Consider the following 72089-nt stretch of genomic DNA (forward strand, 5'->3'; position numbering starts at 1 on the left):
CTGAGGAGAGATTTACTGTAGACTTTATAGTCTCCATCTTGAATCTTTTGTATGTTAAGTATTTTCTGAGGGCATTTAGGTTTATTATAGCTCTTGCTGAGCCATTTGTCTTCTTGACCAGGAACACTGGAGAATAAAACTCTTGACCGTTTTGGGATTCTGGCACCAGAATAATAACCTGCTTCTGAAGAAGAATACAAATTTCACTTTCTAAAGATGATTTTTGTTTGAAGAAAGTCGATTTATGGACAGGAATCTCTGTGGAGGGTAGGAAAGGAATTCTAGTTCGTAGACGTGATGCATTAGGTCTAGAATCCAGGGGGAAGGCGAGATGTTCTTCCAGGCCACACAATTATTTTTTGCAGGACTTTAGGCGTCACTATGGTGGTTGATGGGACTGATTGTCCCTGTTGAACAGAAAGCTTTTCCACTTGCCTCTATAAGGTAATATTGTCCTTCTCCATAACAATTGTCCTTCTCCAAAAGGATCTTCGTTGTTGAAAGAATTTTTGGTTCCAGAATTAATTTCTTCTTTTCTGCAGCCTTTTCCAGGATGTAATTTAACCTGGATACAAACAGGAGGTCTCACTCACATGGAATACCTACAAGATTGTTCTTAGAACGAAGATCACCAGTACAGATCCTTAACCAGGTGGACCTTCTAGCTGGGATAGATATGCAGCGGATCTGGTTGGCAGCTTTACTAAATCCGCCGAGGCATCTGCTAGATAATTGTAGGCTATCTTTAACATAGGTAAAGAGGAGATGATGTCTCCTCTGGGTCTACCAGCAGCAAGACTACCCAGCTGATCAATCCAGATTGATAGGGTTCTTGCAGTGCGAGTAGCCGAGATCCCAGGTCTGAACATAGCTGTGGTAGCTTTCCATGCTGTTTTAAGGGCTTCAGATTTTTTTACCATGTCCGTTAGTAACACCATGTCTACAAACGACAGGGAGGATTTCTTACAAAGACCAGCTACTGGTGCATCCACTCTAGAAACTTTGTCCCAATGTTCCAAGTCTTCCTCTGCAAAGGGATACTTCTGCTTGAAGGCACCTAAAATGACAGATTTCCTCTCCGGGTCCTTCCACTCTTTGAATATAAGTTCCTTTACAGGTAAATACACCTCTTCTCTTTAATTTTAGGTTCTTTAATATCTTTTATGTTCTTGGTAGCCCGAATGGCCTTAAGAAGACACTGTATCTTCCATCCTACTGCAGAGCATACCGGTAGTATCGTCAGACTCATCCTGAGATTGGATCTCTCCCTCATCTGCTCCATCAGATAATATAGCTGCTGTAGAGGGTACAAAAGGTTGATGGATAATTCTGCTAGAAGTAGAAGGCTTGGGAGAAAGGGAATCAATTTGTTAATAAATAGTAGAGCAAACTTTATATTGAATAATGTATTTTAAGCTATCCATAAATGATGGTGCCTTATCCGCAACTAGCTCCTGAATGCATTTTGAGCATAACACCTTTTTATAGGTGGAGGAAAGTTACTTCTTACAGACTCCACATTTTTTCTAGGCTGCTTAGGCTGAGCAGTCTCCTTAAATAAAACAAAAAGGTGTCACATTAAGGTATAACAGGGGAGAGGAAGAAGATACAGAAGCAAATATTAAAACTACTCCAGCCCCGTACATAACCAAAAGAAGGGGAGGATGAAGGATACAAAAGGGAGAAGGGACATACCGGACCAGAGACAATCACAGGACCCGCAGACTTGCGGTGATCCGCAACATTAGAGGTGACCGACATGGTTCAGGAGATGCTGGAATATACAAACCAGCTGTCTTTTATTATGAATCTGGCCCCAACTCCCATTAGACTATCCCCAGAATGATCCAATCCCCACTCTCCCCTGGGTCTAGAAGTCCTGACACCAACTTGCGCGATAGAGACATGTGACACATGCAATACCGGGGATGCTGAGACCGCAAGAGGAAGGGATTCCATGCCCAGAGGAATCCCAGTTTGCCACGTCACACCTGCGACTGATCTAATTCTCCTACCAACAGAAGGAACCGGGACCATGGTTGCCCCCTCCACAGGACTTATGCCACAGAGCGTGAGGAAAGCTTGGAAGCGTTCCATGACCCCGCTCACTTCACCAGCCCACCGGATTACACCACTCGGGACCAGGCAGAGACAAGGTTGGGTAAAGTTTCTTCATCCTGCTCTTTTTCCACAATGGCAGAAGTCCATGCTATCCCAGAGGGACAGGAAACAACTGGATAAGGTTTGGAGGAGGGGGTCTTTTATTTCTGTGTCCATGTTGTTTCCTGTCCCTAGGGAGGCGGGGAATCCTCCTGTGAGTGCCATTGTGGAGGTTCCGGAAAATAATACTTCCTATCCTCTTCCTGATCACCCCTAGGGAATAAGAATTTCAAGTTGTCCATATCTTCAGGGTCTTTATAAGTGCAAGAATGACTTAGAATGAGCCTGTCCTGAATTTTTGGCTTTTACAAGGAGGTGGCTGCAGGGTTTAATGATTGTATAAATGATAAAGAAGATTGGACCTCCTCTCTAATCATAGAGCGCAAATCCTCCAAAAAAGAAGGTTGTTCATCTTTAACAACTTTAGCAATGTAGGTTGAGAGGGTTGTTTTTTTTTTATAAGACACTGCTAGCTTTTTGGAACAGATAGCACACTTCTTGGAAGGGGACGAGAGACAGACAGAGAAAGACAGAGAGCCCAGTCTAGTAAAAACACATGCATAATAAAATTACAAATTGCAACCCTCCTAGGGGGACTCATGGAAAAGCCAGGTGATCTCAGGTTGATCTGAGACCCCACCATATCGGTGTTTGGGAGAGACATCCTAAGATAGGACAGCAGAGCAGAACTTGCTTCAACTCCTTAACAGACCTCAGATCAGTAAGCACATGGCAGACACCACACCTGGCTGTCTTTTACTGTTCTCCCTGCTCCTGATCCGGTCTCCACGAGTAACATCACTGCCGTTAACACGCGGCTCACCCGGCACCACTTCTGGTCGGTAGTCTCGCTACGGATCACCTCATGCTGGATGTGGCCAAAGCTGGAGGACACTTCGTGGAGAATCAAGCAGCCACGAGATCTCCGTCTCCATCCAGCGCTAGCCTCACGGGACCACAGACAGACGGAGGAAATGGGGAGGGAAGCAGTAGTACAGCTCTCCCTGATGGAACGGCCAGAAGGAGGGGATACACCGATCAAAGCCACCATAACAGTCGTAAGACAGATTCAAATAAATCCCCCCCCCCCCCATGAAGAGAGGGAGAGAACACTCAGTAAATCCTGAAACAGTGGTCGGAGGCTGAGGCCTTTTACGCTTTCTCTATTCTTGTCTTTCCAGAGATCAAGGGGTCATCTTCCAGGTTTGCCATCATGGGGACGAAATGGAAAAGTATATATAAAGTCTTAATTGTTTTCTAACAGTGCCAGTGTTTCAGGCGTACTTTTGTAAGGGTAGGCAATATCACAGGTCTTTACTCTATTGTTTATGCTAACAAATATTAAGATATAATTATTTCCTAATGAAAGTCAACGGCAGACATGTACAAACGCAATAGTTAACAAAAAGCGAAGAAACATAAAAACATAGTGGCATTCCTTTCTGCAGTATACAGTGAAACCTCTCAAAAAGTCCACCCCCTTATTCAGACCAGATTTTCTGTTCCGCCATATACTATGTATACTGCCCATCTTCTTTGAGAAGGTGCAGCAATAAAAATCAATTACTGCCACAGTGCACACACACAGATTTACACATACACACCGCACATATACCTACTAACGCATATATACACATCCTCCTGCTATACATTCACATTGGACCGGTCTGCTTTTTGAAGCCTGGATGTCATTGAGAACAGCTTTTTTCTCCTCCTAGTACTGGTATGTCGCCGCAGAGGAGAGGGATTTTGCTCCTGCGGGATGGAACCTCGGCCAGCAGCAATGTACGATATCAGGACACAGAACATCCACATGCGGATTAATTGTATTGCTGCAGTCGACTAAACTACAGGGTGGGCCATTTATATGGATACACCTAAATAAAATGGGAATGGTTGGTGATATTAACTTCCTGTTTGTGGCACATTAGTATATGGGAGGGGGGAAACTTTTCAAGCTGGGTGTTGACCATGGCGGCCATTTTGAAGTCGGCCATTTTGTATCCAACTTTAGTTTTTTCAATGGGAAGAGGGTCATGTGACACATCAAACTTATCGAGAATTTCACAAGAAAAACAATGGTGTGCTTGGTTTTAACGTTACTTTATTCTTTCATGAGTTATTTACAAGTTTCTGACCACTTATAAAATGTGTTCAAAGTGCTGCCCATTGTGTTGGATTGTCAATGCAACCCTCTTCTCCCACTCTTCGCACACTGATAGCAACACCGCAGAAGAAATGCCTCCCGATCTGACCCCCTTAGACTTTTATCTTTGGGATTATCTGAAGGCAATTGTCTATGCTGTGAAGATACGAGATGTGCAGCAACTGAAACTACGCATACTGGAAGCCTGTGCTAGCATTTCTTCTGCGGTGTTGCTATCAGTGTGTGAAGAGTGGGAGAAGAGGGTTGCATTGACAATCCAACACAATGGGCAGCACTTTGAACACATTTTATAAGTGGTCAGAAACTTGTAAATAACTCATGAAAGAGTAAAGTAACGTTAAAACCAAGCACATCATTGTTTTTCTTGTGAAATTCTCGATAAGTTTGATGTGTCACATGACCCTCTTCCCATTGAAAAAACTAAAGTTGGATACAAAATGGCCCACTTCAAAATGGCCGCCATGGTCAACACCCAGCTTGAAAAGTTTCCCCCCTCCCATATACTAATATGCCACAAACAGGAAGCTAATATCACCAACCATTCCCATTTTATTTCGGTGTATCCATATAAATGGCCCACCCTGTACTTGCAGAGCATTGGAAGGGTCCCCTTCCCGCATCCTGACGTGCATGTAGACGATGGTGGTCACGTGATCCTTGTGGGAGTTTTGCTGTGACTAATCATAAGGCTCCTGCTGCAACAGTCGGGATAATAATAAAGTTACATTTACTAGTTTGAGGTGCAGCATTTGATGCAATTTCTTGACACAAAGCCAGAAGTGGATCCAGCAAGAAGCAGTAGAAGTTCTTCCTGAATATTTTTCCACTCCTGGCTTTGGTAAAAAAAAAAAGTGGCTTAAAAAACTTTAACCAAAAATATGCTGTGTATTTCCAGCCTTATAGAGCCTGCAGTGCCTAAATTCGTCCCCTGTATAATTTTTTGTTCTTTAAACATATAGGAATATATAAGTATTTGATCTTTATTCGAACAGTATAAAAAGAGAACGATGATGGAATTGAACAAAAAAAACTCCAACAAATTAACTTTGAAATAATTTATTAAAAGAAAAAATTAAAAGTATATTTATCACTACCTAAAAGACCTAAAATTAGAATCCGATTTGGTACAAATGGTTAAAACAATGTTAGGGTATATTTACATGTGGCAGATTTGTAGCAGAAATTTCTGCAACTGAAAATCTGTTCTATACATCTGAGTGGGGTTGTTTCTGCAGCATGCACATAGATTCTGCAAGTCCCATTCAGATGAAGGGGACAGTCACAGACATTTCTGCAGCAAATCTGGTGTGAGTGAATATTCTCTTAAAGAGGTCTTAGGAAAAATGCGTAATAGCACCATGCCGAAATTTAGAGCTTTCAGATAAGATTTAGGTGCCTATAAAGTTTTGAAAGGGAAGATGGCCAAACTATTGGATGTCAATCCTTCCACAAGGGGAAATTTCAGTCAACTGCCATTTGGCCCCGACCAGTCCGTGTCAACAAGATCAGTCAGAGTAGAATGCAAGATGCTGAGAGACATCTCTAAGAACCCCAGAAATTCTTTACAAAACCTACAGGTAGCTTCCGCCACTATTGCCGCATATCACTGCAAATTTGCTGTACAAATAAAAACTACATTGTGTGTCCTTGAAGAAAACAAGACTACAGTTTCATCATGAACTATGCCACTCCGGATTCTCCTGCAGAGTGGATGACTTTATGAATACAGTAATAGGAAGCAAGGTTCATGGTGACAATTCGGCTTCTCTGGTTTGACATTAATCAAGGCTCTTCTCCTTTGTTATATACACACACAATACTTTCCCCCCATGAATCTCAGTCACAGATGACTTCAAGTAAATATAATTTGGGTGCTTGGCGGATACAGACTAATTCCACCCAAAAAATGATGTTTTAATCTTGTTTTGCTATTATATAATCTCCCACATTCCAAGCAAGAATATGGTTTCTTCTCTATGTGAATTCCGTGCTGAAATTCAATATTGTATCTCCTTTTAAAACAAAAAAATTCTTCTCTGCTGTATGACTTCTCGGATGAAAACTTAGCCTGGCTTTAGTAATAAAACACTTCCCACATTCTTAACAGGTATATGGCTCCTCTCCTGTGTGAATTCTCTCATGTCTAACAAGACGCGATTTATTTGTAAAGCATTTCCCACATTCTGAACATGAATATGGTTTCTCTCCGGTGTGAATTCTCTCATGAGCAACTAGATCTGATTTATTTATAAAATATTTCTCACATTATGAACATGAATATGGAGTCTTTCCTGTGTGAATTCTCTCATGTCTAACAAGATGTGATTTATTTGTAAAGCATTTCCCACATTCTGAACATGAATACGGCTTCTCTCCTGTGTGAATTCTCTCATGTGCAACTAGATCGGATTTATTTATAAAATATTTCCCACATTCCGAACATGAACTCAACTTCTCCCCTGTGTGAATTCTCTGATGTTTAACAAGATTTGATTTATGTATAAAACATTTGCCACATATTGAACATGAAAAAGGCCTCTCTCCTGTGTGACTTCTCTCATGTGCAACAAGACGTGACTTCTGTATAAAACATTTCCCACATTCTGAACAGGAATATAGTTTCTCTCCTGAGTGAATTCTCTCATGTACAACAAGACGTGACTTATGCATAAAACATTTCCCACATTCTGAACAGGAGTACGGCTTCTCCACTGTGTGAATTCTTCTGTGCTTAAAACAACCTGGGCTTTTTGTAAACTGCTCACCACATTGAAAACTTTTACCCCCTTTCTGACTTGAACTTGTCATAACAATTTGCGAATGGTCAGGAGAAGGATCCTGATTTAGGGAATTATATGATAGATCTGTACTGTGAAGGTTTTCTGATGTAGACTGCTGCATGAAATCTTCATCTTCTACTTTATAATTTACAGATAACATCAAGCTTCTTTTACAGTTCTTACTGGGATTGTCTGTTGGAATAAAATAGATTTTGTACTTTTTTTAATTTAAAACCACGATGATGATAAATTTTTAACATGAAGAAACACACAGGCTGTTTTTTAGGTCATTTTCTTTTTAGCCAAACGCAGAAGTGGACAAGGCATCAAGGAGAAATACAAGTCCTACCTATTGCTTTTAAATTCACTAATGACTTTGGATAAGAAAAACAAAAAAAAAAACGGCATAAAAAAACTGCATGAGTGATTCCAGCCTTATAAATCTCTGTCCTTGATATATTTTATCAGGATTCTGGTGACCACATTCAGTGACCACTTTTATTACATAAACCTAGACTTGATGAAAAATAATAAATCTGAAACGCACAAGCCCATCTGGCAATCGAGCCTGTCCTCTGCCAACACTTTAGGCCCTTTAATTCTAATTAGGCATCAGACTTATGAAAAGTGGTTTACCTCAAAATAACAAGGATTTAAAATTGATTGTTACTGGATGTGCATTTTTTTTTTCCACAACTGTTTTACCCGCAAAATAAATGAATTTTTTTTTTTGTTTAACAGCCGCAGTGGTCAGCGCAATTTTCGTCCACATCAGTCACACCATGGCCCCTATGTGTGAACACAGCTTTAAAAGACAATCAAATCTTGGCCACAGTCTGCCTTTAACCCCTTAAGGACGCAGCCTAGTTTTGGCCTTAAGGCTCAGAGCCCATTTTTCAAATCTGACATATTTCACTTTATGTGGTAATAACGTCGGAATGCTTAAACCTACCCAAGCGATTCTGAGATTGTTTTCTCGTGACACATTGGGCTTCATTTGTGTAAAGGTTCAGATAGCACCAGATACGTGGAAGGGTGAGGTTTTGCACGGATAGGGGCCCAACCCAAACATAAATATAAAAGAGTATCCGGCACACCAATATAGAAAAAAAGGTATTTTTTTATTTTGTTTTTGTTTCTAATGCCAGTGGCAGAGTGCGACGTTTCGGTCTAGGTGACCTTCATCAGGCACTGAGCCGTGCTGGGCAACTGAATTGACGAGCCACTGGCATTAGAAACAAAAACAAAATAAAAAAATACCTTTTTTTCTATATTGGTGTGCCGGATACTCTTTTATACATTGGGCTTCATGTTCGTGGTAAAATTTGGTCGATATATTCAGTGTTTACTGGTGAAAAATTGAAAAATGTAGAGAAAATTTTGAAAAAGTGCATTTTTCAGAATTTAAATGCATCGGCTTGTAAAACAGACGGTTATACCACCCAAAATAGTTACTAGTTCACATTCCCCATATGTCTACTTTAGATTGGCATCGTTTTTTGAACATTCTTTTATTTTTCTTGGACGTTACAAGGCTTAGAACATAAACAGCAATTTCTCATATTTTTAAGAAAATTTAAAAAGCCTTTTTTTTTAAAGGTACCTCTTGAGTTCTGAAGTGGCTTTGAGGGGCCTATGTATTAGAAACCATGATAAAACACCCCATTTTAAAAACTAGACCCCTCAAAGTATTCAAAATAGCATTTAGAAAGTTTTTTAACCCTTCAGGCATTTCACAGGAATTAAAGCAAAGTGGAGGTGAAATTTGCAAATTTCATTTTTCTTGCTGAATTTCAATTTTATTCATTTTTTTTTCTGTAACACAGAAGGTTTTACCAGAGAAACACTACTAAATATGTATTGTCCAGATTCTGCAGTTTTTAGAAATGTCCCACATGTGGCTCTACTGCGCTCGTGGAATAAAACACAAGCCCTAGAACCAAAGAAGCACCTAGTGCATTTTGAGGCCTCTTTTTTTATTAGAATATATTTTAGGCAGCATGCCAGTTTTGAAGAGGTGTTGAGGTGCCAAAACAGTAGGAATCCCCCAACAGTGACCCAATTTTGGAAACTACAGCCCTCAAGGAATTCATTTATGGTTGTTGTTACCATTTTGACCGCACAGTTTTTTCACAGCACGTATTTGAATTGGGCTGTGAAATGAAAAAAATGTAATTTTTTCCAATAAAATGTAATTTGTGATCAAAATTTCTTATTTTCATAGCAAACAAAATACCCCATTTTGTTGCCCAATTTGTCCTTAGTGTGGCAATACCCCATTTGTGGTGATAAACTGCCGTTTGGGCCCATGGGAGGGCTCAGAAAGAAAGGAGCGCTATGTGTTTGTTGGAGTCCAGATTTTGCTGGATTGGTTTTCGGGTGCCATGTCGCATTTGCAGAGCCCCAGAGGTATCAAACCAATAGAAACCAACCACAAATGACCCCATTTTGGAAACTACACCCCTCAAGGAATTCATTTATGGGTAATCTAACCATTTAGACCCCATAGTTTTTTCACAGAACTTATTTGAATTGGGCTGGGAATGAAAACAAAATTATTTTTTTCAAATAATATGTAGTTTTGGCTGAAAATGTCTTATTTTCACAAGAAACAAAATACCCCATTCTGTTGTGCAATTTGTTCTGAGTGCCGCAATACCCCATTTGTGGTGATAAACTGCCGTTTGGGCCCATGGGAGGGCTCAGAAGGAAAGGACCACCGTTTGGCCTACTGGGGATTTTCTAGTGCGAAGTCATGTATGCAGAAGCACCTGAGGTACCAGTACAGTTGAAACCCACAAGAAGTGACCCCGTTTTAAAAACTACACCCTTAAGGCATTCATCTAGAGGTGTAGTGAGCATTTTTACCGGAGACCTACACCCCATGAACTGTAATGTGGGTTCTCCCGGGTATGGCAATACCCTACATGTGGCTGTTATCAGCTGCCTGAGCACACAGCAGGGCTCAGAGGGGAAAGACGAGGGGGGATAAGCTGTGCGGAGTATATCAGGGTAAGTAAAATTGGGGTAAATTATAAACCAAGGGATGTATGATAAATTTTAAAACACTCTTTTATACAGAGATCTGGTTATTCGGGACAAGTGTCACATTGATATATTGTGTCATCCCTTATCGCCCGCTTATAGCAGACTTTGCACGTCTTTTACTTTTTCCCTTCTTGCCAGTTTGGGGAACTTCTCCTGCAAAGTGTTGCCGCCCTGGTACGATGCGTGTGGCCCCGCTTCCAGAAGAACTGGGTGCCCCCCCTTCTTGGTCCCTAAAGATTAGGTTCTTGATAATCACCTCTTGAAATTCCAGGAAAGTTCCCGTCTGGCCTGCACATCGACGTAGCACGTACCCATTGTACAATGCCATCTGTATGATGTGCACGGCCAGCTTCTTATACTACACCGCATGGCGCTGTAGGGCTTTAGGATTTGATCTGACAAGTCCATCCCTCCCATGTACCTATTGTAGTCCAGGATGCAGTCTGGTTTGGGGGTGGCCTTTCCTTCATATATCCTAAGCCTGTAGGTATAGCCTGATGCACTCTCGCACAGCTTATACATCTTCACGCCATACCTTGCCCAATTACCCGGCAGGTACTCGCGGAATTGAACCCTCCCTTTAAAATGTACCAGGGACTCATCATGAGAAACACACTTCTCGGGGGTTTATGCTTGGGAAAACCGGGCACTGAAACGGTCTAATAGGGGTCTCCGTTTATACAAACGGTCAAAACTGGGGTCATCTCGGGGTGGGCACGGCTCATTATCAGTATAATGTGAGAAGCGAAGTATTGCTTCATTTATTTATTTTTTTAGGTTACAGTTCAGTTCTGAAGTTGCTTTGAGGGGCCCATATATTAGAAACCCCTATGAAACACCCCATTTTAGAAACTAGACCCCTCAAAGTATTCACAACAGCATTTAGAAAGTTTATGAACCCTTTAGGTGTTTCACAGAAATTTAGAGCAAAGTAGAGGTGAAGTTTACATTTTTTTTTTGTCAGAAAATCCTCTTTATACCATTTTTTTTTACAACACAAAAGGATTTATCAGTGAAACGCAACTTAATACGTATTGCCCCGATTCTGCAGTTTTGAGAAATATCGCACATGTGGCCCTCGGGCGGTAATGGACTGAAGCACCGGCCTCCGAAGCAAAGGAGCACCTAGTGGATTTTGAGGCCTCTTTTTTATTAGGCACCATGTCCGGTTTGAAGAGGTCTTGTGGTGCCAAAGCAGTGGAAAACCCCCAAAAGTGACCCCAATTTGGAAACTAGACCCCTTGAGGAATCCATTGTAGTTTTCTTGGGGTGCATGCGGCTTTTTGATCAGTTATTATTCTATATTTAGGTGGCGTGGTGACTAAAAAACAGCAATTCTGCTATTGTTTTTTTATTCGATTTTTTTTACAGCGTTCACCGTGCGCTATAAATGACATTCTCTTTATTCTGCGGGGCGATACGATTACGGCAATACCAGATGTTTATAGTTTTCTTTTATGTCTTATGGCGTTTGCACTTTTTGTGTTACCTTATTCTAAGCGCCAGAACTTTTTTATTTTTCAATCAATAAAGCCGTGCGAGGACTTATTTTTTGCGTAACGAACTGTAGTTTCGATCATTTTTCGGTAGATGCGACTTTTTGATCTCTTTTTATTCCATTTTTTGGGAGGTGAAGTGACCAAACAATTGTGATACGGTTTATTATTATTTTCTTTTACGGCGTTCACCGTGCGGAATAAATAACAAAATAATTTTGTAGTTCAGGCCGTTACGGACGCGGCGATACCAATTATGTATAGTTTGTTTGTTTATATATTTTTATTAATAATAAATGACTGATAAGGTAAAAAGGGGGATTTTTACTTTTAATACTTTTAAAACTTTTATTTTCTTATTTTTACACATCTTTTTTTAACTTTATTACTTTGTCCCACTAGGGGACTTGAGGGCAGGAGGCCCTGATCGCTATTCTAATACACTGCACTACATGCGTAGTGCAGTGTATTAGAACTGTCAGCTACTCACTGACAGCAAGCATAGTGGGTCCTGACGTTGTCAGCACCCACTAGGCTTCCGTCTATGGCATAGCCGGACGCCATTGTTCGGTGTCCGGTTGCCATAGTCACCATCGCCGTCGGCTATCGTGTAGCAGGCCGGCGATGGCAGCTTAACCCCTAAAAAGCCGCGATCTCTATAGAACGCGGCTTTTAAGGGGTTAATCAGCGGGGACACAGCGATCGGTCCCCGCTGTAGGAGCTGTGACAGCTGCTGTACGAGACAGCAGCTGTCACAGCTCCCGTATGTGTCGGGAGGACGGCCGAAACGGCCGTTACTCCCGAGACGTATTATTAGGTCATGGAGCGCGAACGATACAGCTGCCATGACCTAATAGTACGTCCAGGAGCGGGAAGGGGTTAACGAGATAAAGCACACATCCCAGGCTGAATTCATGGACATACACCGTCACCAGATCTAAATTCTTTTTAAAACATATTTGGGCCACGATCATACATGCAGTTAAAATACTGTGACAAAAACTGTATCATAAGTAAAAACACAACAGTGGTCAAAAAAAGAAAAATAGAATAAAGAAAGAAATTTAATTAAATGCAACAATCTTTTCTTTCTATTTTCCTTCCTATTGAATCAATTTCTGGTCTTGGCAGAAAAAAAAAAAAAAGAGCCAAAAAAATGCATCAAAACGTCATTTTCGGTATTTTATTCCCAGGTGGGTTTGTCGATTGTCGATACTAAATCTGTAATTTATTTTATATTTTAATACTTTTGCACAATAATTACTTTTAGAAACATTTTGTGACTTAACACATTCCGAGACCCACAACTTTATTTTTCTCTTGGCGTGACAATAATATGGCTCATTTTTGCAGGATAAGTAAATAAGTAAATTTATTCTACAGGTTGTTCTAATTACGGTGATACCAAATAAGCATTTTTATTTAATGTTAAAGTTTTAAAAAAAACAAGAAAGTAGATACAGATGTAGCCATCTTTATCTTGTGTGATATCACGCTGCAGCAAGTTATCAGTCAACAAAAGCCATTGAAAAATCATTGAAGAAGTCAAGATAAAGACAACTACATCAGTACATTGTTAATGAAAAAAGGGGCTTAATTTATTTTTAATAAATCTAATTTTAGGACTCGTAACGGCGATTAAGTGATCGCTTACATGACGCTTTGGAATACATAGTATTCCAATGCATTATTGCCTGTCAGTGTCACACAGACAGGCAACCTATTAGTGCCAAGGCTGGTAGACAAGTGTCAAAGCAAGCCTAATATCAGCATTGATTTCAGTAGTTAAGTGATTAAATTGAGTTCTCTCAGATCCCGGCTGTTAGTGCAGCTGTTAATCACAGCTGGTTCCACCCAAAAAAGTGACACTAAGCCTAGTCCATGACCGGATTCATAGAACACCTTGTAGAGAACTTCTATGTGCAGTCACAGCTCCCTCAGGTCCTGCACTATGTATAACACATTGTCTGAAGTGTAAGGGGGATTCACACGAGCGTGTATTCGGTCCGTGCGGGCCGCGTGGTTTTCACGCGGCACGCATGGACCAATACAAGTCTATGGGGCAGTACAGACAGTCCGTGCTTTTTGCGCAGCGTTTGTCTGCTGCGCAAAAAGCGCGACAGGTTCAATAACTGCGTATTTCGCGCATCACGCACCCATTGAAGTCAATGGGTGCGTGAAAACCACGCAGGTTGCACGGAAGCACTTCCGTGCGAACCGACTGAAACAGCGCACCAGCTGTCAAAAGGATGAATGTAAACAGAAAAGCACCACGTGCTTTTCTGTTTCCGAACATCCAAACGGAGTGTCTTTGCGATGAGCGAAGCCGGACAAGCGAACCGAACCTCACCGGGTTCGGCCAAACTCGTTTTGGCCGAACCCGGCAAAAAAATTATCGGTACGCGACGTCAGGAGATAGTCACTGTCCATGGTGCTGAAAGAGTTAAACTGTTTCAGCACCATGGACAGTGACTACCGATCCCAATAAACATGAACCTGTAAAAAAAAACGAAGTCCTGACTTACCGATAACTCCCGGCGTCTTCCTCCAGTCTGACCTCCCGGGATGACAATTCAGTCCAAGTAACAGCTCCAGCCAATCACAGGCCAAGAACAGGCTGCAGTGGTCACATGGACTGGCGCGTCATCCAGGGAGGTGGGGCCCGATGTCGAGAGGCGCGTCACCAAGTCAACGGCCGGGAAGTTCTCGGTAAGTACGAACTTTTTCTTTTTTTCAACAGGTTTTTCGATGTTGTGTTCGGCATTCACTGCCGAGGGTGCTGAAAGAGTTAGCTCTTTCAGCACCTTGGACAGTGACGGGCGTCGACTAGCCTCATCTCTATGATGGCGGCTGCGCGAAAATCACACAGCCGCGCATCAGACACGGATGACACACGCAGCTGTCAAATGGCTTTTGCGCGCGCAAAACGCAGCGTTGTTTGCGCGCGCAAAAATGCAACGTTCGTGTGTATCTGCCCTTACTGTAATTTAGAACTAAGGAGGAACCTCACCATAACAAACCTCCCAATTCACATTCTAAATTCATTATTACTTACCTGTGGTAACACCTCCTGGAATTTCCTCCTCCACTTCACTCTTACATGGTTGATCGCTCCTCACCCGCTCTGCTTCTTCACCCTCCAGTTTAATATTAGTCAGATCTTCCCCCTGATTTCACATATGTAACAATTCAGTACAATACAGCAGAGAGTGCGAAGAATCTAACAGATCAACATAAGAAACCACCAAAATCTATGACCACATCGATGACCGCAGGACCAAAAAGCTTCACACCCCCCTATATAAATCTGGTATAGGGCTCAGCTTCATCTACCTGATGATTCTCTGGGACATTGTGATTTTCCTCTGGACAGTCCTGGGAATACAGAGGACTGGGACATCTCTCTGGTGGATTTCTCCTACTGGATCCATCTGTAGGAAACACAGTGACTGGATTAGGGATGTCACAATACCAGAATTTGGACTTCGATACCGATACTTCGTTTAGTATTGCGATTTCGATACTTTGCCAACATTTAAAAAAATGTGAGGCATGAGGTGTGATGATGAATTTAACCTCCACATGCCTCACATTAATAGTAATTAACCCCATCATGTTTCTCATTCATAATGGGTTAATGTGTGAGGTACATAAATGGGGTTAATTACTATTAATGTGATGCACATGGAGATTAAATTAATCACACCTCATGCCCCACAATAAGTGATAGAAAGCAGTTTTTATTTTATTTTTTTACAGCGTACACATCATAAATGATGCAAAAAAAATGTTGTGCAGGTTATTACGGCCGCGCCAATACTGAATGTGTGTATATTTTATGTATTGAGACTTATTTTAATGTTTAATGTAAAAAAAGGTGTATGTGTATTTTTTTTAAATTTAATATCACCTTGTTTTTACTTTATTTTTTAAACTTTAATGTACTGGCATATATCTATATTACAATACATTAGCCTGTGTACTGATAGTACACAGGCAGTTGTTGGGACATACCTAAGTATTCCCTAACAGGAAATATGGTAAGACAGCCCTGGGGTCCTTCAATGGACCCTGGACTGTCTGCCCATATATGGTATGTCCCTCAATCGCGTCACAGGGATTCCTGTGACGCGATGCAAGGGGCATCCCCCCTCTCACTTCCTCTTCAATGCTGCAGTCATCTTTGATCACAGCATTCAGGAGAATAGCGGCGGAGATAAGAGGTTTCTCTGATCTCCATCGTTATAGAGCGGGCTGCGGCTGTGTAATACAGTCATTGCCCCGCTCCTAACAACAAGTGCACGCGCGGTCAGCATGAGGTGATGTGGCCGGCGCTGCACTAATGAGCTGCGGCACAGGCACGGAGGACAGACCATGGGGGTGTTTTGCAGTGTGCATTAGTGTAGCGCCGGCCGCATCACATCATCCTGACCCCGCGCACTTGTTATCAGGACTCAGGAGCGGGGCAATGACTGTGTCACACAGCTGTAGCCCCGCTCTCATACATTCATGTGTTACAATACGAAGCTGTGATGTATCGCTCAGCTCAGTATCGAAATCCATGAAATAACGGTATCCAAGTTTTGATGCATCGTGCATCCCTAGACTGGATACACGATTACTGTATATCTGTCTTTATATCAGACACTTCTCTCAATACCTTCAATCCCCACTTTTGATATGGTACCAACCACTGCATCCTGGGAACACCCCACAATACCATTTTGGAGATGCTCTGACACAGTCGTCCAGACTTTACAATTTGTCCCTCGTCAGTCGCTGAGATCCTTACACTTGCCCAGTTTTACTACTTCCAACACATCAAGTTCAGGAATGGACTGACTGGGTCACTTGCTGCCTAATTTACCTCCCCCGGTCAGACGCCATTGTGGCAAGATAATAAAGCTTATCCATTTCACCTGTAAGTGGTATCAGGGCCAACTCTTGGTTTATGAGGGTCCTTGGGCGACACAAACTTAGTCGGCCCCTTTGCGGGGAACTCACGGCAGCAGTAAATTGGCAGAAAACGTCACATTGTGCCCCCATATAGAAGTTAGGCTCCCAGATTGTACCCCAATAAATTTAGTGCCCTCTGTAGATAGTCCCACACAGCAGCCTCCCCGGTAGTGCCACACAGCACGCCTGTAGATAGCGCCATCCAGCCCCCCCTGTAGACAGCGCCATCCAGCCCCAATGTAGACAGCACCATATAGCCCCCCCCGGTAGATGGTGCAATATAGCGCCCCCCCTCCTGTAAATAGCGCCATTTAGCAACACCCAGTAATGTAGATAGCACCATATAGTGACCCCCTCCTGTAGATAGCACCATATAGCGACCCTCAAACTAATAAAACTTCCTACTAATATAGGCCCCGTTCCCACAACGAACGAACGGACCGTATCAATGTCGACGGGATCCTTGCGTAGGCCGGCGTGATCCAGTGACGTCATCATGCTAGCCTGTGCAGGGATCCCGTCCCTGCGCATGATAGGATGCAGGACGAATGCGGCCTAAGGACGCAGATAGTAATGAATGTGGCGTCGCTACCGCTGTAACAGCCATTGTAGCTCCTAACGGCGCCACCGGGAATTGTGGAGCCCGTGGCGGCAGAGCACACAGGTGCCCTCATGCCGCATGCCCCGTAGCAGCTGCTATGACTACTACATCGGTAGTTACGCTGCCTCCTAGACAGGGGCTTCCTCTAGAAGCAAAATCCCCAGCTAGAGCGTTGGCAACGCACTGGCCGGGGATTCTACTTCTGGAGGAGCCAGGATGGCAGTGTCAGCACCTGGCGGCCCAAGTGGGTCCCCCCAATGGGAGTGGGCCCCGGCACTTGCCTGGGTTTGCCGAGTGCTGATGCCGTCCCTGAGTGGTATATATATTATTTGTTTTTTAATTTTCTTATTTCTTCCCCGCTTTCCAGGAGACATGTCTTTTTTATTTTTACGTTTACATATGAGGGCTTATTTTCTGCAGTATGAGTTTTGTTTTTAACGGCATCAGTTATCTCCAATCCTAGTCGTTGAAACAAGGTGTCAGCTGTAATACACAGCTGACTACCACAGCATAAGGAGTGGAGTCCGTTCCATATCCCGCCACCTTCCCAAACCATGACATAGATGTACGTTAAGTGACTAAAGGGGCTAAAATTCTCAGCCCGGCATTTCATTCTCCACTTTCAACATGGGACCTGTCTATAGTTAAAGTCCTGAACTTAAATACAACTGGGCTTCACATTTTTGTGACGTTCTTCCTATAAGATGATCTAGAGTTGTAAGAATAACAGAACCACTCGATATCAACGCTTTGAAAAAGTTGAAGCCTAACTAAGGTAAATGTATGGCAGTAGCTACTTCTTGGTAGATAGTACAGTAGAAAATACCAGATCACACAACCCCTGATACTCAAGACCTGTCACTCAAATCCCAAGCTGTGAGGTGAAGATTCTTCGGGTCCCTGGGGGTCCCACTGCTGGGACACAAGTCCCGCACAATCTCAGTGAGGCGGAGCTAGGATAGGCCGGAGGGCAAGCATGCACCCCGCCGTTCCATGGGGCCTGACTGAGACCACGCTTAGCAGTTTACCTCACCCCTTAGACATGAACGGAGCAGAAGGGCAAATGCTCATCCCCCACTGCATTCAAGTTTATCCTCACTGCGGTTGTGCAGTGAGAAACAAGGGGTTCAGGAGCCCCCGTTCTAGTGATCGGTGGGGCCCCAAGAAATCAGATCTTGGGAAAACCCCTTATATATACACATGCCTACACCCCCATGGGTAGGTTGAGAGAATCTGTCCACCAACCCAGGGAAGATACAAATCCAGAAGATTAGGATAGAGAAAGGTCTAGCAATGGAAGGGCATCATCTCAGGTTCTCAGGATCTTCATCTGCAGGGCTCAAGTTGCGCTACGTCCACCTCACTACTGGGATACATGAAGTCATGAGTCCCAGAACAAACAGTTTTCCTCAGGGTGACCACCATGGAAACTCTTAAGGACTCTGCTTTCTCCACCACTAACTGCTTTATTTGGCAGGTGAAAAGAGCAGGATAATTTTCTGGAGTGAATGGGACAGAGTTGCAATACCATGGACAGTCACTACAAAATGTATGAAGCCGGGGCTGGTAAACATCGTAGGGGACTCGGCGCTTGTTGGAGCGCCGCTGCCCCTTCAATCAGCTGATCGCCACAACTGATCTGATATTAATGGACTATTCTAAGTACTAATTTGATTTTTCCTAAACACCTTCCTTTAGACTTGACAATGCCCTTAATGTTCTGAATTAAGGAATGGGATTCCTCCACTATCACCTCTTCCATACGTTGCAGACACAAGGGTTTAGCATATGAAGGGGGGGTTTTATTTTTGTATATTACACATATGGAATTCCACATTCCATATTCCCTTTATTTAACTTAGTTATTTTTCTAGTGGTGCCCCTAGATCCCTAAAATAAATATAATACATCAGAAAAAAAGGGTACATAAAAAAAGTCCCCCTTTTAAATGACGTGCTCTTGATGTGTCCTCCAAGCAGATGGCCACGATCTATAGAGTTTGTCACGTATGGTGCCCCCCCCACATCCCCCACTGGTGACATACATGTATGGCCCGACTCTACAGCTTCGCACCACTTTCACTGCATACCGCAGAACTACATAGCTAAGGGACAAATTCAGAGGCCCATCCATGGGCACATGATGAGGACCAATTAAATCTCATGTTGGCATGGACATGGTGTGGACATGTGCCGCCATATTACTTTTTTTATTGGCCCCAAAGATTTTTACAGCTTTGGTGCTATAAAAGATTTTATCAACAAACGGACAATCAGGGTATTTATGTGAATGAATTTTCAGGAGCAGAACTCTTCCCTCAACTTACAGGAATTGCAGGGTGGGGATCTCAAAAAGTGTTCCACCCCCAAGTAATAAGGAATTTCAAACCTGTAATCCACTTTATTCTCTCCTACAAGCTGTAATGGCTGTGGACCGCTGCCATCCCCCACCGTCAGATGGACACGACCGCAGCCGTCCTGCAAACAGTCCCTTAGTTATATCCGGGTCCTAGCGTTCCCGTATCCTGCTTCCTATACTCTGTAACCTGTTGCTGTGTTGTTTAATGTGCCTAAGCCTTTAGTTGGAGTCGTGTTATTCGCCACATCTGGCGTCATCTGCCACGTCAAGCTCCAATCGTGCCAAAGCCTCTGCTACTGTCTGGACTCTTACAGGTACTCTTGTGCTAAAGACTTATTTGGACAGCTGCCATTCCTCTACAGCAGAGCGGCCTAGTGGGTTCACATGCCCCTAGATCTTGACACAAGCAATGGAACATGTTCTAGACGACTCAGTCCCATGTCGAAAAAAAGATTTGAAAAGCCTGTATGATATAAATTTTCTCATGTGTACCCAGGAAATAAAAAAGTGATTTATCCAGACGATATGTTCAAGAAATATAACATCTGGGAACAATAATAACATCATTATTCATGAGGCGGATTAGGAAGGCACGGTAGGGGTACAAGATTAAGATCTGTATGCGCCACAAGCCTGGGAGATTTTTGGTTAAATGAAAACATAGAAAATTAAAAGACCCCACTCCCTCATTTAGGATTTACCTAGGCCACTTATTGGAGGAAAGAATCCGCTTAGGGGTCCTTAACCCCTTAACACTCAGTGACATACTATTCCTTCATGGAAACCATCCCGTTCGCGCTCCATGACGGAATAGTACGTCACAAGAGTAACGGCCATTTCGGCCGTCTTCCCGACACATACAGGAGCTGTGACAGCTGCTGTCTTGTACAGCAGTTGCCGCAGCTCCTATAGCGGGGACCGATGCTGTGTCCCCGCTGATTAACCCCTTAAAAGTCGCGTTCTATAGCGATCGCGGCTTCTTAGGGGTTAAACCACCATCGACGGCCCGCTACACGATAGCGGCCGGCGATGGTGGCTATGGCAACCGGACACCAAACAATGGCGTCCGGCTATGCCATCTACTGAAGCCTAGTGGGTCCTGACAGTCCTTTCCTTCTGAGCCCTCCCATGGGCCCTACTGAAGCCTAGTGGGTCCTGACAGTCAGGACCCACTATGCTTGCTGTCAGTGAGTAGTTGACAGCTCTAATACACTGCACTACGCATGTAGTGCAGTGTATTACAATAGTGATTAGGGCCTCCTGCCCTCAAGTCACCTAGTAGGACAAAGTAATAAAGTAAAGAAAAAGTTAAAAAAATTTTAAAAGTTAAAAAAGTTGTGTAAAAATAAGAAAATAAAAGTTTTAAAAGTAACAAAAAGTAAAAATCCCCCTTTTTCCCTTATCAGTCCTTTATTATTAATAAAAATATATAAACAAATAAACTATACATAATTGGTATCGCCGCGTCCGTAACGGCCTGAACTACAAAATTATTTTATTTATCCCGCGCGGTGAACGCCGTAAAAGAAAATAATAATAAACTGCACCAGAATCACAATTGTTTGGTCACTTCACCTCCAAAAAAAATTGAATAAAAAGAGATCAAAAAGTCGTATGTACCTAAAAATGGTGCTGATCGAAACTGCAGTTCGTTACGCAAAAAAACAAGTCTTCACACGGCTTTCTTGATGGAAAAATAAAAAAAAAGTTCTGCCTCTTAGAATATGGCAACACAAAAAGTATTTTATTGTGCAAACGCCATAAGACATAAAAAAAACTCTAAACATTTGGTATCGCCGTAATCGTATCGCCCGGCATTATAAAGTGAATATGTCATTTATAGCGCACGGTGAACTCTGTAAAAAAAAAAACTAGCATAAAAATAAAAATCGTAGAATTGCTGTTTTTTTAGTCACCACGCCACTCAAAAATAGAATAAAAACTGATCAAAAAGCGGCATGCACCCCAAGAAAAAATACAATGAATTCCTCAAGGGGTCTAGTTTCCAAAATACGGTCACTTTTGGGGGGTTTCCACTGTTTTGGCAACACAAGACCTCTTCAAACCGGACATGGTGCCTAATAAAAAAAAAAAAAAAAAAGGAGGCCTCAAAATCCTCTAGGTGCTTCTTTGCTTCTTATTTCTCAAAACTGCAGAATCTGGGCAATAAATATTGAGTTGCGTTTGTCTGGTAAAACCTTCTGTTTTACAGGAAAAAAAATGGAATAAAATTGATTTTCTGACACAAAATAATAAATATGTAAATTTCACCTCTACTTTGCTTTAAATTCCTGTGAAACACCTAAAGGGTTAATAAACTGTCTATATGCTGTTGTGAATACCTTGAGGGGTCTAGTTTCTAAAATGGGGTGTTTGATAGGGGTTTCTAATATATGGGCCCCTCAAAGCAACTTCAGAACTGAACGGTTACCTTAAAAATTTTTTAAATGTGGCAATACTTCGCTTCTTACATTATACTGATAATGAGCAGTGCCCACCCCGAGATGACCCAAGTTTTGTCCGTTTGTATAAACGGAGACCCCGATTAGACAGTTTCAGTGCACGGTTTTCCCAAGCATACACCCCCGAGTGTATTTCTATTGATGAGTCCTTGGTACATTTTAAAGGGAGGCTTCAATTCCGCCAGTACCTGCCGAGTAAGAGGGCAAGGTATGGTGTGAAGATGTATAAGCTGTGCAAGACTGCATCAGGCTATACCTACAAATTTAGCATATATGAAGGGAAGGACACCAGTATTCAGCCCCCAGAATGCCCCCCGTTACTGGTAGTGAATGCAAAAATAGTGTGGGATTTGGTGCACCCACTGCTGGACCAGGGTTACCAACTCTACCTGGATAATTTTTATACCAGCGTCCCACTCTTCAAGTGCCTCGCTTCCAGAAGTATTGCGGCATGCGGCACTGCTAGAGGAAATTGGAGAGGCCTCCCTAAGACTCTGCTTGGGCAAACACTCAGAAGGGGTGAAAGCAGGGCACATTTTAGCAGCAACATAGTGTGTCAAGTACAAGGGAGATGTCACACCAGTACCCATGTACCAGGACGAGGTACCAGAACAGAGACCCCGAAACCAGACTGCATCCTGGACTACAATAGGTACATGGGAGAGGTGGACTTGTCAGATCAAGTCCTGAAGCCCTACAGCGCCATGCGGTGTGGTATAAGAAGCTGGCCGTGCACATCATACAGATGGCATTGTACAATGCATACGTGCTACATCGATGTACAGGCCAGACGGGAACTTTCCAGGAATTTCAAGAGGTGGTTATCAAGAAACTAATATTTGGGGACCAGGAAGGGGGGGGCACACAGTACTTCTGGAAGCGAGGCCACACGAATCATACCCGGCGCAACACTTTCCAGGAGAAGTTCCCCAAACCTGCAAGAAGGGAAAAAGTCAAAAGAGGAGCAAAGTCTGCTATAAGAGGGGGGTAAGGAAGGACACAATATATCAATGTGACACGGGTGCCGAAAAACCATGGCTCTGCATGAAGGGGTTTTAAAATTGATCATACATCCCTTGATTTTCAATCTACCCCAGTTTTACTTACCCTGATGCACTCCGCAAAGCTTATCCCCCTCATCTTTCCCTTCTGAGCCCTGCTGTGTGCCCAGGCAGCTGATAACAGCCACATGTAGGGTATTGCCATACCCAGGAGAACCCACATTACAGTTTATGGGGTGTATGTTTCCAGTTGCGCATGCTGGGCACAATAGATCGGACAATAAAATGGCATAGATATATAGCAAATTGCAAATCTTACTCTGCACCATCTGCTGCGCACTATCTTTTACACAATACCTGGGGTCAAAATGCTCACTACACCTCTAGATGAATGCCTTAAGGGGTGCAGTTTTTAAAACGGGGTCACTTCTTGGGGGTTTCAACTGTACTGGTACCTCAGGGGCTTCCGCATACATAACTTCGCACCAGAAAACCCCCAGTAGGCCAAATGGTGGTCCTTTCCTTCTGAGCCCTCCCATGGGCCCAAAAGGCAGTTTATCACCACAAATGGGGTATTTCAGCACTCAGGACAAATTGAGCAACAAAATGGGGTATTTTATTCCTTGTGAAAATAAGAAATTTTGAGCCAAAACTACATCTTATTGGAAAGAATGTAATTTTTTTTAATTCATAGCCCAATTCAAATAAATTCTGTGAAAAAACTATGGGGTCTAAATTGTCACAACACCCATAAATGAATTCCTTGAGGGGTGGAGTTTCCAAAATGGTGTCACTTCTGGTGGGTTTTCATTGCTTTGATACCTCTGGGGCTCTGCAAATGAGACATGGCACCCGAAAACTAATCCAGCAAAATCTGGACTCCAATGAACACAAAGCGCTCCTTTCCTTCTGAGACTTCCCATGGGCTTAAACGGCAGTTTATCACCACAAATGGGGTATTGCCGCACTCAGGACAAATTGGGCAACAAAATGGGGCATTTAGTTCCCTGTGAAAATAAGAAATTTTGATCAAAAATGACATCTTATTGGAAAAATGTAATTTTTTAAATTTAACAGCCCAATTCAAATACGCGCTGTGAAAAAACTATGGGGTCAAAATGGTAACAACCAATAAATTCCTTGAGGGGTGCAGTTTCCAAAATGGGGTCACTTTTGGGGGGATTCCTATTTTTTGGGCACCTCAACACCTCTCCAAACCAGGCATGCTGCCTAAAATATATTCTAATAAAAAAAAGAGGCCCCAAAATGCACTAGGTGCTTCTTTGGTACCTTAAAAAAAAAAGGCTTTTGAAATTCTTAAAGATATGAGAAATTGCTGTTTATGTTCTAAGCCTTGTAACGTCCAAGAAAAAGAAAAGAATGTTCAAACAACGATGCAAATCTAAAGTAGACATATGGGAAATGTGAACTAGTAACTATTTTGGGTGGTATAACCATCTGTTTTACAAGCAGATGCATTTAAATTCAGAAAAATTATATTTTTCAAAATGTAGCCATTTTTCACAAATAAACACTGAATATATCGACCAAATTTTACCACTAACATCAAGCATAATGTGTCACGAGAAAACAATCTCAGAATCGCTTGGATAGGTTTAAGCATTCCGACGTTATTACCACATAAAGTGAAATATGTCAGATTTGAAAAATGGGCTCTGAGCCTTAAGGCCCAAACTAGGCTGCGTCCTTAAGGGGTTAAAGAAAAAGAGGCGTGGTTTTGTAGGGTGGATTTTCCCATTATTCCAATGTTTCATGGACTGCCTTCCGCCGTCTCTACGCCCCTTCGCCTCAGGCAGCAGGGGGGGCTAGGATCACCCCTGCCCACACCTGAGACAAACTACAAAAAGACGCCCCCCCCCCCAAATCTATCAGAGTTTTCTGATTACTAGCTTTACACAACAAACACGCAGTATATAAAAAAATTTAAATAGGAAAACATTTGTTGTTTATTTGTAAAGTGCTGTTTAATGTATAGAAAAGATTTAAAGAATTCTACTTACTGTATTAGTTTAGTATCATAGATCAACAACGCAGCATTAACACTGAAAATGGTTTAACGCATCTTCTATGCCCCCTTTTTATTACCTAATTGACTTATGAATTTTAACTGAGTTCAGTGGCCCGGCGTGGACGGCATGATGCAGTGACGTCATCAGCGTGATCCCGATCTCTTGTAGACCTCAGGGCTAAACCACGCTGTGGCCTACAAGAGCAAACGGTGGAGCAGGAAGCCAATGGCCAGGGGTTGGCTGGCAAATTTTAGTCTGGGGGGCAAGCACACAGCACTGGCCCCAGAGTAGCGGCCCATTCTGGGGGCACTGGGCTATTGGCGAGTTTGCCCCCTTAACACTGCTACGGAAGAACTCTGCTACCTGTCCACATAAAAATCATCCGCCAGGAGGAAAAACATTTCTTGTTAGCCGAGTACAAGAAAGCCTCACCTGGGATTAGACTTTCATGTACTAAGCCATGGGGGAAACATTTTTCCCTCTGGCGAATGACTTTTCAGTCGATAGGTAGAAGAGTTACATAAAAGGGAATTATTTTTCCTTGACCTCTAGTTTCTATTGCGGCAAATTGAAGTTTTTTTAATTTTTATACTGCAAACTTTTTTTGGGAGGTTCCGCTGGACCGTTTGGACTACGTCGTAGATTCATTGGACTACTCCGATGATCTACTTTTTAAAAAAAAAACAAAAAAAAAAAAACTGCGAACGAGGGTTGCATGGGGGAGTTTTGATTTCAATAAAAAAAAAAAAAAATTGATGGCTGTTTTCTGTTATATTTTATTATGGCCTTAGGGCTCCTGTCTGATTGACAGTGTTCAATTACTAAGGCTAGGGCTTAGCATTAGACAGTAAAAAGGCTATCACTAACCTCTATTATTACCCCGGTTCCCACTGCCGCCAGGGATACTGGGAAGTGTCGAGTACTATTCAATACCTGGCCATCTGAAATGACGGTTAGGGAGCGGAGCAGCCGCAGGCTGGTACTATCAGGCTGGGAAGGGCCAAAAAAATGTGGCCCTTCCCACCCTGGTGATGCTAGGCTGCAGCTGCTTTATTGTATCTGGCTAGTTATGAAAAATAGGGGGAACCGCACGTCATTTTTAAAAAAATAAATTGAAAAAAAAATTACGTGAGATCCCTCCATTTTTCATAACCAGCCAGATACAATAAAGCAGCATCAGCCTATCACCACCAGGGTGGGAAGGGCCATGGTTTTTGGCCCTTCCTAGCCTGATAGTACCAGCCTGCGGCTACCCCAGTATCCTTCACTTCAGATGGTCGGGTACCGGATCGTACCCAGCTCTTCCCGGTACTCCTGGTGGTGGTGGGTACCGGGGTAATAATAGGGGGTTAATGCTAGCCTTTTTACTGGCTAACACTAAGCCCCTTCTTAGTAATGGATGCTCTCAAATCGGACAACTGCCATTACTAAGGCTGTAATGAAGTATTTAAAAACAGAGACATAAAAAAAAAGAGTTTGATTGAAATAACTCTTCCACACAATCCACTTTTACCATTTTATTGAAAAAAAGCTTAAAGTGTAGCTAAACGTTCGACAAACTTGTGAAATGTCAGTGACATGTCAGAAGTTTGGATTGGTGGGGGTCCGAGCATGGAGCCCCCCACCAATCGCTAGAACGAAGCAGCTGAAGCACTCGTGTGAGCGCTCAGCTGCTTCACGTCGGTTTGGCTTTTTCCGGAAAGCCGATGTATCAGTGTACGGGCTCATAGACTTTGTATTGAGTCCGTACACTGATACATTTATTTCCGGAAATAGCCAAACAGACACGAAGCAGCTGAGCGCTTACACGTGCACTTCAGCTGCTTCGTTCTAGCGATTGGTGGGGGTCTCAGTGCTCTGACCCCCACCAATCCAAACTTCGGACATGTCACTATGACACGTCAGAAGTTTGCTGATTTAAAGTGTAGCTACACGTTCGACAAAGTAGTCCAACGAATCTACGACATAGTCCAAATGGTCCAGCGGAACCTGCAAAACAAAAATTAGCAGTATGAAATTTAAAGATAGCTGCCCCCACAGAAGTACAAACCTATGAATAAATAGTTACTTTAGAGAATATATCAAAATAATTAGAAAAAATAGGCCCATAAAGTAAAACTTCAATAAACTATCAAATAAAACAAATTGAAATAATTATAACACCTTTCCTTTAAAAAAAAATACCTTTCACCTCCCCATACATGTGCAGCATGTAATGGGCAGGGCTGCACAAATCCTGAACGGTCAATGGGGCGGTAATTGGTACGGGGGCGTGTAACATCACTGTGACACTGTCCAATCAGCTACAGACAGGGTCACGGAAAAGGCTGGAGAGAGGAGAGTGAGTGTGTGTGTGTGTGCGCGCACGAGCGTGCATCTCCGCCGCCACTACGGAACAGAAGAGGAAAAGAATGTGAATTCTTCGTCTGTTCCATGGCATCGGAGTTGTGCATGCACACTCTCACTCTTTAGCTCTTGGCAGACAAGGACGACAAGACTGATCACTCGCGAGAGATCATACAGTCTTGTACTTGCCTGCCGAGAGCTCTATAGCTCCTGCTGTTTACACTGTCCGTAGCTGACTGGACAGTGTCAAAGCGATGTTACACACACCCTTGCCAATTACCACCCCATTTGCAGTTCAGGGGGTTATTTACATATGGGACACCAAATATTACGGCACCAATATCTAAATAACGAAGGAGGCTAGGAAAAAAGTGTAAAGTGCCCCAGGGTTTGCGCAGCCCTCCCCAATACATGCCGCACATGTATGGGCAGGTGAAAGAGTCTCTTTAAAGTGTAACAAAAAAATTTACAAAACTTTTGACATGTCAGAAGTTTTGATCAGTGGGGTCCGAGCACTGAGACCCCCACTAGTCGCTAAAACGAAGCAGCAGAAGTGCTCAGGTGAGCGGTGTGCTGCTTCGATTCTGCTTGGCTTTCCTTGGAGCAGTGTACGGGCTCAATAGAAAGTCTATGAGTCCGTAAACCGCTCACTCGGCCGCAAGTCGATCATAAATGAAGCGGCACAGCGCTCACCCGAGCACTTCTGCTGCTTCGTTTTAGCGATCGTTTGGGGTCCAAGTGCTTGGTCCCCCACCGATGAAAACTTCTGACATGTCAGTATGATATGATAAAAGTTTAGTTACAGTTTAAAGGCTATGTACACCTTTAAAAACATATATATATATATATATATATATATACATATACACACACACACACACACACACACACACACACACACGTATGTTTGTATGAAGTTATCCATCAATGTGATTGGTGCAAGTTTTAATTACTTTTTACATTTTGAGATACAGCGGCTTTGTATCCCGTATACAGAGCAGCTGTATATAGTGCTGAGACCTGAATCCATTAGGTCACCTATTATCGATCACATCTAAGTTATGAACTTAGATCTGATCGGTAACAGCTCGATCCTGCCCCTACTAATTTAAAAGGGTTCGGCTGATGCTGGGCGGCCGGGAGTATACTGAAAGGGGGGGGTCTGGGCGTTTTACTGACAGCAGAGGGCTCTATAGGGGGGGAATAATCCCCCCCATAGAGCCCTCACTAGTTACTATACTGAAAGGTTAGGGGGGTCTGAGCCCCCCCTATAGAGTCCTCTGCAGTAAGTCAGACACTCAGACCGACCCCCCCCCCTTGCTTCCCCCTATCCTTCCATTATAGTAACGCGAGGGCTCTATGGGGTGGATTATTCCCCACCATAGAGCCCTTGGCTACAAGTAAAATGCCCAGACCTCCCTTGCAGTATAATCCCGGGTCCCATTCCCCCAGCTATGGCCGACTGACACCTTTTGAATTATTGAAGGCAGGAGCGCGAGCGCTGTAAGTGGCGCTCAGTTTTTAATACAGGCCACCGCTCACTTCTTGAATCTCGCCACTTCTCTTCTCGACCGCTCCTTCTGCAGACTTGCTCCTCTCTGGCGGCACGTGCTGCGTACAGCGTCAGAGAGGAGGAGGAGTGTTCTTACAGACGTGCCCATCATGCGGCACGTCAGGTAAGTAAAATAAGGCATGCCCCTTACCGCCGGTCCAGTCCATCCCTGGTTCAAAATGCTGCCCCCCCATTTTCGGCTAGGTGGCGGCGCCTGAGGCTGTCGGCTCACCTCGCCTCATGGCAGGTGCGGCACTGGGTGTGGGTCTCAGAATGAGAGACTCCGGGTCTCGGTTCATAACTATTTAGAAACCGTTAGTTCTGCATATTCCAGGATATCTGGTGCACAGCTTAAGGAATCCCATGACTTTTCTTGGGTTACCTGCGTTATAATAGGGTCATATTAATGCATCCTACATAATATCAAAGTGAAGGCTGTTGGTTACCATCTAAATTAATACAGCTATTGTGCAGGGAACTTCAAGGAATATTTGATAATGGCAAACAAATATTTATTAGAATATAATTCTGCTTTGCTGATCAAAATGTGGTTTGGAACCAAAGCCAGAAGTGGATCCAGGAGGGAGGAGAAGGTAAAGGCCTTCATATTTCCCATTCCTTTTGAATCCACTTTTGGCTTAAAAAACAACGGCATCAAATACTGCAACTAAAAAAAAAACAAAAAAAAAACAAACCGGTGTGTGTGAATCAGAGCGGTCACGATACCAGAATTCAGACTTTGATACCGATACTAAAATGATACCTTGCCAACAATAAAAAATATATATAAGTTTATGTTTATATATATATATATATATATATATATATATATATATTAGACTCCCTCTATTTTCTGATGTGAGGCACATAAGGTTGTCAATCTTGAACCTCCACGTGCCTCACATTAAGGCCTTATTCACATGGCTGTGTTTGGGCCGTGAGTCACTGTCTTCCTGAGAGACCACCATCTAGTACTGAAGACATGTTTTTAGTATGGGACTGTATTCCCGCGGGCAGGCAGAGACACTTCGCGTCATACATAATTAGGATGCTAGGAGTCCGGCTCCCTGAACTGTATTAGGTCTGTGAAATCCAGCCGACATACAGTTCGTATATCACGAACCGAACCCAGCCATGTGAATAGGGCCGAATAGTAATTAACCCCATCATTTCCCTCCCACGTTATCCCAATGTTGCCCATTATAATCATTGTAGTAAGTGACCCGATCAAGCATATCGCTCACAGTCATAATGGGCAATATTGGGTTAATGTGTGAGGTACATTACTATAATTGTGAGGCACATGGAGGTACTAAATTCATAGCACTATGTGCCTCACATTAATAGTAAGTGACCCCATCATTTCCCTCTCACAATGGCAACATTGGGGTAAATGAGGGTCACATTAACCACAATGTTCCTCAATGCCGGCTGCAGGAAATACTAGTCCCTGCTCTAGTGCCTTTATTTCATAAATTTGCTTTGCTCTAACTAATACCTGTCTGGGGCAGTGCTGATACTAGATTGCAGCGTGGTCCTTATTCCACACTAGTGGCGCGAGCGACACAGACACTGGTACATCATCAGGAACCCTGTGCCACGCGCAACATTCCCCTCCCTCCACGTTCCCACATACTCAGATCATCACTGGGGGCAGTAGAGAGGAGGGAGTAGCGTTCCTCCCTCCTAATGTGATGCGGCCGACACTAGACGAGCGGAGGCTGTCACTGAAGGAAGAGAACATCGCGGGGCTGCACAGTGCGTGCGCCATGTTTTCTTAATTTGTTTTAATACTAAGCTGTGCGGCCACACCGCTTAGTAATGAAATACATAAATTGACGGTATTGAACAGTTTGCTCCAGCACAGCATCGAAATGGTATCGAAGTTTCGATGCTTCGTGCATCCCTAGTGTGAATCCTGCCTTAAACAGCTTTTTGCATGAAAATACAGAATGAAGTCATAGAAAACGTTATATGCCAGATCTCAGCGTCTACCCCCGATCCTATGCTGCCCTCTGATAGGGGAACATAAGAGACCGGACACATCCACACTTAATGGATTGTTCTAACTGGACAAATCTTTTCAAAAAGGAAATTGTTCCGGAGAGCAGCCGTGCGGCATGTGTCCAGCTGCTGAAAGCTCCGACGCCAGATTATATTGCTGGACAAAAATGTGGGGGAAACATATTTAATATGAATGTAATATTACACAATTACCATTTACATGAACCCCAACAATAGAACACAATGGAAGTCGCTCTTTAACCCTCTCACTGCTTGTCCGGAGCTGTGCCCGGGCAGGAGGAACAGTACAATACAGTTTATACTGCAAAGAGCTCGGACAGTGGTGTTACTGCAGGGAGAATGGCTTGTAATGAGCAGCAGCTTCTCCCTGCACAGTAATAGTAAAGACAATTCTTTGCCACTTCTTGTTAAAAAACAAACAAGAAAATATTTTCCCGTCCTTATTGCAAAAAGTTACATTTGGGGTAGAAACAGTTCATTGATGTTCCCTATTCTCTCCTATTTATCCCCCTTTATCGGTTTTCCTGCTGCTGGATTCCTTCAATCCCCATACTATATCCGTCGAAACAAAATGTAAAAAATTTAAAAGAATGAAACGATATATTGTGGGAATTAGCTCTGCAGCGGGAGGCAAAATGCAGTGAGAGACAGTGACACACAAGATCTGTATCAATAGTGCAAACCGGACCAGGCAGAAGGCCATAGGGGTAGGCCACCATGATCAGAGATGTAGGTAGGGAAAGAGTTAAGGGAGTAAGGAGGGGTGGTCAGGAGTTAGTGGGGCGGAGGTTAATGGGACGAGGCTAGGTGTATTTAAGGGTGGGTTAGTGTGGAGGGGCGCCATTACGGGAGCAGACAGCGTTAGCCTGGTCACACAGTCTGTGGAGGATGAACGTGGAGGCCCTACTTACCCAGCTCCGGGCTGCTGTGGCAGAGCAGGGGATGGCGCGTCTTGTGGGGGGGGGCTGAGGCTATTCGGCCCCTGTCGTCGGTTTCAAGCTCGGCGGTGAGCCGGAGTGGAGGTGAGCTGTTGGGGCCTTCTGCTCCTGCAGCAGGAGACTGCAGTGTGTCGGCGGGTGGATCTGGGGACATCATCTCCTCCTCGGCGGTGGTCCCGTCGCACGAGGCCTCCGGAGCGCCTGAGCCCTGAAGTGCTGCCGCGCACCAGTTAAGGAGCCCCTCAAGGAACCCTCCAGGCTGGTCTCCCTGCCCTGCTGCCAGGAGCCGGACGGCCCGGTCTGAGAGTAATCCTATTAGCCGATCTGGTGGGTGAAGGGGGGGAGCTTCTGGAATTGTTGGATTGTGTATGGGAGTGGCTGGCGCAATGCGGGGAGGGTCATTGGGGTCCCCTTCTCCTGTTCCATGGGTTCCGCCGTCAGTTGGGCCTGCGATTGTGGATAGTCAGCCGGGTGGGGGCGTCGGTGCAGACGGAGAAGGATAAGGAGGTTGATGGAGTGCAGTTGGATGATAAGGTGAAAGGGGAAGTGTATGTCTGCTTTGAGGGCCCGTTAGGCAAACATTTGAAGCCAGGGAGAATATATGGAAGGACGAATACGTTGAGATATTTTCATTGTTGCCGTTAGAAAAATTCAACTTAGATAAGGCCAAGTGGTTGGAAAGTAAAAAAAGAGAAAAAGAGGAGAAGTGACGCTAATGATTGATTCCCCAAACTTTTGTCAATTGGCTGCAGGCGTTTGCGATTTTGGCAAGCGTGATAGGGCAGAGGGCGCCGGAGCATTGTTCCACGCTCTTCTGTTATATAGATGCTATCGGGGAAGCTCATCGAGTTTATGGCGGGCAAACGTGGCTGCGCCATGATGAGCAGTTCCGGCAGCGGAAAGGAGTGCGGCCGGACATTAGATGGGATAATAAAGACAGGGTTGTGGGTCATGGCTCTGGTGCGTTATGGACAGTCCTTTCCAGCAGAGGGGGGGGGGGGTGCAGGGAGGGGGTTGGTTCGGCTGGCAACACGACACCTCCTAGTGCAGGGTCAGGGGGGCAAGATGGAGATGGCAGTTTAATGAGGGCCAGTGTAAGTTCGGACCGGGTTGTAAATTTAAACATAGTTGTTCGTCCTGCGGCGGGACTTCCGACGGGTCCGCCAAGTGTTTCAGAAAAGATAAGGGCCGGTGGGCTGGGGGTGCTAGCCAAGGGCCTGACTCCGGTGAAGTGAGAAGAAATGGAGCCCTTCTTAAATAAATAGATTCCCTGATAGATCGCGAGTGGTTTTGTTGTTAAATGGTTTTCGGGTTGGTTGCCATATCCCTTCCCCCCCCCCCCTCATGAGGTTCCGTTTTCCTTGTGTAATCTGCGTTCGAATTTGCAGTATGCGGGGGTGGTTAGGGATAAGTTACAGAAAGAGGTGGAGATGGGGCGTATGGCGGGTCCGTTTGTTGATAGCCCTTTACCGGATCTGGTGGTATCTCAGCTTGGGGTGGTGCCTAAGAAGGAGCCGAATAAATTTCGGCTTATACATCACTTATCTTATCCGCGAGGGCAGTCGGTTAATGATGGGATCTCTCCTGAACTTTGCTCCTTTTGATACGGCGGTTGACTGGGTGCGTCGTTATGATGCGGGGGCTTTTTTTCTTTATCAACAATTTTAAGAGAATATAAAAACAGAGCATATAAAACATCTCACAATAATTCAAAATTTTGCATGCAATGCAATAAAATCAGGCTGTATAAAAATTGTACAGAGATATAAGAACAATTGTAGGAGGTAGCTTCCCAGACATCAAAAAAAGAAGAAAATAATAATAGCCAATAGCAAGTAGTGGCACAATAACCATGATCAAAAGTAGTGCAATATGTAAGGAAACCAGTCCCAGAAAACGAATGGCATTAACATTTTAAGTGTTAAATTCCATACAAAGTTACACAAAGACAAGACAAGACAACAAAGGGAAACACAAAACAGACAAAAGCGGCACAGAATTGGCGATATGAGCGTTCAAAAGAGGCCATCCAACCAGAGAGGTAAATCAGCACCTCCCCGAAACACTGACCAAGTGTGAACAAATATTTAGGATATACCCCGATCAGCAGACATCAACTCCTCCGTTCTCATAATCCCGTTCATTTCAGTTACCCATTCCTGCAAAGAAGGCACATTAATGGACTTCCAATGACGTGGTATTACAGTTCTAGCTGCAGTCAGAAAATGCCTAAAGACGCCCTTTTTGTGAGGTGTGTGAGTGATCCAGAAACCATGGAAAGCAATCCAATAGAAGGAGAAGTGGGAACATCAGTGTCAAAAAGCTTGTTTCCAAGATCAAAAATTTTTCCCCAAAAAGGGACAGAGCTAAGGGCAATCCCACCAACTGTGCAACATAGTTCCAGGAGCCTCCCCACACCTCCAAAAATCAGCAGGTAAATCAGGAAATATCCTATGTAGAAAGGGCAACGGTACCATCTTTTAAGAATTTTATAATTTTTCTCCTAAGCAAAACAGGAAGTCGGCAATTTATGGGTCAAGAGGAAAGAAGTCCCCCAGTCCTCCTCAGAGTGTTGAACCCCCATTTCCTCACCCCAAGCCGTAGTGAACGCTAACTGAGAATAAGAATAACCAGGTCGGAGGATCCCATGTAGATAGGACAGCATATGAGAAGGAGCAGAAGTCAAGGACAGATAAAGTTCCAAAGGAGTCTTATCCTGTAGCAACGCAAGACAATCACCCATGGAAGAGAGAGATATGACCGCTGAAAATAGGACCACCACATTGATCGTCTCCCCAGGCAGGCCTCAGAGACAGCAGCAAGCGACAAAATCGCACCATCAGGTGTAAGGGTCTGAGCCAAGTATCCTCCGTTCTGTCTCCCCCAACAGAGGAATGTGTCCAGACCCAACGCCGGAGGGAAGGAAGGGTTATCAAAAAGAGGAGTCAAAAGGACCCGGACGGTGAGCAAGGTCCAGAGAACCAATGCTCCGTTCCCAAACTACAAGAAACTGACGTGTGAGGAAAGGCAGAGAAGACTTCGTCGCTGTGAATTAGTCAACCAAGGCAAAGAGGACAATGCAAGAGAGGACATACTCTTCTCAATGCGCACCCATTGCTTACCCGCATCTCGGCGGAACCAGTCCACCAATCTCATGAGGATCGCAGCTTGATGGTAACGTTTAAAGTCCGGCAAACCCACGCCCCCCTCCAGTTTAGGCCGGCTAAGGACAGAAAATCTAATGTGAGGCTTAGAGGAGCCCCACACAAATTTGGTTGTGGCCCTATGTAAGGTCCTGAAGAAGACGGCAGGTACCACAATAGGGAGTCTGTCTCGTACCATTAGTAACAGGCAGAGAGGCAGACAAAAGACCATTAACTCGAACTCGAGCTGTAGGCCTGTGATATAGTGCCATAATCTTATCCACCATGTTAGGGCCAAGTCCAACCTGAGTCAAGACTCTACGGAGAAACACCCAGTGCACCCTATCAAAAGCCTTTTCGGCATCAACAGAAAGTAAACACAATGGTATCTTGCGGGTCTGGCAATATGATGTTAAAAGAAGGATCTTGTTAGTATTATCCCGGGCTTCTCTACAATGTACAAAACCCACCTGGTCATCCATGACCAAGTCAGGCAAGAACGGAGAGGCGAGAGGCAATCAATTTTGCAAAGCGCTTCACATCCACAATAATCAACGAAATGGGCCTAAAGTTTGCGCATGTTGTGGGATCCTTACCCAGTTTTGGTAGAAGGGTAATGTGAGCCTCAAGAGTCTGAGGCGCAAAGGGACAAGAGGAAGACACAGAATTAAAGACTTTTGTCAAAAATGGAGCAATTTGATCATCAAATGTCTTATAAAATCTATTGTTAAACCCATCAGGTCCCGGACTTTTGCCCAAGGGAGAGTCCCCAATTGCACGCTCCACTTCCAAATCCAAAAAATCTTCCTCAAGTCCCAAGGCGCCCCCAGCCCCCAAAGACGGCAAAGCAGTGTCCTATACATAATGATCAATTTTTTTACCGCAACGCATTAGTCTGCGTATCATGAAAATGTCCCTTGAGATTATAGAAGGTAAAGTAAAAGTATCTAAAACATTCAGTGATGCCAACCGGGTCATGAACCTCACCGCCAGTGAGAGATGTAATTTTAGGAATGGAAGACGCTTGTGTACGGGGATGCAAAATCCGTGCTAAGGACCTGCCACATTTGTCTGCATATTCGTGAGTGTTTGCGCATCCGATCCCGAAATCTAGAATGTGATTAGTCGAGGAGAGAACGCAAGGATTCTCTCGCCGTAGTAAAAACCTGCGAGGAAGGAACGCGTTTATGACTGGTTTCTAAATCACGTATCTGTGCAAGGAGCCATGTAATAGCTACCCCTTTTTCCCCTCTTAATGGAGGCCCCTGCTGTATTTGGACACCCCTAACCACACACTTCAATGCCTCCCACTGGAGTAGTAGAGCAGTAGAGTCACGAGTGTGTACATAAAAAAAAAAAATGCCAAGCGTATCCTTAAGAGCGGACACACATACCGCATCACGCAATAGATTGTCATTAATTTTCCAGGATTGGAAATTGGGCACCGAATTAGTAAAGGTAAGTGTCAAAAAGACTGGATTATGATCCGACCAAAACATTGGACTCACCTCAGAAGTGTGTTGCCAGGTAAGCAAGTGGTGGCTAACGAGAAAGGCATCTAATCGATTGTACATATTATGTAAGGGAGAGAAATAAGTATAGAAAAAAAAAAAGAAAAAGACAAGATCCGGAAATATTCAAGGCACTCTTTAGGTATAGAAAAAATATTAGTATTTTATTTATTTTTACTTTTTCCGAATTAGTTTAATTTCTATATATATAAAAAAGCAATTTTTTCCTTCAAATGAACTAGTAATACTTTTACCAACAGTTTACAATAAGGAACAATACGAGTTACCTGTCCAGGTTCTACAAAAATGTCCATATAAATACATAAAAAGATACATCAAACAGAGTTATCGTGATATATATATATGCATTTATATATGAGTAAGGACAAAGAGCTGGTACAAGACAATGAAATTAAATTTCGTTAGCTTTAGTACAAAAAATTTATTGCACCCCTCACAGATTTTTTTAGGTAAATTCTTTGGATCATATGTTAAACAAAAAGTCAGTCCCGACTCTATAAACCGAGTTATATCTTCAAGTGTTAGGTTTTATTCGCACTTGTGATTAGATTTTACATTTGCTTTGGTCTCAGTATGGAATTAAATATTGCGTAGAACCAAAAGACCTGTTGGGCCAAGCACAGGTATATAGTGCAACGAGATTATGGAAAGTAACCAGGTGTACTCATCTGATCTTGGGAGTTACGAGATGCATTTCCTCTGATACGCCCAAACAGTGCTTTTTCTTTTTCAACTGTTGTCAGGACCGTAGATAGTCTGGGGGTAGTACTCTCCGCAAAGATGGAGTGTTGCTGATTGTTAGAGACCCAGGGGATATTCCTGATTTTTGTGCTGCTCTCCATTTGCCTCGAGTTTCTATTCCTGAATGGCCTTATGCTCCTCCTCCACGATCACGCAGGCACGGTCGCTCTCCTGCATCCCCTATGGGGCGTCATGGTGGTCCTAATGCTGATCCGGTGTGATCACTTCCTGATGTCTTGCTTTAATCAAACTTTTTCCTATTCTGATTGCGGTAGAGATTTGGAGCGAAAGGTTTCGGGACAGCAAGGTCCGTTTTCATTTTGACAATCTGGGGGTGGTAGTGGCCATTAACAATGTGTCAGCTTCTCCCCACCCCCCGGTCGTCCGCCTGTTGAGACGTTTAGTGTTGCGATGCCTGTCCCTGAATGCGTGGATAATTTCGGTCCATGTGTCCAGAATGACATTGCGGATTCTCTTTCTAGATTGCAGTGGGATAGTTTTCGCTTGTTGGCGCCCTACACGGATTTGGAAGGGATCTCCTTCCCCGAGTGGCTGTGGGGGCTGGCTTACGTGCCGCAGGAGGATTGATTCGATCTTCCCTTGCACCCGGGACTTGGTCTGCTTGCGATTCTGTGTGGAGGGATTGAGAAGTTTGGCTGGCGGCTCTGGATGGGGTAAGGACAGATGAAGATCGCGTGGTAGTTTTTCTGGGTCAGGTTTCTGTTGCGGGCTGGTCAGTATCCAGGGTTAGTCATTTTATAATAGCCCTGGCCTTCGGTTTTAAGCTCCGGGGTTGCAGGGATATTATAAAAAGTTTTTGGGTTGGCCAGGCCCTGAAGGGTTATAGAAAGGAGAGGGTGTTACCTGATCATCCCCGCCCGGTGTCTTCTGAGTTATTGGAATAGTTGTGGGAGGTATTGGTGAGTGTTTGCTTTTCAGACTTTGAGGTAACCTTGTATCGGTTGGCATTCTCATGGGCGTTTTTTGGGGCCATGCGGGTAGGTGAGCTGATGGCGCCTTGTACTAAGAGGGCTGGGGGGTTGCGGATGGAGGATGTTTTGCTGTCAGACAGGTGTGTGGAGTTCTGGATCCGGCACTCTAAGACAGATCAGGGTGGGCATGGTAAACGAGTGGTGTTGGGGGCAGCGGCAGGATGTGTCCAGTCGCATGCTTTGCGGGTTATAGGGATGTTCGTCCGGTTGCCAGTGGGCAGCTGTTGTCACTCGGACGGGTCTCTCGTCTCGTTACCAGTTTACTTGGGGTTTTTTGTCGGTGTCTGGGGCATTTGGGGTTGGATGGGTCCTTATTCGCCCCCCATTCCTTTCATATTGGGGCGGCAACGGAGGCAGCGCCCTGGGGGATGGGGTCAGACATGGTGAAGCGGATAGGCCAGTGGGACTCCCACCGTTTCCAGTTGTATGTGCGCCCGCAGTTTTTGTAATGATTATATGCATGTTGGTGCTTCCCCCCCCCCCCCTAGTGTTTTTATTTTATTACCTTTTTCTTTTATCATCCTAGGTCTCTCTTACCGCTTGGTGTAGATTATCGGGCATTCCTATGTGCATTGGGGGGTGGAGAGGGCTGATGTTCGTCCTGACGGGCTACAGTTGGCCTTTCGGCGAGAGGATGTATTGGTTCGGTGGCTGGGCAGGAGAGGTATGGTGGGGAGCTGGGTGTTGCCCCAATGTCCATCTGTTTGCTCAGTTGGATAGAGCCCATGATGTGCTGGTGTTGCACGTGAGGGTTAAGGATTTGGGTCTTCGCCCCTTTAGGGAATTGATCAGGGATATTAAGTATGATCTACTTAGATTGTGGACCAGTTTCCCCGGGGTTAAAGTGGCATGGTTTGAAATTGTCCCGCGTAAGTCCTGACGGCATCCTTGGTCGGTGGTGCACTTGAACAATGCCCGGGTGAAGGTCAATAGGGCAGCTTCTGGGTTTGTGGTCAGGAACGGGGGCATCTTCGTGCGTCATTCTGACTTTGAAAATGGCCAAGTAATTTCTGGTTGGGTGATGGTGTTCACCTGACGGCTGTGGGGATTGATCTTTGGACTCTGCGACTTCAGGAGGGAATTAAGTGGGCTCTTTTGCTGGGTGGGGGCTCTCATACTTAGAGTTTGTCTAAGTATGTTCGTGTGGCACATTGGGGGTCCTTGGAGTTGGTGGTAAATTGGTGTGGGGGAGGGATTCATCGGGGGTATGGTCCCTCCCTAATTTATTATGGTTTAGTGGTCTGGTCAATTTGGGCTCCTGCTGGGTGGTGTCCCGGGCAGTGGTTGTAGTTTAGGTCAGCCAACTGCAGGTATGACGGTGCCCCTGCAACCAACTGCAGGTGTGACGGCTGGGAGTAAAATACGATGCAGATGGGCTGTTTATTTTGACAGACTTTTGTAGCTCAAAGGACTCCCCTTCCATTGTTATTCTTATATGTAAATTGTTGTTTCCATTATGTTTTTATGTAAATAAAATGGCTGCTGTGGCCAAATTTATCCAACTCAAGGTGACTGTGTTTTCTTATCGGGGACCGGTTGGGTAGATGGTATGGCCATTAAGGGGGGTAATATTCATAGTAACACTAACGAGAATGAACGTACTCTACAGTCCCCTGGTCAAGGTGATCTGCCAGGTTGTTTTGTGGCAAAATACTAAATAAAAACAAACGGCCTTTACATTCAGCCACAAAACATAAATGAACCTCCGTTCGGCTGAGCACTGACTAACCACGCTTTTTCCCTCACTGGTCGAGTGGCCACCCGAAAGAAAACCAAAATCATGTGTTACCCCCCACACCCTGCAGCGTCCAGCCGGGGGCCGGCAGTCCTCAGTTTTACTGTCTCCATGGAGAATGAATGAAACACCAGGGATTTGTTGGACATAAACAGCAAACATAGAGCTAAGGAGATGAGAAAAGAGACAAAATGGTGGAGCTTCTACATTACCTCATTGTCTCTTCTCACCTTGTGGTGTGCGCGGCCGGTAGTTCTCCATCATGACCTCCTCGTACAGATCCTTGTGTCCTTCTAGATACTCCCACTCCTCCATGGAGAAATAGACAGAGACATCCTGACACCTTATAGGAACCTGACACACACAATGATACAGTCATTACCCAGACACCTCCAGTGCTGTTACTGTAGAATTTCCCAGCATTCCCAGCAGTGTCACCTCTCCAGTCAGCAGCTCCGTCATCTTGTAGATCAGTTCTAAGATCTTCTTCTCATGGATCCGGGAGTGAGGGGGAGGTTCTGTGATGGGGCTCGGACTACTGCTCCATCCTCCTGACTCATGGATGATGGGAGTCGTACAGTCACCCGATGTCTTCTTCACTATTGTGTACTCCTGTGTATGGAGAGAGACACTTAAAGAACTGAACACAGTATTCCCCCCTCAGTAGAAAGAGGGAGATTGTGACCCCGCTGTATAGACCTCTAGTGACCCCACATCTGTAATACTGGAGACCTCACTTACAAAAAGACATTGAGGAAATAGAACGAGGCCAAAACTCAAAAGGAAATAATATTGTGGTGTCTAGATGGACCATGTGCTCTCCTCCTGCCGTCATCTTCTATGTTTCTATATAGAGGTCATCCTGATCCTCCTGGTTCCTTGTCATTCTCATTGCTCTACAACATTACTATTGCTGCATTGGTGACATGACACATAACTGACCATATTGGTGGCTGATCTTCAGCTTCTTGACGTCACTTGGAAGGTCTGGACGCTGTTATACCGGATACTGGATTCTTCCTATTATGTATTGTCCCTTCCCTATGTGGGACTTGTTCTAGAATGTAGAAAAGTTTACCTCTCCACTCAACAGGTAGATGATCTCCAAGGTGAAGTCTAATATTCTTCTGCTCATCTCGTTCCTGTCCTTGTCCATCCTTGGTGGGTCATTCAGGAGAAGGAACGTTGTGGAGGAGAAAATGAGAAAACTGGAGGAACTGGAGGATCTAGTACTGCAGACGTCTTTATGAAGAAAGGAGAAGATGGAAATCATACAGGGGACAACATCATGTGTGACATACAGAACCTCACTTATTGATCATTGAGAGAAACATCTTCTCAGAGCCGTCACCACATGGAATAAAGGGGTATTCCCAACAGAGATATTTCTCCCCAGGATATGCCAGAAATGTCTGATAGATGCGGCTCCACCTCTGGCCGTGCTCGGCTGTTTCTGGAACTCCTATACAAGTGAATCGAGAGAGTAGTGCACATGTGTGGTCACCTCTCCATTCATTCTCCACCTGGATGCAGTCATCACCTCACTAGGCAGATTGGGGGACCCCCGTTCTCCACATAAAGGTGGGACCCCCATATATCAGACCTTTATGGCAAACCTCTCAGATGAGAAGCGTAAAATGAAGACATTTCCCCCCAGACAATGAAGACCTGACTCCTGACAACCTGACACATGGCGGATACTGGGGAGACATTGCTGACATCTCACAAGATGTGGTGCACACTATGCAGTCAGTGTTTAATATGAACTGTGAGGTTCTGCAGCAGCTGAGGTGACATATATAAAAGGAGCCCCAACACCCGGACAACATCCCGTCCCGTCGTCGTCGTCCCCCGAGTTTATATGAGTGAAATACGGGGTCACACTGGTCTCCCCTCTGACGGTTTTCTCCACGGCGTTCATATAAAGACGACGCTGGAAATATAACAAAGCCGCTAACAGCTTCTCCTCTCCTACAAATAATCAGACCCCGCGTCACGTCCCCCAGTAACCTGACCATTATTTTTTAGTGAAAAAAAAACAGAAACATACCCCCCTCCCCATAGTAAACATGTAATGAGTCTCCCCGGGAAAATGCTCCATAACAATCTATATATTCTCCACAGAGAACGCCATAAAAACAAGAAGAAAATCTGATAATTATTCATAGCCCACATAGTAACAGGTCACCTCACCACTGGCTGATAACAGAGAGAACACCCGACCAGCGCTGCTCTATAATATACTAACCACTGGCTGATAACAGAGAACACCCGACCAGCGCTGCTCTATAATATACTAACCACTGGCTGATAACAGAGAACACCCGACCAGCACTGCTCTATAATATACTAACCACTGGCTGATAACAGAGAGAACACCCGACCAGCGCTGCTCTATAATATACTAACCACTGGCTGATAACAGAGAGAACACCCGACCAGCGCTGCTCTATAATATACTAACCACTGGCTGATAACAGAGAGAACACCCGACCAGCGCTGCTCTATAATATACTAACCACTGGCTGATAACACCCGACCAGCGCTGCTCTATAATATAATCTATAATACCTCATACACGACAACAGCTGAAGGACCTTTGATGACGTCACCACCATGTGACCGGGGCAGGAGCGGCGGAGGTTATCAGTGGAGAGAAGACGTGAATGATTAGTGATTATAATCACTTGACATAAGGGTCGGAACTCTGTGAGGGGCGTGACTCCTGTGTTGTTGAAGTGATGATGTTCACGTGACTTGAGGGGCGGAGCTTTGTGAGGGGGCGGGGCTCCTGTGCTGTGTGAAGAAATGAAGGATTCAGTGTTTTCTTCTTCTATAGGTTGTCAGCAATTGTGTGAGAGCTGGAGCCAGGGGGCTGCTGGGAGTTATAGTCCTCTTATACCTCCTCCCTGTAATGTCCACTGATATCCCATAATAACAGTCTGGACATGCTGGGAGTTGTAGTCCTCTCTTATACCTCCTCCCTGTAATGTCCTCTGATATCCCATAATAACAGCCTGGACATGCTGGGAGTTGTAGTTCTTTTCTCTTATACCTCTTTCCTGTAATGTCCACTGATATCCCATAATAACAGTCTGGACATGCTGGGAGTTGTAGTCCTCTCTTATACCTCCTCCCTGTAATGTCCTCTGATATCCTATAATAACAGCCTGGACATGCTGAGAGTTGTAGTTCTCTTATACCCCTCTCTGTAACGTCCTCTGATATCCCATAATAGCCTGGGCATGCTGGGAATTGTAGTCCTCTCTTATACCTCCTTCCTGTAACGTCCTCTGATATCCCATAATAACAGCCTTGACATGCTGGGAGTTGTAGTTCTCTCCTCTTATACCTCCTCCCTGTAATGTCCTCTGATATCCTATAATAACAGCCTGGACATGCTGAGAGTTGTAGTTCTCTTATACCCCTCTCTGTAACGTCCTCTGATATCCCATAATAGCCTGGGCATGCTGGGAATTGTAGTCCTCTCTTATACCTCCTTCCTGTAACGTCCTCTGACATCCTATAACAGCCTGGACATGCTGGGAGTTGTAGTTCTCTCCTCTTATACCTCCTCCCTGTAATGTCCTCTGACATCCTATAACAGCCTGGACATGCTGGGAGTTGTAGTTCTCTCCTCTTATACCTCCTCCCTGTAATGTCCTCTGACATCCTATAACAGCCTGGACATGCTGGGAGTTGTAGTTCTCTCCTCTTATACTCCTCCCTGTAATGTCCTCTGATATCCGATAATAACAGGCTGGACATGCTGGGAGTTGTAGTTCTCTCCTCTTATAACTCCTCCCTGTAATGTCCCGATATCCTATAACAGCCAGGACATGCTGGAAGTTGTAGTTCTCTCCTCTTATACCCCTCTCTGTAACGTCCTCTGATATCACATAATAACCCGCCTAGACATGCTGGGAGTTGTAGTTCTCTCCTCTTATACCTGCTCCTGTAATTTCCTCTGCTGTCCCACAATAACAGTCTGGACATGCTGGGAGTTGTAGTCCTCCCCTCTTATACCTCCTCCCTGTAATGTCCTCAGATAACACATAATAACAGTCTGAACATGCTGGGAGTTGTGGTTCCCTCTTATACCTGCTCCCTGTAATGTCCTCTGATATCCCATAATAACAAACTGGACATGCTGGGAGTTGTAGTTCTCTCTTCTTATTCCTCCTCCCTGTAATGTCCTCTGATATCCTATAATAACAGTCTGGACATGCTGGAAGTTGTAGTTCTCGCCTCTTATACCTCCTCTCTGTAATGTCCTCTGATATTCCATAATAACAGTCTGGACATGCTGGGAGTTGTAGTTCTCTCCTCTTATACCTCCTCTCTGATATTCCATAATAACAGCCTGGACATGCTGGGAGTTGTAGTTCTCTCCTCTTATACCTCCTCTCTGTAATGTCCTCTGATATGCCATAATAACAGTCTGGACATGCTGGGAGTTGTAGTTCTCTCCTCTTATACCTCCTCCCTGTAATGACCTCTGATATCCTATAACAGTCTGGACATGCTGGAAGTTGTAGTTCTCGCCTCTTATACCTCCTACCTGTAATGTCCTCTGATATCTCATAATAACAGACTGGACATGATGGGAGTTGTAGTCCTCTCCTCTTATACTGCTCCCTGTAATGTCCTCTGATATCTCATAATAACAGACTGGACATGATGGGAGTTGTAGTCCTGTCCTCTTATACCTCCTCTCTGTAATGTCCTCTGATATTCCATAATAACAGGCTGGACATGCTGGGAGTTGTAGTTCTCTCCTCTTATACCTGCTCCTTGTAATGTCCTCTGATATCCCATAATAACAAACTGGACATGCTGGGAGTTGTAGTTCTCTCTTCTTATTTCTCCTCCCTGTAATGTCCTCTGATATCCTATAATAACAGTCTGGACATGCTGGAAGTTGTAGTTCTCGCCTCTTATACCTCCTCTCTGTAATGTCCTCTGATATTCCATAACAACAGTCTGGACATGCTGGGAGTTGTAGTTCTCTCCTCTTATACCTCCTCCCTGTAATGTCCTCTGATATCTGATATGTAACGTTTCTGTGAGATTTAAAGCATGGCCAGCGTAATCTCGCGAGATTACGATGTAACCTGTCATTTAAAACGAGATTACGCTTGCCTTGCTGTAAATATCACACAAACGTTAGCGAAGTGACAGGATTCTGAATACACAGCACGTCCTGGCTGGAGGTAATGTATATTCACTGTCAGGACACTGCAGTAACGTTATAGTGTGTGTATGTGACTGCACATAGCTATATCGCTATGTGCTGTGTAAATGAATGGTGTTCTGGCCTCGCCAGTTAGTCCAGTTATTTACGTAATAATACCTCTTTTTTGTGTATGATTACCAGTACAGATATTGCAATTGCCTATTCTTGTACCCTATCTATATTGTATTGTATGTTTATAGCACCATCTACTGGTGGTTTTGTGTATTCCTAGATTGTAGTTCTCTATGTATTATGGGAAAGCTCGTGAGGCATTGTGGGTTATTTCCTGTTCCTGTTTGTATAGGAGTAGCAGCCATTTTCCTCATCATGCCAGTTCTACCTCAAGTTCAGTGCCAACAGCCTGTTCTAAGCATAGTCGGTAAGATCAATATCTATATGTTATAATCCTGTGGTTCACTGTATGTTTTGCTGTATCAGATATCACATTGTCAGCTTGCAGTATTACCTCATGTTCTATTGTGTGTGTATAGCAGATTATCTGTATCCTATGCACTGTACAGTTGATATATTCTGAATACTACTGTTATTTCATCCTATAGTTTCACCCTTTCCTGTCTACCAGCAATAAAGAGAAAGATTACAGTTTTACAGCCTTTTCTTTTTTTTACCATCAATATTTTTATTGAATTTTTTTTCAAAATGACAAATATAATACACAATAACCACAAACACATGGTTGTACAAAAACGCATTATAGCACATAATATACTTCGTACATAGAACTAGCATAGTGTCGTAAATTGGCAACTCTGAGTCATTCTAAGCATCCCCACATTTATACAAAGTACTAACCCTGCGGAGAGAGAAAATACATTAAAACATGTTGCATGTTGTCAACACACACAAAAAGGCCCTGAAAATAGGGCAAAAACATGTACAGAAAACCAAAAATTGAGAGTTTCAGGTTTAAATATATCGGTTTTGAACATGCATTACGGGGATATACAATTTTGAGAAAAAATATGCCAATTCTTCCAGGTCTCTACATACTGCGGGTATTTGTGATCTTTATATGCCATCATTTTTTCGTAAGCACATGTAGTATTTAGCATATCATATATTTCCCCAACAGAGGGAAGGTTCACACTCTTCCAATACCTAGTTATCTCTAATTTAGTAGCCAAAAGGATATGTGCCACAAGTACCCTATTTTCTATAGGTATCTCATTTATTCCGAGAAAAAGAAGTGCTAAAGATGGTGATAGCGGAATGACCCTATTGCACAACCCGGAAAGCCGTAGAAAGATCGATGACCATAGAGGAGCAAGACAAGGGCAAGACCATATTATATGTATGAGAGTACCTCTGTGCCAACAACCCCTCCAGCAAAGATCAGAAGAACCCGGGTACATACGGCTCAATTTATCGGGTGTATAATACCATCTGAGGGCTGTTTTGATAGCGGCTTCATAATGAGATACACATTTAAAAGTAGAAACAACGAATTTCAAGGAGTATATCCATTGGGATACAGCGAAGGTCTGGCCTAGGTCACTCTCCCAAGCAAGGAGGGGGGGAGGTTTTAACAAACAAGGATTTAGAGCCCAGTACAGAATAAAGGGGCTTAAGGCGGACTGGGGTATCTGATGGGGCTGACCATAATTGGAATACGTCTGCATTGGCTAAAAGTACGCTCAAATCCATATTGGGTAAGAAATGTCTAATTCGTAAGTATTTAAAAAAATCTCTATGTGCAATACCATATTTATGGGTCAGTTCCGAATACGGGACTAATTTTCCGCCATCCAATAGATCCGTTCAGTATACTATGCCTCTCTCTTTCCAAGAGTCCAGTTTTATGTCTAGAAGAGCAATGTGAAATATCTCAATAGGCGTTACATGCTGTAAGGAAATTTGGGAAAATTCGCTACCAGAGTGAAATTTTTTCCAGTAAAACAGAGAAGTAGACAAAAAATAGGGAAGACGGGTTGGTAAAGCTATTGTAGTCAGAGCCGCTATCAGTAAAGCCCTCAAATTTTGACCCGGAGCTAAAAAGGTCTCTATGTGTATCCAATGTTGAGACACATCCCCAATCCACCAATTCCTTAATAACGATACTTGAGTTGCGTAATAATAGTCTGAAATGTTAGGCAAACTTAAACCGCGAAACTTTTTATCTCTGTTAAGGATTGAAGAGGCAATTCTAGGTTTGCCCGGTTTCCAAATGAAGTTGTTTAATAAAGAAAATAGATCCGGAGTACTAAAATATAACTTTTACTGATATGAATAAAAAATAGGTATAAACAATTATGAGATGAACATAAGGAACCTATTTGCCAATACTGCATACAATGAATTATTTTCCATCGTTTCAAGTTGTTGTCAGAAATTCTTTTGACAGCAGAAAGTAATCAGTTCACCTTTATAAGGTTTTCAAATTTTTAAATTTTTAAATGATTCTTTGGATCACAAATGGAGGAAAAAGAATAATGGGGCAGTTGCCCTCCTACCCCGTATTTTTCGGTTAGTAGTCCTCCATATTGAAGTGTCCCGCAATGATGTTGCGTCCTCTCTCAGATGGTAAAAAAAGCGACGGGTAGGTCTCCCTACGCGTTTCCTGCTGACCAGGCAATTCCTCAGGGCTTGCTGCTTGAAGTGTGATTGTCGATTCGTGTGGAGAGGAGTGCTCTGTGATTCAGAGCATGTTGAATCGATGGAGCAGTAAATTTCAGTTTACTGCTCAGCTGTCGTTTCTTGCACGAGGGAAAACTCAATGGTTAGAGTAGGTTTGCAGTGGCAAAAAAGAAATCCTTTGGTTAAAACACCCTTGCAGTGGCAAGTAATGTAACCTTCCTGGTAGGAGGCAAACAAAGAACGCCTGTCCCTGGACGGTACACGCAAGAAACGACAGCTGAGCAGTAAACTGAAATTTACTGCTCCATCGATTCAACATGCTCTGAATCACAGAGCACTCCTCTCCACACGAATCGACAATCACACTTCAAGCAGCAAGGCCCGACTCTGGACATTTCTGCTTTATTGACCTATCTCCCCTGAGGAATTGCCTGGTCAGCAGGAAACGCGTAGGGAGACCTACCTGTCGCTTTTTTTTACCATCTGAGAGAGGACGCAACATCATTGCGGGACACTTTAATATGGAGGACTACTAACCGAAAAATACGGGGTAGGAGGGCAACTGCCCCATTATTCTTTTTCCTCCATTTGTGATCCAAAGAATAATTTAAAAATTTGAAAACCTTATAAAGGTGGACTGATTACTTTCTGCTGTCAAAAGAATTTCTGACAACATGAAACGATGGAAAATAATTCATTGTATGCAGTATTGGCAAATAGGTTCCTTATGTTCATCTCATAATTGTTTATACCTATTTTTTATTCATATCAGTAAAAGTTATATTTTAGTACTCCGGATCTATTTTCTTTATTATTCTATTACTACGGAGAAGTGAATTTACCATTATCCAGGTGGGGGATACACAATACCACGAAATATTCAAATGAAGTTGTTTAACAGTTTCTGTATTTTATTAAAGAAGGAGGCTGGTAGACGAATAGGGACGGTTCTGAAGATATACAAAATTTTGGGCAGGATTAACATTTTGAAGGCTGCTATACGACCCACCCATGAGATTTCAGATTTATTATACAATTGCATATCTTGTTCTATAGTTTTCAACAAAGGGATGTAATTATATTTATATAAATCCTGTACCGAGGTAGTGACCTCTATACCAAGATACCTCACATGTTGTGACTGCCAATCCATCAGGAATTTACATTTTAGCGAAGCCAGTGCTTCCGCCTGGATATTAAAAGGCAAGATTTGGGATTTATGCTCATTAATTTTGTATAGGGAGAGAGATCCAAATTCCTTAATTACCGCCATTGCTACCTCCAAGGATGTCTCCGGCTGCTCCAGTGTCAATAAAATGTCATCAGCAAATAACGAAATACAATGCTGTCTATCACCTATCCGGACCCCTCTAATTTCTGAGTGTGACCTAAGCGCTTGGGCCAATGGTTCTATAGACAATACAAATATAAAAAGGGGACAAGGGGCACCCCTGTCTGGTTCCATTCGTTATATCAAAACTCTCAGATAGTGCTCCATTCACAAAAACCTTCGCAGAGGGTGTAGAGTATAGTGCCCTGATAGCTCTTAATATTCCATCCTGTATTCCCATTTTTTTCAAACACCGAGAAGACAAACGACCATCGCACCCGGTCGAATGCCTTCTCCGCGTCAAGAGTCACCATTACCGACGCCCTACCTGAACTTTGTACAAAGTCCATAATGTTAAGAACTCTCCTGGTATTTTCCGTGATTTGTCGGCCCTTCACAAAGCCCACCTGATCTCCCCCTATCAATGAAGGTAACAAAGGTGCCATACGATTAGCTAAAATTTTCGCATACATTTTTACATCCGTATTTAACAGCGAGATCGGTCTAAAATTTTGCGGGGCATCAGTAGATTTCCCAGGTTTCGGGAGCGTAACAATCATTGCTGAAAGCATTTCCCTTGGAAATGATCCTTCATTAAAAGCATGTTACATAGTTAGTACGGCTGAAAAAAGACACATGTCCATCAAGTTCAACCAAGGGAAGGGAAAAGGGAAGGAAAAATTTGTACACATAGGAGCTAATATTTTTTTGTTCTAGGAAATTATCCAACCCTTTTTTAAAGCCATCTACTATCCCTGCTGTGACCAGCTACTGCGGTAGACTATTCCATAGATTCACAGTTCTCACTGTAAAGAAGCCTTGTCGCCTCTGCAGCTTGAACCTTTTTTTCTCCAGACGGAGGGAGTGCCCCCTTGTTTTTTGAGGGGGTTTTACAAGGAAAAGGATTTCACCATATTTTTTGTATGTGCCATTAATATATTTATATAAGTTAATCATGTCCCCCCTTAGTCGTCTTTTTTCAAGGCTAAATAGGTTTAATTCTTTCAATCTTTCCTCATAACTTAAATTCTCCATGCCCCTAATTAGCTTCGTTGCTCTTCTTTGTATTTTTTCCAACTCCAGGGCATCCTTTCTATGAACTGGAGCCCAGAACTGGACTGCATATTCTAGATGAGGCCTCACTAATGCTTTGTAAAGTGGTAATATTACATCCCTGTCCCGCGAGTCCATGCCTCTTTTAATACACGACAATATCCTGCTGGCCTTTGAAGCAGCTGATTGACACTGCATGCTGTTATTGAGTTTATGATTTACAAGTACACCCAGATCATTCTCAACAAGTGAATCCGCCAGTGTAGCTCCCCCTAGGACATATGATGCATGCAGGTTGTTGGTACCCAGATGCATAACTTTACATTTATCTACATTAAACTTCATCTGCCAAGTGGACGCCCAAACACTTAGTTTGTTTAAATCTGCCTGTAATTCATGAACATCTTCCATAGTCTGAACTATATTGCATAGCTTGGTGTCATCTGCAAAAATAGAAATAGTGCTATTAATCCCATCCTCTATATCATTAATAAATAAGTTGAATAATTGGGGTCCCAGCACTGAACCCTGGGGTACACCACTTATAACCGGTGACCATTCAGAGTAGGAATCATTGACCACAACTCTCTGGATACGGTCCTTGAGCCAATTCTCAATCCAATTACAAACTATATTTTCTAAACCTATAGTCCGTAATTTACCCATTAGGCGTCTATGGGGGACAGTGTCAAATGCCTTTGCAAAGTCCAAAAACACTAAATCCACAGCGGCCCCTCTGTCTAGACTTCTGCTCACCTCTTCATAAAAACAGATTAGGTTAGTTTGACAACTTCTGTCCTTAGTAAAACCGTGCTGGCTGTCACTTATAATGCTATTTATTGTCACATAATCCTGTATATAGTCCCTCAATAGCCCCTCAAACATTTTCCCCACGATGGATGTTAAGCTTACTGGTCTATAATTACCCGGGGAAGACATAGAGCCCTTTTTGAAAATAGGCACCACATTTGCCCTGCGCCAGTCCCTTGGCACTATACCAGTCACTAGAGATTCTCTGAATATTATGAAAAGGGGGACAGAAATAACTGAACTAAGCTCTTTAAGAACTCTAGGGTGTAACCCATCTGGTCCCGGGGCCTTGTGCACATTTATTTTATTTAATTTAGCTTGGACCATCTCTACATTCATCCAATTCAGTATATCAACTGATATATTAACAGCACTGGCACCGGCTACATCAGCTGCTCCTTCTTCAGTTGTATATACAGAGCTAAAGAACCCATTTAGTAACTCTGCCTTCTCTTGATCCCCTGTGATCAACTCCCCATTACCATTATCTAGGGGTCCTACATGTTCAGACCTGGGCTTTTTTGCATTTACATGCTTGAAGAATTTTTGGGGATTTGTTTTACTATCCTTGGCCACCTGCCTTTCATTTTGTATTTTTGCTAATTTTATTACATTTTTACAGATTTTATTAAGCTCCTTATATTTTACAAAGGCTACAGCTGTACCCTCAGATTTGTATTTTTTAAATGCCCTTTTTTTGTCATGTATTGCCCCTTTCACAGAATGTGTAAGCCATGTGGGGTTTAATTTGAGTCGTTTATACTTGTTACCTGTAGGAATAAATTTTGCACTATAATAACTCAAAGTAGATTTGAAAATCTCCCATTTATCATTTGTTCCATTATTTGACATTAGTTCTTCCCAGTCTATATCCTGAATTGCAGCCCTCATCCTGGGGAAATTGGCTTTCTTAAAATTAAATGTTTTTGCCCTTCCAGCCTGCGTTTGTTTTTTACAGTATAGGTAAAATGTAACTATATTATGATCACTGTTACCGAGGTTTTCACGAACATTGACATTCCCAACAAGATCTGCATTATTAGAAATGACCAGATCCAACAGAGCTTCACCTCTAGTCGGGTCTTCCACAAACTGGCCCATAAAATTTTCCTGCAACAGGTTGAGGAAATGTCTCCCCTTTGCAGTTGAAGCCGAACCATGATACCAATTAATATCCCGGAAATTAAAATCTCCCATTATCACTACTGTACCCGCCTGCGCAGCCCGCTCCATCTGTTTATATAGCTGAACTTCCATCTCCTCAGTTATATTGGGGGGTCTATAGATTACACCAAAAGTAATTTTTTCAGTGTTTACCTCTCTTTCTAGTTCCACCCACAAGGTTTCAACCTCCTCACAGTATTCACCCACTATTGTCTCTTTCACACTCGCCTTCATATCATTTCTCACATACAGACATACACCACCACCTTTCCTATTTGTCCTGTCTTTCCGAAAAAGTGTAAAACCCTGTAGATTTACAGCCCAGTCATGTGAAGAGTCCAGCCATGTTTCAGCAACACCAACTATATCTATATTTTCTTCCAGTATCAAGGCCTCCAGCTCCCCCATTTTGCTTGCTAGACTTCTGGCATTTGTGAACATACACTTTAACTTGCCTGTCAGTTTTTCACTTTTATTATCAGAAATGTGATTTGACATTAATCGGGCCTTTTTATTTACACTGATGTTTTGTAACGAAAGGATCTCCTTATCCTGTTGTCTAGCCCTCTCCCCACATTCTGTTTCTCCCCCCACCAATATAGTCTGACCCCTCTCTAACCTGGCTACCCCTTTTTTTTCTACATTGACCTCCCTCCTCAGCCCTAGTTTAAATACTCCGCCACCCCAGCTAGAATTCTCTCCCCCAGCACAGCGGACCCCCTTCCATTTAGGTGCAAATCATCTGCAGAATACAGTTTGTACCCCAATGAAAAGTCAGCCCAGTGCTCTAGGAACCCAAATCCTTCTCCTCTACACCAAGACTTTAGCCATGCATTTAACTCCCTGAGCTCCCGCTGTCTTTCCTGTGATGCGCATGGCACAGGCAGTATTCCTGAGAATACAACCTTGGAGGTCCTTCCCTTCAGTTTGTAGCCTAGTTCTTTAAAATTATTCTTAAGGCTCCTCCACCTACCATTTATTCTGTCGTTGGTACCGACATGGACCACGACAGCTGGATCATCACCAGCCCCTCCCAGCAATTTGTCCACCCGTTCCACCACATGCCGAACCCTGGCACCAGGGAGACAGCAATCAGAGTAGAATGCAAGTGTGGGAGCAAAATATCCAGGAAGGTTCTATAGTAGAGATTTGTTAGTCTGTCTGGACCAGGAGCTTTCTGCATAGGTAGGGCCTTAATTACATCCTCTATTTCTAGCTTTGTAATGGGAGAACTCAGGGTCTCCAGTTGTTGTTGGGAGAGAGTAGGGAGGCTTAGGTTACTCAGAAAGTGGGCACTAGAAGGCGCAGGGTCTCTTAGAGAACCATTCTGATCATCTAAATTATATAGGTCGGAATAGAATTCCATAAATTCCTTGGCTATGTCCTGGGGGTCATATATTTTTGACTGGGAAAATTGACGAAAAAGATACGGAATCCTAGTTTTGCACTCCTTTTTTAAATGTCTAGCCAACAACTTGCCTGCTTTATTATTTTGCAAATAGTATTGGGCCTTAACCTTGGTCAAGGATTTTTCATAAGCATATAACAAGCAATTTTTCAACTGAATACGAAGGTCTCTAAGCTGTGACGATTGAGCAGGTAAGACAGAAGCTTTATTAAACTTTTCCAGAGATCTTATTCTCTGGAGGAGATCTTGCACTTTTTTCTCCCTTTCAACTTTAGCCCTATGTCCTAATTTAATTAAAAAAAAACCTAATGAAGGCTTTGTGAGCATTCCACAGTGTAAAGGGGCTAGTGACAGACTCCACATTCAATTGAAAATACTCCTTCAAAGCTAATTCCAATTCCTCTTTATAGGAGGTGTGGGCTAACAAATACGGATTATATCGCCAGAGAAAAACATTGGGCGCCACATAAGACTCCTCTAGGTGCAATGAGATGGCGGCGTGGTCCGACCACTTTATGATATGAATGGAGGTGTGTTTGATGTTCTGCAGCAGTGATCTATTTACCAGAAACATGTCTATCCGTGAGTAAGTAGCGTGCACAGGCGAAAAGAAGGTATAATCTCGTTCTACATCATGATGAATGCGCCAAATATCATATAACTCATTTGAGTGCAAAAATTGCCCCAAAGTTTGGGAAGATGGTCTGTTTGCTGCTGTAGTGTCAAGTGTATTGTCATGAATGGTGTTAAAATCCCCGCAGACCACTAGATGGCCCTGTTGCTCCTTCTTAATTTTCCGGATAAACCTACCCAAAAAGTTAATCTGGCGTTGATTAGGAGCATACACCACCCCTATAGTATACAAAGTGTTATTTAGTTTACAAACATGAATGATATATCGACCATATGGGTCGACTACGGTCGATATAGAAGTATGAGCAACTGAATTTTTAATTGCCAATAGCACGCCACACTTTTTTTAATGTAATGGGATTGTAAAATATATGGGAACTGAATATGCGTGAGCCTATGAGCATCTGTAGCTAGAATGTGTGTCTCTTGTGCACAGAATATATCTCCTCCAGACTGAAGTGCCTCCCTCCACATAAAGGACCGTTTATGAGGACTATTCCGACCTTTAACATTTAATGAGACAAATTTAAGAACCATGGTAATATACAAAGCTTGATGTCATGAGGGTGCTATGATGTCTATATAAGATTATGGCAAATACTAAGAGATCCGACAGTGTATTCTCGGATAGTACAAACTTTAGCAAATGAGAACCCCTCAGGAAAAATGAAGGTGATATCTCACTTTCAAAAAAGCCCCACAATGCATACATCCTAAAAAGAAAAACTCTCAATACATAAACAAAAAATACAAATATAAACAAAAAAAGCACATACAGCTGAAAAAGCCGTATCCCGTTAAAGGGGTTACCACTCACGGTGTCTCACCGGGTGAAAAAGAGTTCCTAGGGCACCATTCAAAGATGTATCCATCAATGCTTGGTTCTCCTTCCAGGTGTAACAGTGCGCCATTCTGGGTCCACTTGAGATGAGACCCTAAGATTGTCCTCCATCTTCTCAGGCAAAGGTAGATTCCACCTTCGTAGCAAGTTGGTGCCATCCTCTAAAGACGACACAGAGTGCATAGTCCCATTACGCAATATCAGGATCTTCACTGGGAACCCCCAGCGGTATGCAACTTTTTGATCTCGCAGTATAGTCGTGATAGGAACAAGAAGTCGTCTCAGACGCAACATAGCAGCCGATAAATCAGCAAAAAGCTGCAATTGGTGGTATGGAGAAGGGAGTTCTTGCTTCCGCCTGGCTATATCCATAAGATATTCCTTTACGTGAAAAAAGTGGATCCGCGCCAGAACGTCTCTAGGTGTTGTATCCGGTAGATGTTTTGGACGAGGAACTCTGTGAGCTCTATCAATAATGATATCCTGAGGTAAACACATGGGCATCATAGCTTTAATAAATGATTGTAAATAGGGCTGCAGGTCTGGCTGTGCAATATCTTCTGGAATACCTCGGAATTTGATGTTGTTCCGCCTGGAACGATCTTCCAAATCATTTATTTTCATGCGTATCTGCTTGATGTCATCAGTGAGATTATTGTGTGCATCCACCAGGTTATTGTGAGAAGAGGCAAAATCCGTCATTTTAGATTCCACATGGTCAACTCTTAATGCAATCTCAGTGACCGTATTTTGTAACGGAGATAACAGCTGTGTGAACTCTGTGTGCATAGATGCACTAAATGCCAAGAGCATATCTTTCAATAAATTGCCAGAGGCTGGTGCTTCTGAGGTTTGAAAGACTTGTAGGGCCGTAGTACTAGGAAGCGGGGGAGGGTTCACCTCGTGTAGTGCACATATTGACTCCTGAGATTTCTGCTTCACTGAACTCGTGACAGCAGGTGATGCAGGGGATGGCAGCCCCCATCTCGTGTTACATGAATGTGTCTCTCCAGCAGAGACCTGTGTGGGAGAGTCAGCAGGATTAATACAGCCTTTTTCTTAAGAAGACAGGGGGTTTAGCTACATGTCAGATTACACACCGTGCTAACGTGTATGAGGACAGAATAGTGAAACGACTGCTGAGAACAAGCTCAGAAGATCAGACCATAGGGTGCCCGCCATTATCCACGCAGAGCCTGCATACGGATATCACGGCAAACTCCTAACGGTCGCATCATGTCTCAAAGTCAAGCATCTTCGGTCAAGACAAGGTCCCTGACAAGTGGCTCTAACAGGACATCGATCAGAGAAGCTGCCGCCATTGCCAGCGCAAAAGCTGAAGCGGCAAAAGCGAAAGCCAGCTTCGCAGAACAGGAAATACAGATAAAGCTAAGAGAAGCTTCCCTAAATATGGAGAAAGCGCGCCTTGAAGCAACTCTAGAGAAACTCACTGTTGAGAAAGAGACAGCGGCTGCCATAGCAGAAGCAGAATTTCTAGAAGCCGTAGAACTTCCAGAAATTGAGAATCGTCGTGGCGTTCTCCAGCCTGAACTTGAATACCAAGATCCAGAACAGCGTACCTTACAATACGTCTATCAACATTCCAAGTCAGAATACGATACCGACTTCCAGCTTAAACACAAAGGGTTTTATTAACAAGCCAAGCCACCCTGATTATTCAGACCGCCAGAAAGTTGACTATCAGTCTCCTTACTGCAAACAAGAGAATACACCTCAAAGGAAAACCGGCTACAACAACTTCTCTTCAGAACAGAAGATCAAAAACCCGCTCCAGCTAAGAGAGACGCCCTTCGCTTCAGAACGGTACTACGCAGGTTGTAATAAACCAGAGACTCCCAACAGGTATGGTCGCACACCACACATGCACTCTGACAATACACCAGTAGTCGGATCTAACGTTAATCAAGCCACAATGGACTTTGCCAGATTCCTTGTTCGACGTGAGCTGGTCACCAAGGGACTTGTAAAGTTCAGCGATTGCGCTGAAAACTCCAGAGCTTGGCGAGCTTCCTTCCAAAATGCCACCAGAGACTTAGATCTATCATGTAGTGAGGAACTGGATCTCCTGGTAAAGTGGCTAGGAAGTGAGTCCGCCGAACACGCTAAAAGAATCAGAGACATCAATGTAAATTATCCAGATGTTGGTCTTAAAAGGGTCTGGGACAGACTTGAAGAGTGCTATGGCTCAGCCGAAATCATAGAAAGTGCCTTATTCAAGAGAATTGAGGACTTTCCTAAAATAGCGAACAAAGGCTATACAAAGCTTAGGGAGTTAAGTGATCTGTTAATGGAGTTGTGTGTCGCAAAGGCAGAAGGGGATCTGGTAGGATTGACATTTCTTGACACTGCAAGAGGTGTGAACCCCATAGTACAGAAGCTCCCATACAACCTGCAAGAGAAATGGGTTATGCATGGTTCTAGATATAAACAGACTTACAATGTACCATTTCCTCCATTTAATGTGTTTGTAGATGCCCTGGCGCCCCCTACTCTCTAAAAACTTGTGCCGGTACTGTAGAGACAGCCGGAAGGAGGGCAAGCGGCTATGTAGTCGAGTCTATAAATGGCCAAGTGTGTCTGCCCTTACCAACCATACTGGAGTGTAACCAAATTCCTGATAACAGGTCTGAGATACCTACGCCGGAAGTAGCAGCGCACCAACCTCATCTGAAGCGTATAGAACACTTGATCCCGAAACTTGATCCAGAGGCTCAGATAGTCTTGCTCCTCAGGAGAGATATTCTACAAGTCCACAAGGTTAGGCATCAGATCAATGGCCCTCACAACTCTCCATATGCACAGAGACTCGACCTAGGATGGGTCGTCGTAGGAGAGGTCTGTTTGGAAGGTGTACACAAACCGACAACAGTCAACAGCATGCTTACCAGTACATTGGAGAATGGACGTCCATCTCTCCTCCGACCATGTGAAAATCACTTCTTCATAAAGGAACTGCCACACAGCACTTCATTATCAAGTACCCTTGTAGGCTCTGCCTACGATGACTACATCTGGGATGGCAACCAAGATCACCTAGGGGGCACAGTCTTTCGCCAGACAAAGGAGGACAATCGTATGGCGATGTCATTCGAAGATAGACTGTTCCTAGACATAATGGAGCAGGGAATGGTGCAGAATGAAATGAAGAGCTGGGTTGCATCTCTTCCATTTAGGCCTCAAAGACAACGCTTACCTAACAACAGAGAACAGGTTTACAAACGATTCGTCTCTCTCAGACACAGCCTGCGAAGAAAACCAGAGATGAGAGACCACTTCTTTACCTTCATGGAAAAGATATTCCAGAACGGTCATGCGGAGTTAGCACCTATACTTCCAGACTCTGAAGAGCGCTGGTACCTGCCCCTGTTTGGAGTGTATCACCCGAAGAAACCAGATCAGAGTAGTATTTGACTCAAGTGCCAAGTATGAAGGTGTCTCGTTGAATGATGTCCTGATGTCAGGCCCGGATCTAAACAACAAGCTCTTGGGAGTACTTCTACGCTTTCGCAAAGACTCTGTTACATTCACGTCTGATATCCAACAGATGTTCCATTGCTTCCTCGTCAAAAAAGAACACAGATATTTCATGAGATTCCTTTGGTACAAGGATAACGATCCCTCTAAAGATGTTACAGAGTATCGAATGAAGGTACACATCTTCGGTAATAGTCCTTCCCCTGCAGTCGCCATCTATGGGCTGAGGCGTGCGGCTCAAGAGGTCGAAACGAAGTAGGGAACGGATGTCAGACGCTTTGTAGAAAAGGATTTCAATGTGGACGACTGTTTGAAATCAATGCCCACAAATGAAACCTTAATTTGTCTTCTGAAGAGAGCCCAGGAGATGCTCGCTCTATCTAACCTGAGGTTACACAAGATCGCTTCTAACAGCAAGAAAGTGATGGAAGCCTTTCCTACTCATGACCACTCAAGTGACTTAAAGGATTTAGATCTAGGCATCGGCTCCCCTCCCATGCATCGGAGCCTTGGCCTACTCTGGGACCTAAAATCTGATACCTTCACCTTCCAGGCCAGCAGAGAAGAAAAACCCTTCACTCACAGAGGAGTACTGTCAGCCATAAGCAGTTTATACGACCCACTGGGATTTGCAGCTCCTGTAACCATTGAAGGTAAAGCTCTGTTGAGAAACTTCACCAGGGACGTGTCGAACTGGGACGCTCCTCTCCCATGAAGGAAAGAGCCACGTGGACGGCTTGGAGAAATTCCCTCACAGCCTTATCTGGTCTTCACATAGCACGCCAGTATGCTTCTGTACCAACTACCAAGGTTGAGACACAAAGACTTTGTGTTTGCTGCGACGCTTCAGTCAAAGCAATTGCTGTTGTAGCTTACTTAAAGACGATAGATAGCAGCGGACAATGCCACGTAGGGTTCGTCATGAGCAGAGCAAAACTAGCGCCACTCCTTGAACACACAATACCACGCCTGGAACTTTGCGCCGCTGTGTTAGCAGTGGAGTTAGGCGAATTCATCACTATGGAAATTAACATGGAGATTAAAGACACCGAGTTTTACACTGACAGCAAGATCGTACTAGGATACATCTGTAACGTAACTAGACGCTTCTATGTCTACGTAAGCAACAGAGTGCTAAGGATTAGAAGATCTACCTCTCCCGAACAATGGCATTACGTACCTACGCATCTCAACCTTGCAGACCAAGCAACCAGATCCGTTGCCGCTAACCGTCTCAAAGACACAATCTGGTTTACAGGCCCTACCTTCTCTGGACAGCATCATATAGCTACTCTTCTTGTGCAACATCACAATGAGCAAACAAGGCACCAGGGTCGTCTGTTCACAGAAGGAGCCTTACGATCAGCTAGACTGTGGATAAAAGCAATACATTCCCACTCTACAACCAAGGAGAAAGTGGCAAACCAGAAAGCCTAACCTCCAGCCTGGCGATGTGATGCTAATGAAAGATTGCCAGTCAAGAAGAAAGGAGTGGCCGTTAGGTCTTATTACCAAGACATTCCCGAGTAAAGACGGAAACATTTGTAAGGTCGAAGTAAAAGTACGGAAGCAGAGTGAGACCAAATTGTTCCTCAGACCAGTAGGGGAACTCGTTCTACTGTTTTCATCCAACGAACTCAATAGTGACGTCGGCTGATGTCAAGCAGGGAGTGTTCTGGCCTCGCCAGCTAGTCCAGTTATTTACGCAATAATACCTCTTTTTTGTGTATGATTACCAGTACAGATATTGCAATTGCCTATTCTTGTACCCCATCTATATTTTATTGTATGGTTATAGCACCATCTACTGGTGGTTTTGTGTATTCCTAGATTGTAGTTCTCTATGTATTATGGGAAAGCTCGTGAGGCATTGTGGGTTATTTCCTGTTCCTGTTTGTGTAGGAGTAGCAGCCATTTTCCTCATCATGCCAGTTCTACCTCAAGTTCAGTGCCAACAGCCTGTTCTAAGCATAGTCGGTAAGATCAATATCTATATGTTATAATCCTGTGGTTCACTGTATCAGATATCACATTGTCAGCTTGCAGTATTACCTCATGTTATATTGTGTATGTATAGCAGATTATTTGTATCCTATGCACTGTACAGTTGATATTGTAAAGGATCTGCCAGGCACAGCTTCGGGGTTAACTCCCATAATTAATCAGTCAGCACCTGAATCTACATCCCTGAGACTGACTCCAGCTTCCACCACTCAGGCTGGCAGGCTTAGGAGTGGGAGAGCCTATCGCAACCTGGCCAGACTCAGCTAGCTCCCGCCCTCGGTCTATTTAAGCCTGCCCTTCCTGTCCCTCGGTGCTTGAGATTTTCGTGTGGTTTCCTGGCCCAGCTACAGCTCCTTCTATTTTGATCCTGCTCCATACAGACCCTAGCTTACTGACTACTCTTCTGCTCTTCATTTGGTACCTCGCACACTCCTGGCTTCACTCGGCTCGTTCACCACTCTGGTTGCTCACGGTGTTGCCGTGGGCAACTGCCCCTTTCCCTTGCTTGTTTTCCCTTGTATGTTTGTCGTGTTTGTCGTGCACTTACTGAGCGCAGGGACCGCCGCCCAGTTGTACCCCGTCGCCTAGGGCGGGTCGCTGCAAGTAGGCAGGGACAGAGTGGCCGGTAGACTAGGGCTCACTTGTCCGTTTCCCTACCCCCCGTCATTACATAATCACAAGCCCATACCTAGTCTACCCTGGTCCCTGACACCACTATGGACCCCCGTGAGACCCTGGCTCAGCAAATGCAGGGTCTCTCCCTACAGGTCCAGGCCCTGGCTCAGAGGGTCAACCAGCCTGATGCTACCTTGGTAGTTCCCCTCACCTCTTGAACCCCACCTCAAGTTGCCCGACCGGTTCTCAGGGGACCGGAGGGCTTTTCTCTCCTTTCGGGAGAGTTGTAGGCTTTACTTTCGTTTAAAGCCTCATTCCTCAGGTTCTGAGAGCCAGCCGGTGGGTATAATTATGTCCCGGCTCCAGGAAGGGCCCCAAGAGTGGGCCTTCTCCTTGGCTCCTGACGCCCCTGAACTTTCCTCCGTTGATTGTTTCTTTTCTGCTCTCGGACTTATTTATGACGAGACTGACAGTACTGCCTTTTCCGAGAGTCAGCTGGTGACCTTACGTCAGGGTAAGAGACCTGTTGAGGAGTATTGTTCTGACTTTAGGAAGTGGTGCATAGCTTCTCAGTGGAATCACCCTGCCTTAAAGGAACAGTGTCATCACAAATTATTTTTTTATATGTTAAAGATGTTAGTGCTTTATTAAAAACGTTTATATTCATTTGTGTGTTTGTGTTTTACTTTTTCTTATTTTTACACTTTTTCTTCCCTATGGGGGCTGCCATTTTTTGTTCCATTTCTGTCTGTGTCGATTAACGACACATACAGACATGGAATACGGCAGCCACAGTCCCATAGGGACTGTGAACGGCTCCCGTCCCATTGACTTCCGTGTACGGCGTCTGTGTGGGAACTGCGCATGCGCCGCTCCCACACAGTCCAATTCGAAATTGGCGCCGTCCGGCACCATTTTCCTGTGGACCGGAAGTCGCGGCCGGACAGTAATATTACTACTTCCGGTCACGGCTTCCGGATTTGTGCACTTGGACCAGCGGCAGCAAACGGAGCGGACGGGCCGGAGGGAGCCGCGGCGGCAGGAGCAGGTAAGAGCTTTCAATGTATGTTCGGGTTTGTGTGTTTACTACTGTATGTAAACCTACTACGCTGTGTGTTAGCTCAAAAAATGGCGACACACAGTGTAGGAGGTTACACCGTTCAAACCCCTCGTTTATCCCGGCACTAGCCAGGATAAAGGAGGGGGGATGCTGAGAGCTCACTAGAGCGAGGGCTTTTAACCCAATGTTGCAATGCTGCAATTTTGGGAACTAGCTCCATCTAGTGACCAAAAATGGGTAGTATTATAAATTAGAAATAATTTATAATATTTCCTGACTCGCGAAAAAAATTTGAACAATGTTTAATCACCCACACACTAAATGTTTAATTTTTTTTAAAAAAACATGTTTTTCTGGCAACACATTCCCTTTAAGGTGCCAGTTTAGGTTGGGTCTGTCGAATGCCCTGAAAGACCTGCTAGTTAGCTATCCCTCTTCTGACTCCCTAGACCAGGTTATGGCTTTAGCGGTACGACTTGACCGACGTCTCGGAACGACAACGTGAACGTTTATGTGTTTTCTCCTCCGACTCCCCCATGATGCCTCCCGAAGTTCCGTTGCTTCGTTCCTCCCCAAAAGACTCAGAGATACCTATGCAACTCGGGGCCTCAGTGTCCCCCCAACAACGTAGAGAATTCCGCAGGAAGAATGGTCTCTGCTTCTACTGTGGGGATGACAAGCATCAAGTGAACAACTGTCCTAAGCGTAAGAATGCAGCCAGAGAACTTCCGCGCCTAAGTGATCATCGGGGAGGTCACTTGGGAGCACAGGTATTTCCCGTAAATAGGAAACGTACTAAGATCTTGCTTCCCTTTCAGGTCTCTTTTGGTGGTAGGTCTGCTACCGGCAGTGCCTTCGTGGATTCAGGGTCCTCTACTAATATCATGTCTGTGGAATTTGCTATGTCTCTTGCTATGCTTCTGATTGATTTGCCTAAACCTGTCCCGATAGTGGGTATCGACTCCACTCCTCTTGCTAATGGTTATTTTACACAGCATACCCCTGTTTTTTAACTCCTTGTTGGCTCCATGCATTTGGAGCAGTGCTCTGTACTGTTGATGCAGGGATTATCGTACAATTTGGTTCTAGGCCTTCCCTGGTTGCAGTTGCATAATCCCACGTTTGACTGGAATACTGGGGAGCTAACCAAATGGGGTAATGAATGTTTTACGTCATGTTTTTCTGTTAATTCTATTTCTCCCCCTGAGGAGGCGAACACGCTACCCGAGTTTGTTCAGGACTTCGCTGATGTTTTCTCTAAGGAGGCCTCCGAAGTGTTACCTCCTCATAGAGAATACGATTGCGCTATCGAATTGGTACCAGGAGCTAAGCTTCCTAAGGGTAGGATATTTAATCTTTCTTCTCCCGAACGTGAAGCCATGAGAGAGTATATCCAGGAATGCCTGGCCAAGGGTTACATTCGTCCCTCTACTTCTCCGGTAGGTGCTGGCTTCTTCTTCGTAGGGAAGAAGGATGGTGGTCTTAGGCCATGCATTGACTACCGTAGCCTGAATAAGGTCACGGTAAGGAACCAGTATCCCCTTCCTTTGATTCCTGATCTCTTCAATCAGGTTCAGGGGGCCCAATGGTTCTCTAAGTTGGATCTACGGGGGGCGTATAACCTTATCCGCATCAAAGAGGGGGATGAGTGGAAGACTGCGTTTAACACGCCCGAAGGCCATTTCGAATACCTCGTCATGCCCTTTGGGTTGTGTAATGCCCCTGCGGTCTTCCAGAATTTCATAAATGAGATTTTGAGAAATTACCTGGGGATATTTCTTGTAGTGTACCTTGATGACATACTGGTGTTTTCTAAGGACTGGTCCTCCCACATTGAGCATGTCAGGAAGGTGCTCCAGGTCCTTCGGGAAAACAAACTGTTTGCCAAAACCGAAAAATGTGTGTTTGGGGTACAGGAAATACAATTTTTGGGTCAAATCCTCACTCCTCATGAATTCCGCATGGACCCCGCCAAGGTTCAGGCTGTGGCGGAATGGGTCCAACCTGCCTCCCTGAAGGCGTTACAGTGTTTTTTGGGGTTCGCTAATTATTACAGGAGATTTATTGCTAACTTCTCGGTCATCGCTAAGCCTCTTACGGACCTCACTCGCAAAGGAGCTAATCTCCTCCACTGGCCTCCTGAGGCTGTCCAGGCTTTTGAGGTCCTTAAGAGGTGCTTTATCTCGGCCCCGGTGCTGGTTCAGCCCAACCAAATGGAGCCATTTATCGTGGAAGTTGACGCATCTGAGGTGGGAGTGTGGGCTGTCTTGTCCCAGGGTACCAGGTCCCTCACCCATCTCTGCCCCTGTGCCTACTTCTCCAGGAAGTTTTCGCCAACTGAGAGTAACTATGATATTGGCAACCGCGAACTCTTAGCCATTAAATGGGCATTTGAAGAGTGGCGCCACTTCCTGGAGGGGGCTAGGCACCAGGTAATGGTCCTTACTGACCACAAGAATCTGGTTTTCCTAGAATCTGCCCGGAGGCTAAACCCGAGACAAGCTCGATGGGCGTTATTTTTTACCAGATTCAATTTTTTGGTTACCTATAGGGCTGGGTCTAAAAATATTAAGGCTGATGCACTGTCGCGTAGCTTCATGGCCAGCCCTCCTTCGGAGGAAGATCCTGCTTGTATTTTGCCTCCAGGTATAATCATTTCCTCGATCAATTCTGATTTAGTCTCTGAAATTGCTGCTGATCAAGGTTCAGCTCCCGGGAACCTTCCTGAGAACAAGCTGTTTGTTCCCCTGCAATTCCGGCTAAGGGTACTTAGGGAAAATCATGACTCCGCACTATCTGGTCATCCAGGCATCCTGGGTACCAAACACCTCATTACTAGAAACTATTGGTGGCCTGGGTTGCCTAAAGACGTTAAGGCCTACGTCGCCGCTTGTGAGGTTTGTGCTAGGTCCAAGACTCCCAGGTCCCGACCAGCGGGCTTACTGCGTTCGTTGCCCATTCCCCAGAGACCTTGGACACATATCTCCATGGATTTTATCACTGATTTGCCTCCATCCCAAGGCAAGTCGGTGGTGTGGGTGGTAGTAGACCGCTTCAGTAAGATGTGCCACTTTGTGCCCCTCAAGAAACTACCCAACGCCAAGAAGTTGGCTACCTTGTTTGTCAAACACATCCTGCGTCTCCATGGGGTCCCTGTCAATATTGTTTCGGACAGAGGGGTACAATTTGTTTCATTGTTTTGGAGAGCCTTCTGTATGAAGTTGGAGATTAATCTGTCCTTCTCCTCTGCCTTCCATCCTGAAAACAATGGCCAAACTGAGAGGACTAATCAATCTCTAGAACAATATTTAAGGTGTTTTATCTCTGACTGTCAATATGATTGGGTCTCATTCATTCCCCTCGCCGAATTTTCCCTTAATAACCGGGTCAGTAATTCGTCAGGGGTCTCCCCCTTTTTCTGTAATTTTGGGTTTAATCCACGGTTCTCCTCCGTTTCACCTGGTAGTTCCAACAATCCCGAGGTAGAGGTCATTCATTGGGAACTGTGCACAGTCTGGGCCCAGGTTCAGAAGAACCTAGAGGCGTCCCAGAGCGTACAAAAAACTCAGGCTGATAGAAAACGTTCTGCTAACCCCCTGTTTATGGTCGGGGATCTGGTGTGATTGTCGTCTAGGAACTTGCATCTCAAGGTTCCGTCCAAGAAGTTTGCTCCCCGGTTTATTGGGCCGTATAAGGTCATTAAGGTCCTCAATCCTGTCTCCTTCCGGCTGGAGTTACCCCCGTCTTTTCGCATACACGACGTGTTTTATGCCTCCCTCCTTAAACGCTGCTCCCCGTCCTTGGCTCCCTTGAGGAGACCTCCTGTTCCCGTCCTCACCCCTGAGGGGTTGGAATTCGAGGTGGCCAAGATCGTGGACAGCAAGATGGTCCAAGGCTCCCTCCAGTACCTGGTCCATTGTAGAGGATACGGGCCCGAGGAGAGGACTTGGGTACCCGCCCGGGATGTTCACGCTGGGGTATTGGTCAGGAGGTTCCACCTGCGTTTCCACAGTAAGCCAGGTCCACTTAGAAAGGGTCCGGTGGCCCCTCATAAAAGGGGGGGGGGTACTGTAAAGGATCTGCCAGGCACAGCTTCGAGTTAACTCCCATAATTAATCAGTCAGCACCTGAATCTACATCCCTGAGACTGACTCCAGCTTCCACCACTCAGGCTGGCAGGCTTAGGAGTGGGAGAGCCTATCGCAACCTGGCCAGACTCAGCTAGCTCCCGCCCTCGGTCTATTTAAGCCTGCCCTTCCTGTCCCTCGGTGCTTGTGATTCTTTTCGTGTGGTTTCCTGGCCCAGCTGCAGCTCCTTCTATTTTGATCCTGCTCCATACAGACCCTGGCTTACTGACTACTCTTCTGCTCTTCGTTTGGTACCTCGCACACTCCTGGCTTCACTCGGCTCGTTCACCACTCTGGTTGCTCACGGTGTTGCCGTGGGCAACTGCCCCTTTCCCTTGCTTGTTTTCCCTTGTATGTTTGTCGTGTTTGTCGTGCACTTACTGAGCGCAGGGACCGCCGCCCAGTTGTACCCCGTCGCCTAGGGTGGGTCGTTGCAAGTCGGCAGGGACAGAGTGGCGGGTAGACTAGGGCTCACTTGTCCGTTTCCCTACCCCCTGTCATTACAGATATATTCTGAATACTACTGTTATTTCATCCTATAGTTTCACCCTTTCCTGTCTACCAGCAATAAAGAGAGAGATTAGTTTTACAGCCTTTTTCTTAAGAAGACAGGGGGTTTAGCTACATGTCAGATTACACACCGTGCTAAAGTGTATGAGGACAGAATAAATGGAGAGAAGTGTATGACGCTGATTGGTCAGCGTCATACACTTCTCTCCACAACGCCCACTTGGTCTAAAAGTAAAAACACGCCCAGTTGTCCATTAAGAAACTCATTAGCATAATCTAAAAAACAACGTAAGGTTCCCCCTATTTTTCATAACCAGCCAGATACAATAGAGCAGCAGCAGCCTAGCATTACCAGGGTGGGAAGAGCTACGGTCTTTAGCCCCTCCCAGCCTGATATTACCAGCCTGCGGCCGCCCCGCTGCCTGTCCGTCACTTCAGATGGTCGGGTAGTGGATGGTACTTGGCTCTTCCCAGTATCCCTGGTGGCAGTGGGAACCGGGGCAATAATAGGGGTTAGTGATAGCCTTTTTACTGGCTAACACTAAGCCCCTTCTTAGTAATGGACGCTCTCAATCAGACAGCAGCCATTAGTGAGGCCATAATAAAGTATTAAAAAAAACAGACATAAGAAAAAAATAAATTATTGAGATCAAAACTCCCCCATGCAACCCTCTTTCACCATTTAAAAAAAAAAAAAGTAAATCAACGACGTAGTCCAAACGGTCCAGTGGAACCTACCAAAAAAAAGTTTGCAGTATAAAAATTTAAAAAACTTCCATTTGCCACAATAGAAACTAGAGGTCAAGGAAAAATAATTCCCCTTTATGTAACTCTGCTACCTATTAACTGAAAAGTCATCCGCCAGAGGGAAAAATGTTTCCCCATGGCGGAGTACATGAAAGTCTAATTCCCAGGTGAGGCTTTCTTGTACTCCGCTAACAAGAAACGTTTTTCCTCCTGGCGGATGATTTTTTCGTTTAAAGGTAGCAGAGTTCTTCCGTAGCAGTGTTAGGGGGGCAAACTCACCAATTGCCCAGTGCCCCCAGAATGGGCCACCACTCTTGGGCCAGTGCTGTGTGCTTGCCCCCCAGACTAAAATTTGCCAGCCAAGCCCTGGCCATTGGCTTCCTGCTCCGCCGTTTGCTCTTGTAGGCCACAGCCTGGTTTAGACCTGAGGTCTACAAGAGATCGGGAGAACGCTGATGACGTCAACTGCCCGGCACGATGACGTCACTGCATCATGCCGTCCACGCCGGGCCACTGAACTCAGTTAAAATTCATAAGTCAATTAGGTAATAAAAAGGGGGCATAGAAGATGCGTTAAACCATTTTCAGTGTTAATGCTGCGTTGCGGATCTATGATACTAAAGTAATACAGTAAGTAGAATTCTTTAAATCTTTTCTATACATTAAACAGCACTTTAACAAATAAACAACAAATGATTTCCTATTTAAAAAAATTTATATACTGCGTGTTTGTTGTGTAAAGCAAGTAATGAGGAATCTCGGATAGATTGGGGAGGGGGCGTCTTTTTATAGTTCGCCTCAGGCAGCAAAGGGGCTAGGTTCACCCCTGATCTGACCACATTTAACAGGACCACATTTCTTAGTACCCAAAGACTCGCAGTACTTCGCAATATGGCCTGAGCCGGCACATGCAAAACATTTAATGGTACATGCTCTGCTGGACTTAGGGCAGTCACCAGTGCATGATCTCTTAAAGTTCTGCATGGCTAGGGAAGCATTTCTGATTATTGTACGCTTACATTTGCGTAACACTTTCGTAACAATGTTACCTTCAGGTTTCTGGATGGGATCACGATTTGGGACATCTGATCCATCACTCTTTCTACTCCCCCTTTTTGCCCTGTAGTGGGCAAACTTACAGCAGAATCAGGCCTTGAGAAAGACAAGGCCGGTAACATTGAGAAATCTTTTATGATATTTTGCAACCGATTGTGACCTAGCAGCAAGCTCATCATTTTACTTGGCAATGATCGCATCCGTAGATGCCGCCTTATGCTGTGATCAATGCATTTAAGGATAAGACTCAGTCAGCTGTGCATCAATATCATCACCATGATTTCTCAAATCTATCACCTGCGATTCCAGCATGCAAATCTGCCTAACAATTTTACATTGGGCATTCCCTGCCAGTTATGTCAGCAAAGCACAAACCCGCTTCACATTGGTGATACAACACTGGCAGTGAAAATTTGGGGAATCACTCTTCATTTCTGAGTGATCAGGCTTCCACGTCTCCTCATACACACAGATCAGTTTAGCGAGCATGTGGAGCCGTTTAGAGGTTTTATTTAAAACGCTCTTCTTGCTAATGCACATTTTGTCATGTGCATAAGCCTCATCCAACAGAGTGGACCACAGCATTCCTGCTGACATGTATGTAGTGGGTGTTACTGGATTTTACTGGTGTACTGTTTTTGGCCAAGTGTTTAAGTGTGGAGAAATCCATACTCACTGTTCCAGAAGTAATCTCAGTCTGTGTTGTCCTCCTTGTCCCTTGCTGCATGAAAACGGTCCTTTTACCCTTTTTCCCAACCAGCTGGACTTCACCCGAAGGACACCGACGTCGATACTTCCTTGCTTTGCTATCTATCAGAAGTCATCTCAGTCTGCATTGTCCTCCTTGTCCCTTGCTGCATGAAAACGGTCCTTTTACGCTGGAACGCCTTTTCTCGACCAGCTGGACTTCACTTGAAGGACACCGACATCGGTACTTCTGAATACTCCTATGCGCTGCTCGATCGCCCAACGATTCGTTGCAGTAGAGTAGCACACTGCAAAGCAAAATAAAAACGTTAATAACTTTAGAAAGAGAAAACAATAAATAACTAGGTTCACTTCTCAATTATATCCTGTATCAAAACTGTGTTACTCGTCCAAACTTCAAGGTCTAGGCGCACAGTATACGTCAACTGTCCACGCCTCTCCCCCTATCTTAATTCACATTTTAGCACAATTTTATTGTACAAGACATAGAAATAAATTGAAAACAGTTTGGGCTGGCTCGCCAATGTAAAAGGGGCTATATACATACATATACACACACACACACACACACACACACACATACATATACACAGTCTCCTGGCTGGCTCGCCTAATCTATACCACCATCGACTTACCTAAACATACATATATACGTTGTATTACAATACATACACATAAGTTACTTGTAATTCTCACACGCTCACTATTTCTGTCCCACTCCCTCCTAAATAAATGTCCCTGTACACTAAGGGTTAACAGGAGAGGTGAAAGAAAGTGAGAGGCCCCCCCTTTAGAGCAAATAGCGTGGGGGACACATGGGATCACTTCGCACCCCCCCTGTTTCCCCCCTTTTTCAATCCTTCTTTTCCCTTATTCTGTTCTCTTGTTTGTTCTATATTCTGCTTTTCCCCCTATTTATGTCTTGGTGTCTTCCCACACCTCTTCTGTGGGGTGTGTTTTGGTATTTACCTTGTTCTGAAAGTTTCCTCAGGTTTGACCTAGTGACCAGGCAGATGTTGGCAACAGTCCAGGGATTGGTTGGAGCAGCTGAGCGGTGGGAAATCCTGGAGTTTAAAAGGCCTTGCTGTCTGGTCCAATCAGCAGTTCATCTGAAGAAGAAGCCATTTGAAGCAGCCCTGCCCACCCTCCCCTTTTTTTTTATGGAAGAATCCCCGTCGCTGTGTTTGTTAGTGGGTTGTCGCACAGCTAATGCTGTGTGGACAAGTGCTTATTTATTGGACATTTCATTATTGGACATTATTTATTTATTCATTTATTACCCATAATAAACACCACAGCCTTTTATTTCCAACTATTTGTATACTTGTCTTTTATTTATGGTATTTCTGGGGGTTGCGTATGTTATCCTCTGGTTACCAGGGAAACTCAGGGCCAGCAAAGGTTAACACAGGGACCCAGGGGCAGTAAGGGTTAACACAGGGACTCGGGGGCAGCAAGGGTTAACACAGGGAGCAGACAGGGAGAGAGAGGGTTAAAGTGTAGCTGTGGCTACACTATGATACTTCGCGTTGGTGGAGCAGGGGAGCAGGAGAGAAGAGGTCCGCAGGGCATGGGACAGGCGGCACAACAGGTCAGCTGACGGTGGTGTAGGAGGCAGGACCCAGCTGCTCCTCATCGGTGGAGTGGTGAGGGAGGTAGGCTGCTCTCCTGAGCGTACCGACACAGGGCTATTTAACCCCTTCCCGCTTTGGCCACTTTTGTCCTTCCTGACAGAGCCTCATTTTTCAAATCTGACGTCTCACTTTGTGGTAATAACTTCGGAATGCTTTTACCTATCCAAGCGATTCTGAGACTGTTTTCTCGTGACATATTGAACTTTATGTTACTGCCAAAATTTGCTCGATATGTTCAGTATTTAATTGTGAAAAACACCAAAATTTAGCAAAAAATTTCGAAAATTTGCATTTTTCTACATTTAAATGTATCTGCTTGTAAGACAGTTATACCACACAAAATTTTCCTAATTAACATCCCCCATATGTCTACTTTAAAATCGACATCGTTTTTTGAACATCCTTTTCTTTTTCTAGGACGTTACAAGGCTTATAACTAGCAGCAATTTCTCACATTTTCAAGAAAATTTCAAAAGGCTATTTTTACAGGGCCAGTTCAGTTGTGAAGTGGCTTTGAGGGTCTTATATATTAGAAACCCCCAATAAGTCACCCCATTTTAAAAACTTCACCCCCTCAAAGTATTCAATGCATTTAGAAAGTTGCTTAACCCTTCAGACGTTTCACAGGAATAAAAGCAACGTAGACGTGAAATTTACAAATTTCATTTTTTTTGTTGCAGAAATTCATTTTGAATCCATTTTTCTTGTAACACAGAAAGTTTAACCAGAGAAATGCAACTAAATATTTATTGCCCAGGTTCTGCAGATTTAGGAAATATCCCACATGTGGCCCTATTATGGTAATGTACTGAAGCACAGACCTCAGAAGCAAAGGAGCACCTAGAGGATTTTGGGGCCTTCTTTCTATTAGAATATATTTTAGGGACCATGTCAGGTTTGAAGGGCTCTTGCGGTGCCAAAACTGTGGAAATCCCCCAAATGTGACCCCATTTGGGAAACTACACACTTCAAGGAAATTATCTAGGGGTATAGTGAGCAT

General features: G+C 44.2%; 1 protein-coding gene across 1 annotated transcript; it reads right to left on the reverse strand.

Annotated features, from left to right (window-relative positions):
- Window positions 1-5367: 5367 nt before the first annotated feature.
- LOC142693544 (oocyte zinc finger protein XlCOF7.1-like) lies at window positions 5368-42786 on the reverse strand. The gene is made up of 7 exons (XM_075847608.1): window positions 42635-42786; window positions 41142-41305; window positions 40502-40675; window positions 40294-40417; window positions 14985-15082; window positions 14707-14818; window positions 5368-7299 (listed from the first exon to the last, which is right to left on the reverse strand). Exons 2-7 carry the CDS (start codon window positions 41217-41219, stop codon window positions 6593-6595), a joined length of 1293 nt encoding a protein of 430 aa, XP_075703723.1. The 5' UTR covers window positions 41220-41305; window positions 42635-42786; the 3' UTR covers window positions 5368-6592.
- Between the last annotated feature and the right edge of the window lie 29303 nt (window positions 42787-72089).

The sequence above is a fragment of the Rhinoderma darwinii genome, chromosome 1, assembly GCF_050947455.1.
Source record: "Rhinoderma darwinii isolate aRhiDar2 chromosome 1, aRhiDar2.hap1, whole genome shotgun sequence".
Taxonomy (NCBI): Eukaryota; Metazoa; Chordata; class Amphibia; order Anura; family Rhinodermatidae; genus Rhinoderma; species Rhinoderma darwinii.

Coding starts and splice junctions, on each gene's coding strand:
- LOC142693544 (XM_075847608.1), bottom strand. CDS start 41,219: ATGGACAAGGACAGGAACGAGATGAGCAGAAGAATATTAGACTTCACC. Junction 40,418..40,501: donor CGGAGCTGCTGACTGGAGAG/GTGACACTGCTG, acceptor TGTGTGTGTCAG/GTTCCTATAAGGTGTCAGGA. Junction 7,300..14,706: donor TCCAGGAGGTGTTACCACAG/GTAAGTAATAAT, acceptor TTATTCCAACAG/ACAATCCCAGTAAGAACTGT.